Below are 72,089 nucleotides of genomic sequence, written 5' to 3' on the forward strand. Positions count from 1 at the left end.
GGAAAAGCCAAAAAGCAGAATACCACCTCTTTAAGAATATAGCAAGAATGAAAGGATTTGTCACAGCCGAATCTGGTAAAAAAAAAAAAAACTTGTCCATGCATTTATCGTTTGTTAACTCAACTACTGTGATGGTGTCTTTTCAGGTCTCCCTAAATCAAACTTAAGACTTTTGATTAATATCTTACATGCACTGTATCTTTTACTACTTTTATACTTTCTATTTAACTCAAAATTTTATTGTATCTAATTGGCTCTTTATATTGACCTATGTTGCTTTTATGTTTTTAAAAGCACTACATAACTTGTAGTTGAAATGCATTACAGAAACATACTTACCTTGCCTTTTAGACTGTTAGTAACTCTAGAAAGAATAAATATATTAGCTACCTACATTGTAACTGAATTTAGACAATGTTATTCCATCCCTCCATCCATCCATCCATCGTCAACCGCTTATCTTGCGTACAGGGTCGCGAGGGGCTGAAGCCAATCCCAGCTGACATTAGGCGAAAGGCAGGGTACACCCTGGACAGGACGCCAGTCCATCGCAGGGCTAGACAATGTTATTTATGTATTTATTTATTATTTGGCTTTGCACACAGAAGTAAACTTTCTGCTTGACCTCATTATGTATTTGTTTTGGTCTTTGTCAGTCCTAGACCCTGTTTCAGAAAGCAGGTTTAACAAACTCTCAGCTTAAACCTGAGCTCTGAGTTTACTGAGCCTGAGATGTGAAACTCCGAGTTTTCAGTTTCCAGAACAGCTGAACTCTTGAATATGTTGAACCTGATGGACACGTGTGCGTGGGGATTAAAAAAATCATCAATGGAGCTCCAATATTATAATTCACCATGGCAACGGGTAAACAGGCTAAAGAGCAGAGCTTACATTTTAATTGGGTGAAGCTAGAAGTAGGTGTCAATGCGACTATGACATTTCTCAAAAAAAATAAAAATAACAGGAGTGGAGGTACTTAACAAATTAAATTTCAATCAGCTTAGTCCGCTCATTCAGCGTACCAGTCTCAAATGTCCTTAATGGGGGGCCCCCTCCTCCAGTAAATTGGAGCAGTAAACACTTAATTCTGGAGACATTTTCTGCTTCAATTTACAGTGGAAATGTCTTTTTTTATGTAAAGGGAAACAAAACAAAAAAATATAACAGAATATAATGCAGTAATCAGCTGCTTGTTCTTTTTAACTAGGTTCTGTTTTGGACAATGCACGTTTCTTCTATAATAAAATTGCGTTGCATGTTTTCTTATTGTACAAATAAACCTTTCTCAAAGCATTTTTATTTGTTAGGTAATATTCTTGATGCAAGCTATTTTCAGAACATTTTTAACAAATGCTTTCAAAAAGTGATGGGAACAAAATCAACCATTTCAAAATGTGGTAGGGACATGTCCCTGGTGTCCCCAGTGTAAATGACACCTATGCTTTCACTTACCAGGTAGCGTTACGATAGCATCAGCCTCATCTGGCTCATTTTCTGTACCGCTTAGTTTCTGTAACTTTAACGTCATCATCTGCTGGAGCTGCAATGTTGAGTTTGCTTTTGTTTCATATCTGCTTCTGTGTCTGCTGTGGAATCCTTCAGGTTTCTGGGATCCACTATATCGCAGGACCTTAAGTGGGAGCCCAACACTGACAACATCATCAAGAAGGCCCAGCAGCACTTCCTGCGTCACTTACATACATTTCCAGAGTCAGGAAACGGGCAGGAAACATCACTGCAGATCCATCTCACCCCGGACACAACCTGTTCCAGCTCCTCCCCTCTGGTAGGCGCTACAGAGCACTGTACGCCAAAACCAACAGACACAGAAGCAGTTTCTTCCCACAAGCCATCACTCTGATGAACAGCTGATTTCTGACTCAGTGTCAGGAACAATTCCTGTGCAATAACCCAGTAACTCTATCTCTAATCTGCCACCTGTTTACTGGTTTCCACTTATTATTTATTTATTCACCATTCTCTATTTCAGTGCTGTTCATACTATGTCATATTGTGTATATACTGTATACCAATACACCTACCTCAGGTCATAAGGTCATAGGTCTTATTTATTTTTTCCAGCATCCTTTGCACTATGCTCCATCACACCGTGTACATGTGTACATGTATGCATGTATGTGTATGTGTACCTGTATATCATATCCACCTTCAACATGTACATAATGAGAATAATAGTTTACTCTTGCATCCTTTGCACTCTGATCACTGCACTATTTGTCAATATGTCTATATTTTTTGTTCATAGTGTGTATATTAGTGTTGTCTGTACTGTAGTTTGTGTCTGATTTTATTTTATTATTGTGTTGGTATTATTGTATAAGTAAGCACATCGTGAGCAATGAACAATCCTGAGTCAAATTCCTTGTATGTGTACACATACCTGGCAATAAAGCTAATTCTGATTCTGATTTTTAGTTCTTGAGCCACTTTCTCACTGTTTTCATTCACATCTTCAGTCACAGCATAACACTGATAAGCCACAGCTGACTACATTCTTTCATATATTGGAAATCCAGGCAGGATTTCCACAGTTTAGAGTAAACTTTATTTTAGCCATTTGCTGTTTACTTTTGTCAAACTCTTCATACAGTCATTCATCCTTCATCCATTCACATAAAAGCAGCGGAGAAAGCAAAACTTCAGCTTTTCTGTATACTGATAATTCCTGCAGGCATGTGTGGGGAAAACACTGCTTTATATTGTGACTTGATATCAGGGACATTCTGATTTGCATTATTGACATTATTGCCAGATACTGGCAGATATTTTGTTTTACATCTTTACTTTTATTATCCTTTAAAACTAAAATCATCTTGTGTTTATTTTTTTGCTTTTAATTTTTAACTCTTTAACTTGTAGTGAATTAACAGCCAAGCAATCTATCCACCATAACATCAAACTACAGACTGACTCCTCAACCATCACTCCAATCAGGATGGTGAGAAACTTGGGTGTCATGATTGATGACCAGCTGTCCTTTTCAGACCATGTTGCTTCTGTCTCTCAGTGCCGCTTCGCTCTATACAACATAAAGAAAATCAGGCCCTACCTCACTCAGTACGCCACCCAGCTTCTGGTACAGGCCATGGTTATCTCTCGCCTCAACTATTGCAATGCCTTCCTAGCAGGTTTTCCAGCTTGTGCGGTGAAATGGTTCAGAACACAGCAGCGCGTCTGGTTTTTGATCAGCCCAAAAGCATGCATGTCACTTCATTACTCAGTGACCTCCACTGGCTCCCCGTGGCCTCCAGAATCAAATTCAAGTCACTAACGCTTGCATACAGAGTGACTACTGGGTCTGCACCCATCTACCTGCCTGGTAAACGCTAGATCGCTAGCAAAGAAAAGTTTTTTTCCTAAAGGATTTCTTCACGTCCTGGGGACGGGATTTTCTCTGTATGACTGAGACATGGCTGAGTGTTGGTGAGTCCAGTGCTTTTTCTGAAAAGAGGAGGAATTACAACTGTTTATAAGAATGTCTATAAATGTAAGCAGTTGTCGCTATCATCCACGTTCACCAGGTTTGAACTGAGCTTATTTGTGCTGGGGCGCTCTCACATGGTGTTGTATGCAGTGGTCTACTGGCATCCCAAATACAATAAGGACTTTGTAAATGACTTTTCTGGCTGAAATTATGCCTAAATTGTAGGCGATTGTAGTCCTTATTGTTGGGGATTTTAATGTCCACGTGTGTTGTCCTGAAACCCCAGTGACAAGAGACTTTTTACACCTCACTGACTCTTTTAATCTTGGCCCCACACATGAACGCAGACACACACTTGATATTGTCCTATCCTATGGTTTCCTGTTCATAACTTAGAGATCTGTGACGGTGTGTTTTCTGACCACATGCCTTTCCCTGAACATTTTAAACATGCAGTAGTACAACCTTTAATTAAAAAAACTGGTCTGGATCCTGCAGACCTCGCTAATTTCAGGTCTATCACCAAACTAACCTTTCTGTCAAAAACCCCTGAAAAGATAGTTTGCAGTCAATTAATGACCTTCTTGGATGAGCAGAAGTTTTCCCATCTGGTTTTAAAACCCTGCATAGCACAGAATCAGCTCTTTTAAAAGTTTTTAATGATATCCTTTTAGCTACTGACTCAGGGGATTGTGTTGTGCTTCTTGATCTGACTGCTGCATTTGACACACTGGACCATGAAATCCTGATCTCTCATTTATTTATTTTATTTATTTAAGGTTTATTTAACAGGGACAATGCACACTAATAATACATAAATAAATGTATAGTGTGCCAGAATTAGCCAAAAGGCTATTTTACATCTGCTGTCCTTGGACAGATCTTAATATGTCACATCTAAAAAAATAAAAGGATTAAGATAGTACATATAGGTTTATACAAGAAAAAATGACTATGAATGTATAAAAAAATTAGTAAACCAATATATAAACAAGAACAATTGGTCAATATCAACAACCCCACCAACACACATACACACACAAGCCAAACTGTCAGTCCATATAACAAACATTTTTTGGACATGCACAACAAAACAATATAGCTGGGACAATGACGAACAACAGAGGTTTAACCTATCTAAACACAAATGAGCCAGACAACCTCAGTGGCATAGCACAAGAAGCACAAACAGGCAGGACAGAGAAGACAAGGTAACAGCAAGATTTCATGTGAAATGTAATGATGACAGTCCTGACTACCTGTTAGCCACTTATTTAAGTTAAATTTAAAAGAAGCGTAAGTTTTAAAATTCCTAATGTGAATTGTGATGAGGTTCCATTCACGAGCAGCCCTGACTGAAAAAGCTGTTTGACCGAGTGCACTTTTCCTCAATGGGACAATGCAGTCACCTCTTGCTGCACTCCTTGCAGATCTGTAAGCATTTGGTGCTGTGTTTACAAACGGGCTAAATACAGGAGGAGCCAGTCGATGTAAAATTTTGTACATAAGACAGATATCTGTATATGTAATTAAGTTTTTGAAACTTAAAAGATTATATTTTTTTTAAAACATGACAATGATGATAGTATATGGATTTCCTATCAAGTACTTTAGGAAAAATTAAATAGGGAAAGTAGTGGTTGAGAGAAGTGTTGCTAGCTTGTGACCAGGTTGTCAAACAAAAGGTGATATGGGATAAAATCATTGAGTGCATGAACATCATAGCGGCCCTTGTTGACATCCAGTTATGGACATATCTAAAATTTGCCAGGTTGAACTTAATGTAATTACAAACCTTCTTGATGTGCAATTTAAAAGTAAGATTGTTATCAATGTATTGATAATAATGATTATAATGTATCAATTGTGATTTAGCCATTCTGTTATCTTTTGCATCGAGTTTGTTAGCAGATCAGCAGCTTGAGCTGCACTGTTAGCATGTACAAAGATTACTGTGTCATCTGCATACATTTGGGTGTTAGGACAAACATTTGGCAGGTCATTTACATACAAAGAAAATAAAAGTGGAACCAAAATAGAGCCCTGTGGGACACCTGCAGACAAGGAAATAACACCTGATTGAGGATTTCTAACTCTAACAAACTGAGTCCGATGTGTTAAGTAAGATTCTATCCATTTAATAGTGCCTGTGGCGAAGTTAAAAGTTTGTTATTTAGATAGAAGAAAAATGATTAATGGTGTAAAATGCTTTTTTTAAATCTAGAAAAACAGCACCAACAACCCCTCCTCGATCCAACAGTGACTTGACTTTTTCAACGAAATTGAAATTGGCTGTTTCTGTTGAATGATTAATACAGAAGCAAAGATGTAAAGAATAGGAACTGTTTTAATTTAAATGATTTGTCATTTGTTCTGAGACAAGTTTTTTGGCTACCTTGGAAACCACCGGCAGGATACTAATAGGTCTGTAGTTGCAGATAGACAAGTGATCACCTCTTTTAAATACAGGAAAGACTGCAGCTAATTTCCACACATTTGGGAACAATCCCTGAGCAATTGAAAGGTTAACAATTTTCATAATTGGGTACACTAATGATTCAGAGACATCTTTCAACATAACTGTGTTCATACCAATGACATCTTTCGCTTGAGATGGCCTCAGAGATCTAATCACTCTCTGCCTAACATCTGCCTCAGTGATATTCTATGTTGAAAGCTTGTCTGTCTGACTTGGCAAGGAGTGTTATTATGTTCAGAGGAAAAACACTTGATGAGAGTCAATGAAATGATTATTGAGAGCATCAGCTACTTCAGCTGGCTTGTCTCTTAATTTTCCAGCAACAAGTTCAATTGATTTGGCATTGTTAACATTATATCCCATTAGTTTTTTTAACTGGCTCCAAATAGATTTAGTATTACCTCCTGCTTTTTCAATAATGGTCAAAAAGAAGTTGGCTTTGGCTATCCTTATCTCTTTGACTACCCTATCGTGTAGCATAGTGAAAGTATGTCTATCACTGCTTGCTTTAGATTTAACGGCAGATTTTTTTCATTTGATTTAAGATTTTTGTGGTTATCCAAGGAATGTTTTTTTTCCTATGCCGTTGTCTGCATGTGAATACATCAATTGATCTCTGCAGTTGTGTAAATCTTTGATTGTCTTCTTCCAAAGATTTTCCTAGAAGTACGTTCTCCCAGTTTATGCTCTGGACAGCACTTATAAACTGAACCTGCATATTTCTGAGGATATTTAAAGATTCTTGTTCCTGGACAAATGGAGTAAAACGCTTGTTAGTTAGCTTCCTGGCTATCAGGATCATGATGTGCTCTGATAGTCCAGTCAGCATATTAAAGGATTTTACAATTCTCTTTGGCTTATTGCTAAATATTAGGTCTATTTGTGTTCTTGTAGAAATTGTTATTCTGGTAGGCCTATTTATTATCTGAACATAAGAACACAATAAGAACACAGTCATCGGTGATCTGTTTTAATGTTTTCCTGGACAATTTGTCTTCCCAATTGATGTTGAAGTCACCTCACCAATAATCACATCCTTATTAAAATTGCATTCCTTTAGCATATTTTCAAAATGTTCATAAAAGATATTTTTGGAAGATGAAGGGCGATATAGTGTAATAAATGAGAAGGACATAGATGGAGATAAAGTTATGTTAAGTACAGTTTATTATTTATTAATATTATTTATCCAGTTTACATGACCACTGTACCTCATGGCACTGAAAACGATCTTTCACAAAGATTAAGACTCCACCTCCTTTTGAGCCCACTCTGTCTTTTCTATGAACCTTATAGCCTGGAACATGTAAAGCTGATAATGGTGAATTTTTGTTAAACCAGGTCTCCCTTAAACACAAGAAAGACAGGTAAGAGTCTAATAAAAGGTGATGAATTTGATCACTTTTAGTTTTAAATGTCTTGTGTTTAAGTGCCCTCCTAAAATACCCCTAGGCTTTAATTTGGGGTCCCAGATTATTCTTGAGTTATTGACAGTCTGGAATATATGATCCGGTGACAACTTGGATGGATTTGTTGATAGTTCCGCTGTTGGTGTGGATGGATTTGTTGATAGTTTGTAGAGGGAGTTTCTATATGAGTAACTCCCCCTTAAACTGGGGTTTGTCACCTTTGTTTGTTGAGAACGGAGAACAGTTAGATGTAGCATTTGGTGATTCAGCAATGCAACTGCTCGACATAGTCTCTGCTGGAATCCCCTCAATGGCCAGAGCTGTGACACATTGCTGGTCAGCCATCAGACATCAGACCTGGATCCCCATTTAACCTTAGATGTTCACAGCCGAATTATAAAAAAGACACATATTTTTATATATCCCAGCACACACCAACATGGTGAGGTAAAATTAAATATATTTGCACTCACCACTTGTTGTTATGTTGAGATCCTGATTTGGTGACACCAATTTGTTGAAGAAATATTGTGAGCCAGGTTCAGTTGTGAAAAAGTTTCTGACTGATGAAGACTTAAAACAGCAAAGTTTATTGAGCCTGGCTGAGGAGATTCAGTGCCAGCATACAACATGTGAACATGTTGAATGCCAACAATCTGAAGGATAACATCTTTTGGACCCTTTTATTTTTCTGTCTTCCAACTGGTTTCTGTAGGTTTCCCTATTAGGGAAGGTAGGTATAGGTATCCCTATTTCAACTAGAACAACTAATCAATCTGATGTTTAGACATTATATTGGAATCAATTACTATCCATGAGTTGTTCTCTAATCTGTGTAGCCAGTGAGTTCTTGTAAGACTTAAGCTTGCCAGATTCCCAGAGAACACCTATCTGCAAGCTTGGCGCATGAGCTACTATCTCTCCCCAATCAATCTAACTGTTGTCTCCCTAACAGGGACAGTTACATGAGAGAAAGAACTAGAGCTGGTAGGTCAGTGAACACTTGTGGGGTCAGCCACTGACTCTAAGGTAGACCTGTCTTACCTTTCCCTGTTACATCAATCAGTTCTGGTGCAGAATGCGAGAGCGAAGAAGAGGAGATGGGATGTGTGGGTATTATGGAAATGCTGGCAATGACATGATTGATGTGTGGTCCCGCTCCTGAGACTCTGCTAATTAGCTCCACTCATTGCTGCCCTTACTAGTATCTATTGTCACTTGTAGATCCCTTACTGTATTGGTGTTTTATTCATGCTTGCATGTTGTTCCTCAAATGTAAGTCACTTTGGATAAAAGTATCTGCCAAATGAGTAATTATAAATGTTAATGTAATGTAATGTTCTTATACAGACAAAGGTTCAAACACAGGTCAGGCAGGCAAAAACAGGTTCCACATACAGTATCTCACAAAAGTGAGTCCACCCCTCACATTTTTGTAAATATTTGAATATATCTTTTCATGTGACAACACTGAAGAAATTACACTTTGCTACAATTTAAAGTAGTGAGTGTACAGCTTTTATAACAATGTAAATTTGATGTCCCCTCAAAATAACACATCACACAGCCGTTAATGTCTAAACCGAGTTCAGTGTTTGACCTGCTTGACCCACTCTGCCTTTCCCTTCCGTTCAACCATTCTTCACTTTTGTTGAAATCTTTTTTGCAGGAAGCAGAGACAAGAAAAATGCAGCTAAGACTGATGATGATTAATTTTGGATTCTAAAGTATTCTTGTGTTTGCTGTATGTGACACCATGGCTTGCTGTCAATTGTTTTAAGGCTTTTTTGTCAATATTGGTAAGTTGGTTTGCAGGTTGTGGAAATCTCTGTCTGGTCTTTATCCTCCAGTACGGCATTTTTTTTATCCTGTCCCACCCAGCAGCCCAGTATTTATACAGTCTATGAGTATGAGGAACTGGATACCATCTTGTGCCAGATAAAGAATAGATGTGTCTCCCACTCCATCAAGAATGGGAGAGAGATTGAACCATCTGTTTTCAACAGTAATATACTTATTTTCCATTCGATTTTATTATACTTAAATCTTGCCCGAATTATTGATTTAAGTTGTTGATATTCAAGAAATTTCTTATTGCTAATTCCATATTGTGTCACTAGATCCTGGAATGTAATAAAGTTACTGCCCTCAATGACATGCTCTAGATGTCCAATCACTTTATCGTACCACAATGGGGAATTTAGCATTTTCTTATTTTGGAAGATGTCTAGATTGTTCCAGATTGGTGTAAATCTGTGGGGATAGATGAAGACCTAGAAATTTGCTGCCAGGGAAGTGCTTATGTTAATACTTTTAAAGCAGGTATTGGAGCTGACGAATGGCATATTGCAAATTTTAGTTTTTGTTCTATGTCCATCAATGAGTGGTCCAGTGGATTCTGATTGATGCATTTTTTATATTGTAGTTTTGAGATATATTGTTGCTGTGTCTTTTTAGCAGCAGAGTTAATCCACTGTATCAATGACTGAATAACACATAACTGCTAATGACCTATTATAAAGCTTATGTAAAAGGCCTTGTGAAAAAATACTATAGTTTGTGACAATTTAAATTGTATTCAGAATATCTCATCCAAGCTACAAAATACAGAAAGCTACACCAGGTAAGCTGGAGATCTCATTGATTATTTCATTTAGCGAGGAGAAAAAAAAAGAACCAAATCTGCAAGGAAAATGACTGAGGCTAATACCATGATGTACCATCATAAGGCTTTAAGATCTTTTTAATGTATTCTCCTCTGTGGCTGGGGCCTGAAAGGGAAAGGGAAAGAGGAGAGCTGAATGGATTCCATTAATTTAATTGAAGCAAGCCCTGACAAGAGATAAAACATCTTGGGCCCACATCTCTTCAGGGTTGGCGCTGGGCTTCATAGTAAACAAGCCGTGATCTGTAAACAAAGCCCAGAGAGCACCGCCACGCTCTACAGAGACTTCAAGGCCATGGAATATGTCAGAGATGGGCTTGAATGGATACTGAAGTGCCCCCCACCCCCACGCTTAAGTATTCAAGCTGTATTCTGACCATTGTGCCTCAGCTGGATATTTTGATGCTGGTAGCTAGCTATTTCAGTGACAGTACCTGCAGTGGATCAAGTAGAAAGAGAGACATCCACTCCAAGAAGGGCATTGAAATATGGATAGCATTGTTGAATTCTAGAGACAAGAAACACTTTGATGTGTCCCCATCAGATATTAAACACTCACATTAATGCACTGTAAACGAATGTACAGCATTTCACACGCTTCATGGCAACTATTTCAGCTAATTCCACAATGTTCCTTTCTTTGGGAGGAAAGACATGGTACATGCTGTATCTAACAGTCTGTACTTGGTGGAAACAGCAAATCTGTGAATCCAGTCCACTGGATCTTTAAATGCTGGGAATACTGAACGTGTAAAGCGCATGTTGTTTGGCCACTCAAAAAGCAGCTGGTATTTGGACATGTCACATTCTTCCCTGAATTGTTCCTCAGCAGGCACTGGCTTTTCACTTAGGCTGAATAGCAGCACAAAACCCAGCAGAATCCATTAAAGGAGGAATAGCTTTATCTCCAGAACAGCGAAAGTAGATTGCTGGACATTTTGAGTCATCTACCACAAACTGGGCTGCTTGTCCTACAAATGTAGCTTATGAACAGAATGCCAAGGTTACAGCCTTTGTCCACATCTCCATAAGCTCTGCTGGAAATTCAGCTGCATTGTGGTGTGAACGTGAACCTAGCTCACCTAAAACCATCACACACTGGTGCAGCCCTGCAACTTTGACATATATTGTGTATATTGCTTTGAGTCCAGACACTTTTTACCATTGTGAGAGTAAAGAAGTGGCAAAAAAACTCCTGCTGAAGAGAGGGAAAACAGTGACACTTTTCCTGTTACACACTGGAGAGAAATGCACAGATGAATTCATGTGGAATCTAGGGTCAAATGCTTTTGAAATATTGAGAAATGAGAATGTTAGGCTAGCAGCTTTGGGCTCTCCCATAATGCTGACGTTGAAGAATAAGCATTCACGATGCTTCAACTCTTGTTGTTGCCCAAGGGGGGACTGGCCACTATGAGAACTGTGAGTTTTCCCGGTGGGCTGCTGGACAATTGGGCCGAAGTACAATATTTATCGAATAGTCACATAGTACTGAAAATTTATTTGTATGTGCCTTGATCTACTGGCCCATAGTGTGTGGTTACTGGCCTAGACGGGGGTGGAGCTGTAATATGATTGGCTATGTCAATCAATCACACATCAGACGGTTGAAATACAGACCTAACCCCTAGCCTGGTAATTTGTGCTTCAAAAATTATGGATAAAAAACGTGACGAAACGCAAAGGTGGTGCTGAACAGCTGAGAGAGAAAAAAAAGATGCTTAAGGCAGGGGCAGCAAAGAGCTTCAAAATGACAGACTTTTCTTTAGGTGCTGCTGCTACTTCTACCAGCACCAGTGGAGACAGCAGCGAGGATGCCGGTGGCCCCGGTACTAGCACTGATATGGGTAAACATGAAACAGACAGCAGAGATGAGGGCAAAAGCAAAACAGAGTCAAAGCCAGTACAGCCCGAGAGCCCAAGCAAAGGTGGTTGTTGAAAATAAAATATGTTCTTTACTAACTTGTCTGGTTAACTAAAGGTAAAAAAAAAAATTCTAAAATTAAAACGGTGATATGGTAAGATTGATGACGATATGGCTTATTTGCGAGGGGGCTGGAGCCAATCCTGGGTGAAAAGGCATGGTACACCCTGGACAAGTTGTCAGTTCATCACAGGGCTAACAAACAGGCAAACAACCACTCACATTCAGTTCATATCTTTTCAAATATAATTTTTATTGGAATGACCTGTAGGGTGTTGAGTTTGGCTATAAACAGTTTTGTTTTATTGCATGTATCTAGCCTGGCACCAGAAAATTGGTGAGTCCAAATTTTATTGCATCAATGATCTAATAACATTTAAATCACAGATGCATGGTCCGGAATGCCTCTTGGCATGTATGTACCCTAGAATGTATTTATTGTACTTAAGGGGCTCAGCTGAGATGATTACTTTACTTGAGGAGAGCTAGATAAATGTTTAAAGTTTTGAAAATGTATTGATGGTAAAAATGTGGTGGATGGTGAGCCAGTCCTCTGTGGTCTAAAGACCTGTGAAGATTAGGCAAATTGACCAGCTGACAAAGGCTCTAGGCCTATACGCTGTACAAAGTGATGCACAGGCATCATTATTTAGTAACCACTATCCATGAGCAAAATTTATAAATGAACATCAGAGTTGACTGGAATATAATGAAAAACTACGGGCTATGCTTCACCATTAAAAACAGCTTTTTTGTGTGGGAGTATAATGAAGAGACACGTTAATGTCTGTTACGAATTTAATAACAAAATAGATAAAGTCATCAAGTTCTTAAAATAACAGATGCAGATCAGCTGTAGCTCAAGTCTGTGTCCGCCTGAGCATCGGAAGAACGTGATTCGGCTCTGTGCAGAAACTTCCTGACTGATGAAAACTTAAAACAACAACTTTGGACCCAGTATTTAGCGTAACAACATATTCGCTGTAAACACACCGCTGCACGCTAGCTGCTATTTCCGAGCAATACATTTAATGCCGACGTACTATGACGTACTATTCTGAACGCTCTGTTTTAAACTGCTGCACATAGAGCTAAATGACCATATTCGGCCATTACTCCGCACAGCTACGCTCAGTCTGTCTGTACTGCTCAGCGACAACAGCCTGGTAGCATGCATCAGGTCTTAGCCAATCAGAAGACTTAGGAGACTTAGGAGGAGCATCTACAGCTTGTTTCAGACAGAGGTTCAAATGAAGGCCTACATGAAGAGCCAGTCTATGACAGAAATTTATTTATTTTTTAACTTTGAATCGACCACGCCCACGCCAATACACGCACAAACAAAACATAGACAGGCTGCAGTCGAAAAGTGAAAAATTCCTTTCCTAACCACTTTTCCTTGACCTCAATGGAAAACGTCATGAGGTCAAGGAAAGATGTAAGGAGAATTCACAAGGACTTAGGAAAAGATGGCTCAGAGAATCCGACTGCACTTATCTATGCTATGTAATTATGTGACGCCAGATGTTACTGCCATGGCCTGTGGTGATGAAACTACAGTGTTCCGAAGATGGACTACAAAAATGCGCATCTTTGACACAGCGCCCTAAAGGTGGACAACACGGTGGAAAAGATTACTTCATTACCAAGGTTGCAAAATGGCATATAGGGTACCAGTCACCAAATAATGGAAATGGTTGTCACATTGAGAATGCTTGCTCACACTCACCCTCCTGCCCACCCTTATTTCTCAACATGAATCCCAATTATTGTATGTAAATAATACATTGCATTTACTGAAGAGGTCATGTAGCTTGATCATTGCCTTTGTTAAGTCAAGAGTGTCAGCATCTGTGACCTAAGTAAAATGAATTAATGATATTGCTGAAGGCTGGCAATATATTGGCCAAAAATAACTAATGCAAACTGAGCATATAACGTTAGCCTACACATTTCAACATTATCCTCATTTCGATCATTTGACAAGACTAGTAAAATAGATTGCATATTGGTTTCAATGATTGTTGACAGTTCAAAACATGCATATTAGCAAGTTATGTCATAACAGAGAGGAAAAAGTTTAATAGCCAATACTAAATTACATGGTGATCAACGCCTTTATCGATTGAGTTCTTTTTTTTATTGTAGCAAATTCAAATATAACACTTTATGGTTTTGAATGGTCCAGTGTACCCTATGCTAAAGGAGATAAGAAAGAAGCATTGAAGAACCTTTCCTAAGCTTTTAGAGAACTCAACCAAATCTTATCATGGCTGCCACTTAAATACTTCCGGGTCATTTCATCATAAGACCGCAGCCAGAGAAAGACAGACAAACAGGGGAACACTGGGAACCCAGGGAAAGGGAAGCACAAGGAAGTTTTCTGGAATTACAGACACTGCCGCAATAACCACAAGTCACCAAGATACCAAACTGGAGGAAATAATCTCAGTGCACCCCATGCACACAGATTAGTACACTGATTTAAAGCCCCCCTCCAGCCAGTTTTAACTGCCGTTTTTGGTTGACATTCTGTCTCAAACAGAGAATGGGGGTGTGGTTAATAGTCGGATGTAATCAATTACCATGACAACCAAAAACTGACCGGCTGGAGTGTTCACCAATGATATGCTGTGTTAACATCACTACACTGTAAAGTTTAGTACACTTTACAGTCTGGCAGGAGCAGCTATTACTTACCCATGACAGAAACTAATGTGCGTGTATCAGCTGTTATCAATCATACAGTCGATGGTCCTGTCACGCACTGTACACGATAACTCCCACTACGTTTTATGGTGCGCTTACTTTACCACGGGGGTGTGAGGGTCTATTACTCTGTTGAACTGTAGGTAAAGACTACTGATACCATTGCCTCCGCCGATGCATTGGTAAAACAGCCGTCAGTAAAATGCATGTTGCAGACTGTATATAAGACGGTGTCAGGTGAAAGTGCGACAAGTCATCTGTCCTACAACACCACACGCACAGATGCCATAATGAAAACTAACACACTAAACCAAGAGGAGGAAACTAAAAAAAATAAAATGAAGACCCTCTGTTAGCTACCTTTCTGCAATAACTATGCTAGCTAACTACAGCTGGCTAACTTCAACTTAGTTAACTTGGCTAACTAAACTAGAAAGACAAACCAACAATCAGACACAGAGAGATGTACCTACTGTAAGTTCTAAGTAAATTACATGATAAATTGGTTAGCTAGCTCACAATGATCGGTTTGATGCTCTGACTAAACAAGCTGTGACAGTGTGACAGTTTTTTAACGAAGCGTGACGCCTACGCAAGCTTGGAGAATGACAGATTACTTATGGAATTACTGTAGTCATACATCACCACCCCGTTTTAGCAACTAAGCAACTTTTGCAACTTTGAGCACAAAATTAAGCTATTTGTCAAAAAATATCTGGCGAACTATGTGGGTAATCAGCATTGTAAGGAAATGACTCAGAAAAATATGAAATATCATAGAAATGTCAAAATACACTGGAGGGGGGCTGTTGTAAAATGTTGCTTGTTGTGCCTTTGAGCTTACCATAATGTGAGCCCCAAACTGTGTGGAGGTTAAAGATGTCATTGATGCTGACAAATGTATCCGCCTCCTGATCCACATTGCAACCATGAATGCATTATTGTCATTTATTTTCCAGCATATTCTCAGAAGTAATACAGAAAGACCTAAAAAGGCTTGTGAAATCAGAGTATAATGACATTGTGCGATCATTTAGCCTCGTAGACGCTGCTCAGGAGCTCTAAAAGTAACTTAAGAATATTGTGGTGAATCAATAATGAAACTACCTAATCTGTTTTACCGTCCACCTATGCTTGTCTTATGTCAGATAGATATCACAGTGTTGGAAGCGAGTTGTAATGTGGATTCTTGCTTTGGAACAGAAATCCAGTAATACAGCAGAAGATGCAACAAAATCCAGTAATATGTTGTTTAGGTGGTAGACCCCGGGTAGTTCATATATCGCTGTTAAGTGATCTGAGATGGTCTGCACGATCTCTCAAAAGCACTTTATCTTATTTTGTGGTGCATCTTCTCTCTTTGTATTACCTCATTAGATCCCAGCTCTTTGTCATGCTAAGGCTGACCTTGCAAACATTTAGAGGGAAATACTGATCATAGTGGAACTTCTGAGGCACAAACAGAAAGGCTCCACTGTTAACAACAGGAAGGTTGTTAGATTTTTGCTCATAAGGAATGCTTTACTGTAACCATATCAGTATCTCGCTGGATACTTTTGTGATAATCTTCCTATAACAAACAATGAAAATCCTTATCAGGAGAATTTTTTTAAATGCTGGAGTGATTACAATGTTTGCAAAGCTGCAACACAGTGTATCCAAAAGATAACATTTACACACCTATCAAAAGCACAAACATGTACTTATGAAGCATAAAAGATTACGCTTGTTTAATGTGGCATATTTTTTTTACATTTTTTATCACCTCTGACGTCTGATCTCATCTGAGAACTCCAGCCTTCTCCTCTTTGCTCTTTGGCAAGATTGTTTATTTTCCCACATAGAAGTTAAACTTCTTTTGGCCCTTGAATGAACAGCAATGTAACATTAATATGTATTTCCAAGGTTATAGCAGGTTACTGATAAACTGATTAGCAAGTGACTCATTGTTTAATCGACATTTGTGATCATCTCTCTTTCCCTTTCTCACATGAAACCTTTAGTCTTTAGGCATCCACACAATTCCATGTTGAAGCATTTCACAACTGGCATGGCTGACTTGACAGTCTCAAGTGCACGCTGCCTTAACGATTGTGTGTGTGTGTGTGTGTGTGTGTGCGTGTGTGTGTGTGTGTGTGTGATTGCCACAGAGATTTTGTTCTCTGTACAACACTCAACACTTGTGTGTGTACACACACAAATTGCCTTATTCACAGTATTTTCATCAAGTGGACTTTTCCGTATACCATATCAAACCAAATGTAAAATGTCTTGATACTACAGTGTTGTATTTGTTCACACTAGAGCTGTGAAGAGTTAGGCTCTCTACACATGATCAGGTCAGCAAAACTACTGAAATTATGTAAAGGACAAAAAGGTTTCATGCACCCTACATGTCTTCCTCTCCAAAGCAAGATAATAGCCAGTACCTCCTTTTATGTTAAACTGCTTAATTCACAAACATCGAGGCTCATTGCATTGTGTTTTGAAATTTTTGGTACAGGACTTCAAGCACAACTTTTATCTCAGTCTACTTGATCCTTCTATCAGGGCAAATCAAATCACACCGATGTGTCTTTGCAAATGTTGAAAGTCTGCGATGGCTATCTGACAGGAGGACACTGTCACAGATTCAGATCTGCAGCTTTGTCATGTTGCTCCGTGTCTTCAGAGATCACTGCTCATCTTTCAAAGCAAACCTGATGCTGGTGTTGTGGAACCCCCCAAATGTTTCACCTGTTGGCCTTCTAATCAGATCCAAGCACGCTGGGGCCCACACCTCGGGCCCGCTTTATCTGCTCCTGAATTATCTGATAACCCCTTCCTCAATCAGCCTCCATAACTGGATGAAAAGGAGAAACAGATCAGTTACACTTGAATGCTTGCATGACCTTTATTTCTTGCTTAACATCTGTATGCAGGGTGCAGCCGTGAAAAGGAAACACCAGCACTTGTACTGATTGAGCTGAGATTGGATTCACAGCCAGAACAAACAGGAGAAGGAGAGACAGGGAGACTGAGACCAGAGGCGTGTGTGTGCATGTGTGTGTGTGTGTGTCTCTGTGTGTATGTGCAACTGTGTGTGTGTGTGTGTGTGTGTGTGTGTGTGTGTGTGTGTGCAACTGTGTGTGTGTGTGTATGTGCAACTGTGTGTGTGTGAGTGTGTGTGTGTGTGTGTATCTGCAACTGTGTGTGTGTGTGTGAGTGTGTGTGTGTGTGTGTGTGTGTGTGTGTGTGTGTGTATGTGCGATGTGTGTGTGTGTGTGTGTGTGTGTGTGTGTGTGTGTATGTGAGTATGTGTGGGGGGTAGGGTTACAGTACACTGAACTGTGGATCAGTGCTAGGATTTAAGATTTAGATTAGAACCAGCATCATATTCATCCCTTTTTATCAAGATTAAGAAATCACTCATAACTGGTGAGTAAGTAAAGTACTTTAAGGGCTAGAGGTAAAAGCATTTTATTAACTTTTAAGTCCCTTCTATATCTGCTGAAATTTAGAAGAGATCCAAAGGTGCTACTATGGCTAGGAGGTGGCATTTTGGCTGGGATAATCTGTGGGAGCAGAGATGTTTCAGGAAAAGTTGATGACAATAAACTTATTAAAATATTGCTTTGACAAAACTTTAATAATTTTTATTTGACTAAGAATAAGATTGGCTTTGTAGGAAGGAGGAAAAAATTCCATCAAGAATAGCCTATTATGTGTTTTGGATATATAGAGTTTTAGCAACTTGTTACCCAAGTTATGCCGATACACATAAAACCTCCATATAAAGCTGCTGTTGTGTTATTTTCATTGCAAATGTTATCACAGTTAAAATGTCAAATGTTAACCATCAGAAAATGTCTGAGTGTTGTAAAGCAGCGACATTATAGATGTAAGCCTTCCATCCTGAAAGTAAATGTTGGAAGCTTCATAAATAACTATTGTTCAACTCTAAGGGAGGAGTGTTTTTTCTCCTAGGTAAATTTTTCTGATTCAGAAACTAATATTAATATACAACTATGTAATTGATAACTGATAACTGTTTTTGGTCATCATTTCTTTAAGTATCATTGCACTCACCAAGTTAATATCTGAGATAACCGAGAGTCTGGTGGGCACAAGCACTAAGACGATCAGACAGGTTCGAAACAAACCCTCAGGTTAGTTAAAATCATTTAGAAGATAAAAGAAATGTGGCCCCCAGAGGATGATTTCTATAGATTTGTTGACCCTAATGAGCTAGTACCAACATCAAATCTAAGTGTGAAAATTTTTTTTTCCATTTCCATGTTGTGGGTTCTCATAAGCCCCAGAGAAAGTATCCTATTGTTTTTTCACCCTATAATACCCCACTACCCAATAAAGAAAAGGGCTTTGCAGTAGTGGATAATAAAATGTTTGTCGCTAGGGTGGTACTAGTTTAATGACTATGGGATTTAAATAGTTGGGAGGTCAGGGACCTGTGTACTCTGTCTTTTGGTGAGTCCCAAGGTCCTGTACTGGGTCCAGTGTTAATGTCATTAATGAAAACGGTAACACTACATTTTAAGTAGTTACCAGGGAACAAATAAGGAATGAATGAGGAACTAATTACTAGTGAACCATTAGTTAATGAGTAACTCCTAATCAAATTTGATTGAGTAGCTAATGTTTAGTTAATTAAGAAACGAGAATTGATGTATGGTTACTAGTACTTCTCTAATAATTCACAGCCTGGGAGATCCTACATTACTGAATCATTAGGTGATGTGTTCATGAATATCTGTGAATCGATCATACTGACCATGGTAATGACTCCAGTTAGACTTTGGACATTATTGTCCCCAAGGAGAAATTTGCACATCAGAGAACAACACAAGCAGTAACAACATACAATCACAGGCAACAATACACAATCAGACCATTTCAGCGCGGGGTTAGGATTAGGATATCAGGCTTTATTCCAAAGTAAACCCACCTACATCTCAGTGTTTTGTACCTGCGCCTGGTGGGCAGCGGGGTAAGGTGGTGATTGAGTAGGTGGGTGATGAGGTTGCAATGTGTGCAATGGCCTTAATGTTTAGTTCTGCTAGGTTGGGAGACCAATTATTGTGGTGGCAGTGTTTAGCCTGATTAGTAACGATAACAGAAGCAGGTAAAATAGTACAATAGGACGGGCTGACTAATACTTTGATACAACTAGAGGAGGAGATTTGGGACAACAAATAGTACTTTAAACTTGTTGATGACTTTGGTGTCTCTGTCTTTATCCATGCACCACTGGGTGGTGAGTGGTTTATGACAGAAATACAGTCATCTGAAAAGGAAGACGGGGTTTTTGGATTAAAGAGCAGCAGACCATGATCCACAGATGCAGTCATTGGTATACAGTGTATAAGAAAGGGTTGAACGCACAACCCTGCGGTGCTCTGGTGTTAGTGGTGAGTGCAGGTCATGTGGTTGTGCATAAGATGGATCAATCAAGGTGCAGGTCTTCAGCATCCTTGCCGGGATACCGTTGGGCCCAGGGGCCTTGTCTAGTTTACATTGGCTAAGCTGGCGTTGTACATCCTCCTCTGGAAAGGAGGCCAAGTTATCAGGGTTTGGTAGGAAGAGAGATCTCATCTTTCACATTCATTAAGAAATCCTGAGCATAAAAGTGTCACACACTTCTCTCATCCTGCACCCTGTTGTTGTTTATGTTACGTTGCCGCCTTCAAAATAAAAACGCATAAGGCCTACCCAAATAAAGGCAGGGTCAATTCAGTGATTTTAGCAAATAAAAGCCTGGGCTATTAATCAAAGTTTTACGGTATTTAGTTCTTCAGCAAGGGTCAGTTATCCCAGACAGTTTGGGTTTAGGTTCACACCCAGTTAAGTTTTTGACCTTCTGAAATACCTGTTTGGAGTTCATATTACCAAATTCCAATTTGTCCCTGCATTTCAGTTATGCCTTGAACACCTTTTATGTTGTGTGATTATCCATTCTGAAGCTAGTCCAGCCTTAGTCCACTTTGTGCTTTCCCTTTAGGCTCTGTTTTATTTGGGGAGTGATCCAAGGCTTGGAGTTAGGATATTTTAGATATTTCTTAGGTGAAAGTGTGCTGTTTATGCAGAAGTTGATGTGCTCTCCATCAAAAATACCCCAGTCAGTGTATGCCAGATGGGATCCTTCTACCACTATAACAACATGGCTTATGGCACCGGAGCTTCATGATATTTAGCCAGCATAGCATTAGCATCCTTGGCTACCAGCTCTGCTGCTGCCTTGATGTTTGCACTGGGGGCAATATAAACACAGCTGAACACAGCAGTTATGAATGATGTGGCTACACCATGTGTTGTTGATGTAAATGCAGAGCAAAGCCGCCCTGCATGTGTAGGCACGTGTAGGGCTCTGTGTCAAGTTAGCAACAATACATAGGCAACATCCAGTCAAGTTAGCAAGAGTAGTAATAGTAGTAATACACTAAAGAAAGTCCTAAATATGGAATTTAGCTTATCCCCTTTTATAGTACTATTGGGAGACTACTCAAATCTGCAGTTTAACTCCGTACATTCAGCTAATTTCTTTAGGCTGACCATGACAGCCGCCAAGAAATGTATCTTGTCAAAGTGGACAGCTGAGAATCCCCCCAGGCACTCAATTATATTTTATTGTATTCTATTTCATTTGTTTATTTTATTCTTGTTTTGTTTTAGTTTTTTCCTCCTTTCTTGGACACTCAATAAAAACAGTCCTCAATAAAAACAATGTTTAAAAAAAAAGAAAAAGAAAGTGGTCACTATGGTCGCTTTACAGAGATAATCATTATCTAATAATTCATTAATATGGGATCTCCCAGTCTGTTCTCTAGTAAATCATCATTATCTACTAAATAGCCCTCCAATAGGAATGATTAGGGAAGGTTTTTTTTTCGATTCATCGATAATCAAGTCATTCCTGATTTGTTTCTTAAGTAACTAATCATTAGCTAATCGTTAGCTAGAGATTGGATTATGAGTTGCTCACTAACTAATGATTCACTAACAGTTAATTCCTCATTTGTTCCCTGGTAACCATTCAAAATTTTGCATAAAACTTGTGACTTATTACCAACGAATTTCCACTAACGCATGTATATGTAAAAACACATTAACCATGCTAACTAATGAAGTTTTTGTTGACTGTAACTAGGCTAAAATTAACAAACATGAAATGAATACATATTTTTCCAAAGACTAACCCAACATCAGGTGCCAAAAGAAGTGTCAGCCACTGCCTGGGTCACTCCTGTATATGCTTCCCCTTGGAATAATTAGTAGTTTTAGGTACAGTATATCTTATCGCTGATATACAGATGATATTGCACTATACATCTCATTTAATCATCACAAATGTGTCTATACAGCATAACTGTGTACACACAAATAAAAATGGAAGGTCAGCTGGCTTTGTCCCCAAGATGAAGAAAACCCTTTGTCCCCTTTCATCATGTTAAATGTACCCTCAGGTGGTAGACAAATGATGAAAGGGTTTATTACAGGTTCATTTTAGAAATGAATTAAAAATTTTAACTGCATTCAATGCTAAACCAGGTCTGACCCAAAAATAAACCTGTGGACTTCAGACCAACATCCTAAGGTCCTCTAGCAAGGGTCCCCTGACTGTTCCTATGACAACTGTGTAGAAGTCTGACATAAGCAGAGCTTTCTGTGGTTATTTTACAATAGTCTTGTGCTCGTTACACAAAATATTAACCAGTGGATCTGCTGAGTGTAATTGTGACTTGACAGTGCACAACATCACCCCAGTTAGAGACTGCAGATCGAACAGATACCTGCTGAAGGCTATAAAAAAAAAAGTACAAGCCATCAGAAGATGTCGACGGATGTTAGATGTTGTGGTAATAATAGATACTGGTAAGAATCACTGCTTATTGTTTCTTCTGGCTGGCTTTTGTATAGCTGTAATCTGAACAAAACTATTTTTTCTAACCACTGGTTAATAAACAGATGTACAAAAGTAGAAAGATGAGCACAACATGAACATAAATATGGGGCGCTAAATGTATAAATTCAGAAACAATTTTATAGCTGATATAGCTTAGCTCACATTTAGCTAATTTTTCTCACATTTGAGACAGAAATTTGTGAAAAACAACATGTTATATGTAATTAAAAAATCAACAATATGTTTATAAAAGTAAAATAAAAAGTTAAATGTTAAATGTCTTGGACATTGTGGACATATTGGGAGAAGAGACAGGCACTACACTGAGGGAAAGATTTGCACCAACTCAGACAATTGAGTCTGTGTTAACTTTATAAAATGGACAATGCTATAAATGGGAATCCTTTGGGAGGACACTGTAAATATATCGCACTGGGAAACAGTTTAATCCAGTAGATGGCGGTAATGTAACATTTCAGAATGCCAACCACACTAAAACTAGGTTGGTTTAATTTTAACTTCATAATGTATGCTGGAGAGAGTTACTTTTAGCTAACCTACCTAGCCAGTTAGTGTGAGTCAGATGCAACCTAAGGTTGTAATGCACTTTCTGTCCTAGGTTAATTGAGAAACACTCATCCAGTTTATCCACCTAGATAATCGAATAGACATGTCAAGTTCTTTTGGAGCCATTCAGAAGGCATGCTGCAGAGAAAGAGTTGTTGTTCTGCTGTTGCCCCTCTTAATATATGTCAAAATAACAAGTTATTATATTTTTATGTCCTGTCTGTTGTTTCCCCCTCTATTTTTGAATGACTCTGTAAAAAGGGTTGATGGTGCTTGTATGTGGTCCAGGAGAACAACAACAATACAATGATGAGTATACACGGTGCCTTTTACAAACTATATATGGCACATAGATGGAAATAACAAACTTATTAGATGGAAATTAGTTAAACATTGCGCAATGGATGGTTACAGCAGAATGTTAATGTTTTTCCAGTGTTACAACAACAATCGGGCTGAAACAGTATTTAGGGAGACATGAGAGTGCACAGAGGTGAAAATTCTTAAGAATATTAACATAACATAAACACATTAGTAGTGGTGTACATTTAGTTAACACTATCAACGTGCACAGGTTTAAGAAATAGTTTTAACAGCTAACAGTTTTAACATGAAATGTCTTAACAGAAAAGTAAAAACTAAATTCACATCAGCAAACCCAACCTGTTAGTTGTTGGTTTTTCAATTTATAGTGTGCTGTTGTACTCAATTGCTAATGAATTTACTATGACAGAAAACTCCCAAATATCTTTGGGCTGTGGACAAAACAAGAGCCCAACTGATATGGGTTTTTGGGGGCCGATGCCCATTTTAAAGACCCCTTTCCTGTATGAACTACACTTAGAACAGGCCAATATCTAAAGCTGTTATGCATGTGGGCTATAATACCTTTTCCTGAATGGATTATGTAAATAAAAAAAACTGCCTTGGATTACAGTCTCAGCAACTGAAATGTAACAATTGCACATCAAATAATAAATTTTGCTGCTAGAAGGTTGAACTTTTTCAGTGCCATCTGTTGTATAGAGAAAGTCAGAGAGAATAAGCATGTGTATTTTACCTTACACAAAATCTTCCATTATAACTACTTTCAATGTAGCATATTCACATCTAATTTATCCCTTTACCAGCACTCTTAAATTACATCCAAAGCTACAAGGAACCATTTCTCAACCAACATCTGACTCTAAAATGGTAGTTATGTATTCCAGATTCTATGAGGATAGGCACAGCCCTTTAAGGCTATCGCTATTGGGTTTACCCCTACACGTGGATGCGCGGCACTGAGAAAAGCCAGTCTGTGGGCCTCTCTAACATCATTACCTTGTGTATATACACAACGGTGAGACCTGGCCATCGGCTCCCATAATGCCTTTTCTTCAGCACTGAGAACCACTGGTCCAGTGAGGCCCACAACTTAGACGGCTGCCCCTATACTCATGGAGTTACAATACGTAACTACCGTTCTACTGCATATAGGCTTCGCCCTCTAGGGCTATCGCTATTGGGTTAGAGGCGAAGCAGGATCAGTCAACGCCTCACCGGCCCATATGGTACCACCAAGCGACCGTGCACACCAGGAAGAAGGACAGTGCGTGCACAAGACAGAGGAGGTGGGATGTAGCTTTGTCCTCAGACCCATGGGGGGAAAGAAAGAAGCCAGAAAGAGTAATCACTCTCAACCTAAAAGAGCAGGTGCAATGTTCAAGTCGCCCTTTCCTCTCGTTCCTTTCATAGTGGTGCCCACACCAGAACCGGCTGCACCCATGACCCTACCCAGCATGGTTTCTGACTACACAGATACCTCAGACAATGAATTTATCCACGCCTTAAATCTGCTCCAAAGACAATCCAACAACCTGTTCGTTCACCTCCACTTCTGGTTTCCACCCAGACATTGAGATTATCACAGATCTATCATAACCTCCAGTCCGTCCTGGCCGAGCCCATACAGCGGCCAAGTTCCTAACTAAGAAGTCGATAACGTCTCTCCATGATCACATGGTACCCAGCGACACTGGTATAACAAGCGAGATTGTTCTGCTTTCTTCTTGGAAAGTCACCTCTTTCTCTTATGACAACCAAATACCACAACCCGAAGACATGAGATGCACTCAACACCATGAAGTTCACCCGAATACTGACGTTAATCTCAGCCCAACACCAATTCATCATCCACGGCGCTCATGTTCCAGGCTTTCGAAACACCTTTGCCAATTCCCTAGCTAGTTCTCTTTCCAGAAAATTCAAATCCTCTGCACCAGACTCGGACCCGTATCCCACACCAGTCCCTCAGTTATTTTCTCCACCTGATCTGCCCACCGTGACAATCGATCACCAATAGTTTCGCTCTCAGTTCCCTCTCATCGTTTTATTTAGGGGGTGGCGTACATCCAGAAAATTCTGCACCTTGTTTGATCTACCCTTTCCTTCCATCAACATCATATCCTCAACCAGCTTCATCACCTACACCCAAATCAGAACATCTGCCATCCACGTATACATTAGCAGGATAAACTTATTTTTTAAACTCCTTCCGAAGCACCTGCTTGTTTCATCTCCCACCCCCACGTCCACTTGCTTATCAAGGCCTTCAGAAAACAGAACCTCAGCCCACCCTTAGCAAGTACACAGCTGACATCAGACCTCTTTGCATCGTTGCATCCAAACTCTCCACACAGAATACTTATCTTCCCCTATCGATTTGACCCTCAAAGCCACATTCCTCCTCCGGTCTCTTAAGATGCTCAACTTTCAACACCGCGTCATGCACCTACGATCGTACCAGGCACGCAAGCCTCCAACATTTCTGTCCACTCTCAGACACCCTCAGATTCAACCTCAAACGAAGTAAACAGACCAACTCGGCCTCTCTCATTCTATTTTCCTCTTCCGCTTAAACTCTTGCCTGAGCCCCTTTGAACCCATCCAGACTCAGGTAAACCACAGATTACACCACCTATTACACTGCTCTATTCACCGGAATCAGGCAGAGCCGTTGGCTCCTTCTTGTACCAAAGAGAGGAAGCTCACGCAAACATCAGCTTAGTGGTTTCATTGTACCAACTAAACATAAACATTAACTTCAAGGCAAATGTGGAAATCAGTATCAGAAGTGTCATGAGTGTATGGGTGAGTGTAAAATGTAGTGAGTGCAAAAGTAAAAGCTACATAATAAGTCAAAAATGAAGAGCTGGCGTGTCCCAGGGGTGGTGCATGGTGCTGTGGGAAACAAAAGAGAGAGTGAGCAGCGTTGGCAGCCATCTTAAATACATCTAAGCCAGGCTGAACAGGTGGGCCACATGTCCTGGCTTTGGCTCCGCCTACAGACAGCCTGGAACATACAAACATCAAACCAGCACAACACAGACAACCACAGGGTCGTCACACCAGTATCTCACCAAACTGCTACTGGCCACCAAACCCTAAACAACCTCCTTCATCCGTCCATTCTTGACCCCTTCATGACCCTTCTCTCGACCTCTTTATCCCTCCCCCTCGATCCCTCCATCATAATTACTCCTCATCTGAATAAACTACCTTTTATACATCAGCCCAGGCCTTTCTTTGTGGAGTTTGCCTGTTCTCCTGTGTTTGTGTGGGCTTCCCCTGGGTGCTCTGGTTTCTTCCCACCATCAAAGACATGCACGCAAAAATCCATAATTCTGCCAAAGTAATCGTTATTTTTCTACAACAGGAACCACGGTGGGTTTCATAAGCAAGCCAAATCCCACCCGAACCCTCCATGACAGGACGAGATGGCAGAAGTCTTAACTTTACTGCTACTACACCAGACCTCTGTCCATCAGCAGCTGGAGGAACGAAAGCACCCCAGCGTAGGCATGCCAACCACTTGGAGAGGACTGAGTGGAGGCGGCTCTTTACCCTTGGATGGTGCACACCACCTCTTGTGAGAGGCCGAGAAGCGGTTAGCTCCTGCTATCTCTGGGGTTGCACGAGGCCCATCCTGGATTGAGCAATCATGAAAAGACCTTTTGTTGACTGCAAAACAGGTGCTGGAGTGGGAGACTGGCTCACTTCTATCTGCCTGAAAGACATGTACTTTCACGTTCCCGTCACCCCAGAAAGCAAGTTCCTGCGGTTCTCCTTCTGGGACACCCAGTACCAGTACAACCAACTGCCGTTCGGTTACTCACTGGCCCCGCGCACTTTTTCCAAGTGTGTGGAGACAGCTCTGGAGCCGTTGCAGTGGGAGGGCAGTGAGTATTATCATTATATCTTAAAACAACAAACCCTTTGATTTTTTTTGCTGAACAAAGGCAAGTTGAAAGAAGCTGAGGTCTGATTAAATAGCAATAGAAAAGCCTAAGACTTATGTCAGCTCTCGCCAACTTATTTAATCACCAGGAGTGCTGGGGGAAGACTGACTTTGATTAAGACCACCAAACCGATCAATAAAGTCCTTGAACTTGCATAAGTCACTGCTGGCTACTCTCAATATTACTGATAACTGCCCCCAACACACACACACTGGCCACCTCACCTGAGTGATTTTCCCATTGATGAATAGATTCTTTTGACCTCGGCTTTTAGGGTAAACACAAGTTTAAGGAATCTTTCTGAATAAAAATGGACACAGATGCATCTGAAATGCCTCCTGTTGGACTCAGCCAATGTCACATGTAGGTTACCAATATAAATATGTCCACCTATGAAACTGCTACAGAGCTGTGATATAGCACAGGAACAGGAGGGGGAGGTTCTTTTCCATTAGTCTGACCCATTTGAAATGAGTTGCCCTCCATATAAAGTGTTGCGGACGAAACAGAGGTTGGGGTCATGTGCAGTGTGCAGTGCTCTTATTCTCTCGCTCACCTGTCCCAGCTGTGCATCCTAAAACAAACAAGGGATTACTTTCATTGATTGAATGCAGATTGAACGAGTCCTGCGGCAAAGTAAATGCTGTGTGCTGTCAGAGGTGGCTCACCCCCATCATTGGTTAACACAGGCTGACAGATTCAATCTGTTTCAGCCAGCCACCAGGGTTATACAGTATGTGTCACTCAAACAGGAGCTCACACAGACAAAAGCCAAGAATGGGCCAGCCAACAGAGCCCCAAGACACATGCTCACTTGCTCTCTCGCTCTCTCTCTCACCCACACCAGCTCAGCAGTATCACAGTTCAGAGGTTATCCAGCCCCACACCCAGTATGCCCTGAACCCCTCTGTATAATGAGGTGGTCTGTGTTAGTCAAGCAGTCAAAAAGAACTTGGCAGTGGCAGGCCTGTTGAAAAAAACATGTACTATACATTTGATGTAGTTAGCAACTCATAAACATGGCTTAACACATATATTTGCAACTCTCTAATAACCCAAAGATATCTTTATAGTGAAACAACTTTTACAATAAATAATACAGTGCTTTCTCAGTGTAGCAGGCAGCAGGTAGCAGAAATGGGGATACAAAACACAGCAGCAGTGCAGGATGCAAGATTATAAAAAAATATAAATCAGAATGCACTCACTTGAGCAAATCAAAAACCTATAATGTCGGTTCTCAACAATATCAATACCACTACTTTAGTTAATGTCTGTACCACAATTGTGTACCTTCATGGGCTATCAAACAGATCATTTAAATTATGTAGTTATAGTCATATGACATATTATAGCCTGCCCCAAAGTCACTTTTTTACTGATATCCAAAACATCCCAGTTTGTAAAAAACAGTGGAAACACAAGGAAGGGCCTAGTACCCAAGCTAAGTACAGCTTGTACCAGGTTACAGGTTGTTAAGTCCCTGCTTTGGAAAGGGCTACAGCTTAAGTGCAAAGATCTGGGAGCAAAACATTTGATGGAGAAAATACCGTCTGGTTTCCCCTTTGATGTCCTGCGGCTTCTCTGCCTCCACTTTTGGTGATTTACAGAGTTTTTACCTGTTCCATGTATTGCCGTTTAACTTCAATTAAGAACCTAGAACTGGCCAAAGTAGTATTGTATTGGCGGATATAAGTGCTACAACTTCCTGCTTCAACTTTGGCCTACTGTCAGGCAGCAACCTCCTGCGCTGAAATATTAAGCCAACACACAAGTGCCAAAAACTGCAGCTCCTTAAATGGCCACTTGAGGCTGGCTTCAAAAGACATCACAGAGATTAAATCCATGTTTTATACAATCTATGCACTTGATGGAATGAAATGATTAACAAAAGTAGTGTGATTAATGTATGCATATGTAAAGGAGTAAAAGTAATGATTTTAAGTAAGAGTAAAGATTATGCTGCATTAAAATCCTCAGAGAAGTACAATTTAGTAAATGTAAATCGTTACTACTCATGTCTCAGGTTATGCTGTAGCTACTCTTGATGCCAGAGTATCAGTATAATATTAAAGGGACTGTGCCCCCCATTTCAGAGGCTCTGTAGATATCAGGGGAGAGAATACGCAGACTATTCAAAACACACCTACATCAACCAGCCCAGTGGTATGAACCAAACTGGAGAGTGCACATTATCAGAGGTTATCGGCAGTTTCCATGAAACTAAAGGCAGAAGAATCTTAATATTCAGTGCTTTTAAGTGTTCACTAAGTCTACCCCTATCCTGGCCATGCACACATATGTACGACCGACACATCACCGTAGAGCAGGTCTAGACCATACTGTTTGTAATATTATTAACAGAGACCCCAACAATTCCCGCCAAGAGCAGCACTAGGCGACAGAGGCAAGGAAAAACTTCCTTTAGGAGGTAGAAACCTCGAGCAGAACCATGGCTCAGGGTGGGCGGCCATCTGCCTCGACTGCTTGGGGAGAGAAAGAGAAAGAGAGAGAGAGAGAGACAGAGAGAGAGAGAGAGAGAGAGTGAGAGAACACACAGCAGCCCAACACAAACAAATAGTAATAGTACAGACATTGCTGAAAATGAATAATAGGTCTAACAATGACAGCAATTGAAATAATAATAATACTAATACTACTACTACTACTGCTAATAATAATAATAGGACTATAATAATAATTGTAGCAGCTGGTGTCAAGCAGCAACATGAAATGAAAGCGCAAAAACACAATCCATCTTACAGCAGACTGATAGGTTTGCGTATGTTGTCATTACCTAATCAGAGCGATGAAGAAATCAATAAAGAAAATCAGTAGGATATGTTTTATCCTTGCTTTTTGTTCACATGTAGGGGCTACACAGAGGTCTGAGTTCGTACAGCAGTAGTATATCACAGCCTCCATTAACTATTGATTTTACAATAAAATTTTTCAGACAATCAATAGCAATCAAAGGATCAACAGTGTGGCATATTAAAGCAAAGGAAGATAAAGAGGATATTTTGTCTGTGACCTATGCATGGTTTTATATACTCTTTGTAAGAGCATATCATTCATTTTCTAGCCAAAAGACTAGAAGGGCAGACTTTCCTCTGAGATTCAATTAATTGAATGAGACTATAGTCAATGACAAATTATTAGAAACAAATCAACGTCAGAAAGCCATTTATCTTAAAAAAGCTAATAGATGCATTTCCATTGTTATTTTTTTGGAAAATGGTACAGTGATTCTACAGATGGCAAATCTGCCCTACTGGCCCACTTAACTACTGAGTCAACTACTTGAATAAACTTCCCACCTTGGAGTGCAACACAACACACTGGATAACCAAAGAATGTGGCAGCTCAGTGGCTACTGACAACACTGACTCAACTATTCTTGTCTTTGAAAGGAAACATCTATCAGCAGGCCGTGGTTCACTTGTTGCAGACTGAGCACCTGATAATGACAACAATTGGGAAAGACGAGGATGCTGTTTATACATCCTCAAACAGGACGGGACAGGCTTCGCTACAAGTCCTCCCAGCCGTGATGACTGAGGAGGATGGAGTCTGGGCTGGAGGAAGTTAGAGGACAACAGTTGTGCCCTGACTGCGTGAGGCCCTGCTGAAACAGTCCATGCCCTCCCATGTCTTCTCTGTGGTCAGAGGAAACCTGACACCACTCAGTGTTTGGGCAGTCCCTGACAACCTAGATGTGGAGTCTGATAAGAGCAGGTGAGGAGTTTCAGTGGTTGAGATACCAAATGTTGAAAGTTCTACTAAAATAATTCTTTAATTTTATATAGTGCAGATACAAATGAAACAAATTACAAATAAAACCCATAATACCATGAAACTCTAATCCTGTATCCCCGTGGTATTGTATATCAAAATTTCTCCTCTTTCTTGTAAATATTTAATTTGTTAATTTATCCTGCACTCAGAGACATCCAATCAAATGTAATCAATGCAAAGAGCTAACCTCGACCATCATATTTAAGTGTGTTAGTTTGGCTATTTGGCATGTAAGCTGTGAGTGGTGGAGCAATTGTTATGCAGAAGAGGAAAAACCAAAGACACCAAGTTTAAGGGGTGCTTGAAAATGAAAACTAGTGCTGGGTTATAAAAGGTATTTATGAAGATTCTTAGTATCAGTCTTGGCATGTTCTTGGAATGAAAATCGTATGGAGTCACAATGTTGTTTTGGTGTACTTCCTGGATCTTGTGGCAGTTTTCACAAAGGTCCAGTTCAGATATCCACAAGCTCCTTCTGGTGTGCATTTTACTTATCCTGGTTGCTTGTTAGTATGTTATCAGCTTGGGGGTGCAGGGTTCTAGCTTATGCTCCAGTGGATGGTGACAGTCAAAAAGTATTGTGGTCTGTGTGTGTGGGTCTGTCACAAGTTGGAAATGGTTGTGCTATGAAAATTCCGAGACTTAATTACTTAATAATCACATTTCGCTGAGACAACAATTGTGGCCCTAACTCTAACATTACGTGCAGCTTTAGTCATTATCTGTCATCTGTGAGCTGGTATATTTTTTGGAGCAATGGACAATGGGAAAAAAAGTTCCATAGTCTCAGATAAGATGTTAGGAAAAGTGTGAAACGCACTATGTGAATCAATTTACATGTATTCACCAACAGGGAATATAAGACTGATCTCCTACTCCCATCTGAACCCGCTGTGAATCACCTTGGTACTGTTTTCCCTCTCTATAAACTGGCATCCATCGGTCTCTGAGGCTGTGTCCGTTCCCTGTCTTTTCGTGTGATAAATAAAATAATTAAAATCATTTTTATATTTGTGCATGACAGTTTTAAAGGAAAGATCCCATAAACTGACACAGTCCCTGGTCAGCTATGCTACAGCCATTCACTGCCCCGACATCCAATCCTTAGTGGGCATTAAGACCAAATACAGCCCTGTTTACACAACTTAAGGGGCTGCTTTGGTGTGAGCGATTTGTTTAGGGTACTGGTGAGACAATGAAATAGAAATTCCATTTTGAGGAAGAGATCTGTGAATTTGAATGAATTTGAAGGAGTATCAGACACCACATTACTTAACATCTAAAACAAGTGCCTTCAACCATGTGGGTTAAAGTTATAAAAGGGCAGCAGTCGGCAATAGGCGGCCCGCAGCCAGATTGCTTTGATGGCAGAAAATTAAAAAATAAATACATTGATAGCGGCTGGTGCTGAAACAGATCTCAGTCATGGCAGCTACAGTTACTCACACAATCACTTCCTCTTAAGTGATTGTGCCTCCAAAAGAAATCAGAATCAGAATCAGAATCCGCTTTATTGCCAGGTATGTGTACACATACGAAGAATTCGTTTCAGGATTGTTCATTGTTCACGATGTGCTTACTTGTACAATAATACCAACACAATAATAAAATGAAATCAGACACAAACTAACGTATAGACAACACTAATATACACACTATGAACTAAACAATATAGACATATTGACAAATAGTGCAGTGATCAGAGTGCAAAGGATGCAAGAGTAAACTATTATTCTCATTATGCACACGTTGAAGGTGGATATGATATACAGGTACACATACACTGTGTACACAGTGTGATGGAGCATAGTGCAAAGGATGCTTGCCCAAGGACACTTCAACACGCAACCAGGGGGAGCCAGGGATTGAACCGCCAACCTTCCGATTAATGGCCAACCCGCTCTACCTCCTGAGCCACAGCCTCCTTGCATATGTCCCTGGAGAGTCGAGGTGTTGCAGGATGTGATGCAGACCCAAGTTGAAAGCATCATCCACTGACCTGTTAGCCCTGTAGGCAAACTGCAGGGGGTCCAGCAGGGGGCCTGTAATGTCCTTCAGGTGGGCCAACCCCAGTCTTTCAAGGACAGGCCCATCGTGTGGTGTGAAATGCTTGTGGGTGGTCATTATCAATATTAGCAGTGGTTTGAGATTTCTATGTTGAAAAACAAAAAAGTTAATAAAGACTGAAATGGGTCATATTATACTTTTAAGATGGTCCCTAACTCCGCCTCCAGTGACAGGTGCGCTGGACAGACATTCAGTTGTTTGAAATCTACATCATCAAAACTGTGAAACATCTGCCTAAATTAGCTCTTCCTGGCAGCAAGGTGAAATAGCTCACAGAGAGTCAACTGCCTTTGAGAGTTGCCTCTTGTCTCTAATTGAAATGTTGTGATAAATGTCTTGTGCAGGTCAGATGTTACATGCTGGGTCAGGAGAGCGGTGGGGGGGGGGTCGTTTGGGGCTGGAGAAGGGGTGGGGGTTCTCCTATGGGATCTATTCTTGATCTTTACGGTGTGGACTTATTTGTTGAGTGGAGATGATGTGCTCAGCAGGATACAGCCCATCCTCTTCAGACCAACAGCCATTTGGTTAAGTAAGCTTTCACTCCCAGGTGACTAAATCCAGTTCCATCAACTCTGTTTGCATTTTGACTATAAGCAATAAGTTCAAATATTGTTTTCATGTGACTGAATCATACAGTAGTTGATTTAACATCAACAAGAAAAGTGGGACATCCTTCTTGACTTCATATGGAAGGGACTTCCTCCCTCTCCCCTCTTAATCTAAGGCTTGCTTTTGTGCAGATTACATATAATGTAATGTACCAATACTTTTGAAAACAATAATTGCACAAATAAAATCTCATCCTGATTTGACTAAATGTCACATTCAAAATATCCAGTTGAATTGGTGCTGCTGAGGTTCTGACTCCACCACTGCTTATTTACCTCCACTGTGTGCTCTTACTTTGCATGACAAACAGCTCGACTTCTACCATTCAGATGTAAATGAAAAGGGTGCCGTAGTATTTGGAATCAACACGGTAAGACTGACACTCTTTGTGGCGCAACTGTCTTATATGACGTTAGCTGTGACATCTAACATGATTCAGCCTTTGTCATGCTGAGAGAACTGACTGCCGGAGATAAATGAACAGCTGTAGGATCCACCAATAGCTATGTGGATGGCCTGTAGGTCTGGTGGGGCATAAACATGTAGGACACACATGGAGATATCTTACCAACAAGACCGGCCACCCATCAGGATTGGTTGTAATTTGTTGTTTAAAGGCTAGTTTGGCTTGTAAACTGTCAATGGTGTTTTTATTGTTCTGTCATTCAGTGTATTTAGGAGAACTCGGTTAAGAGGCCATGTAACACATAAACAAAGCACTTGCTTTGAAACACAATTTAATCAAAATGAATGGAAAAAGTGGCCATCACATCAACCTGTATTCTTACTGGTTACTTGGTCTCAGAATAATGGACTTACAAAAAGTAGATAAAGTATGAGCACCATTTGTTATCCCCAAATGATGAAATTTTAAAGTCATCCAGTATTTGCTGATCCAGTGAAACAATCATTGATATCCAGATACTATAACAAGTAGATTCTTATTTCAGCATAACAAGATTAAAACATTAAATATGAGTACAATTTATTATCTTGAGATAATTACAGATAGATATTGATAATGTCAGATAATTCAGTTAATTTGTTATCCCAATACAAAAAATAGCTGATGATGAAGACAAAAATAGGTTTCAGATAATCAGATCCTGTGTTTGTAATGTAATCCTGCTAAAAGAACAAGTATGACCACCATTTGTTATCCCAGCATAATGCAACTTTTAATTTTGATGTCTGATATCTTAAAGTAGTGTCTTTTCATACAACCACAGATGTAGATGTTTACTGGATTACCTATTTACTGTTATTATGAGCATTAACACTGGGGCAGCAGTGGCTCAGGAGGTAGAGCTGTTAAATCCCCGGCTCTTCCAGTCTGCATGTTGAAGTATCCTTGGGCTAGATACTGTCTCTGTGGCTGTGTGTGTGTGAATGCTAGTTTCCTATCTGATGAGCAGCTGGCACCTTGTCATCAGTGTATGAATGTGTTGGAATGACTGAATGTGACTTCTGGAGTAAAGAGCTTTGAGTGGTCAGTAGACCAGAAAGTTGCATTTAATACTAGAAATAAAGAAATTTCAGCACCTTATCATGTTTTATGTGAAATGCCTGACAAAGACCACTGGACTGAAACATACCATAGCTATTAAATACACTTGAGTTGACAATGAAGCTGCTTGTTATTACTTCCTACCAGTTTTCAGCATCAACATCATTGAATCTTGAGTGTCCCAGTCATTCTCTTGTATAATACTGGACTTAATAAAGTCTATTGTAAAGTTCATTAACACAGTGAATTCCTGAATTTGAGCTATATAAAAATTATATAGCTGTTATAAATACAAATAGTACAATACAGAACAAGATAACAGACATCAGAATCCTCAACTGGAGTTGAGTTACCTCCATATGCTGTAAACTGTGTTGAGTTTGAAAACAGCAGCACTGAGCTGCAGGAAATGTTGGGATTTAGAGCTACTGCAGCACACAAAAACAAAATTAGCAATCAGGTTTATGTATTTATAGTTTATTTATCCTCTTAATAGACACGCATACTGGGGAAATGATGCAGCATACTTTATCTTTTTATCAGCCTTTCATCCAACAAACAAACCTACCAATGAGCGTTTTAAAGCCTTTCTTATTTTATTCAATCTGGTTGGTGTAATATAAACTATATGTTTATAATGCATTCAATTAATATATATTATATGTGGTAAATAGGGTGGCGATGCCGCAATGGATAAGACTATGCCTTTGGTGTGAGAGACCCTGATTCAATCCCCCACTGCGACCTTCCACCATTGTGTCCCTGAGCAAGACACTTAACCCCTAGTTGCTCCAGAGGCGTGTGACCTCTGACATGTATAGCAATTGTAAGTCGCCTTGGATAAAAGCATCAGCTAAATGAATAAATGTAAAATGTAAGTGTAAATATGTCATATCATTAGCAACAAATGTACCTGTGATAATTATTATTTATTCTGGTCTTGTTGTATATACATATGAATATTACTTGTTATTCATTTGCTTTACTGAGTTCTAAATAAAACATGGAACTGGATCACTGTTTGTATCCTGATGACAGACACATAACATGAGAGACTTCACTTCCAGTTCACTACGGCTCAAAAAGACAGCTCAAACAAACATCAACAGGCAGCCAATGACCCCCTCAGATTTATCCCCTTTTACACAAGCTCTAACATTATCCATAAAAAAATAACACTAATCCACTCTAAATAATCCTAATCCTGTTCAAAGAAAAAAACAGAATAAATCCTTGAATAAAGATACATCTGTCAGTGGGGAGTGGGGGGGCAGCTATTTAAACAGAGCTGCTATGGAGGCGGATGCATGTCACCCAAAGTAGAACAATTGGGTGAACAACTCCCTCATGGCCCATATTCAGCCTGGAAGCCATGTGGCAGAACAAAGCCTATTCGTCCTGCTGCAGACCTCCTCTTGCTCTCCCAGCAGCACATTGTTAACACTCAGGAAGCCTCTGTATTGACTTTGTGACCCCTCTGTCTGGTGGCAGTAGAGCCACACTATTAGCATCTCTAACAAGAGAGAAGCAGGCAGTCTGCCCTGCTCTGGGCAGATGGAGAGACTCTAGTCTTTTGTCAATTCCAACACAATTTCCCTATAGAGTTGAATTTGAAAGTGACAGTATGGCCAGGCTTGTTTTATCTGTTCATGGAGTCAGGTTAGAAAAATAATAAATGGATCAAGTTGGTCACAGGGATATAGATAAACACACACACACAACCCTCCCAGGAGGAAGCACATTCCTTGTCCCCATTTTTAGATTCTGCCTCTGCCTGACATGCATGTTAAAATATAGCCTTTGTTGGTTTGCTTATCATTTGTATATTTAATTATTCCTTAATAAGCCTGTAGAATGGCCTTTAAAACAAGATGTCATAGATTGTCTGTAAAATAATTTTCAATTAAATTACGTGCGGTGTCATTATATAACATTATTATATCAGTACTCCAATACAATGTTGTTGCATTCTAATAGAGCATTACTTACAGTTGTTCTATTCTTACATATGCAGTGGTTTATTTAGGAACCCCTCCTGAATTAATAGGTCTTGTACAAATACTCCACTGATATTAAAAGAGTACTGGAGAATGCCATAGAGACATAAAACATCAACATATGGATTTTACATGCAGGTTTTCGCTAAATATTGAAATTTTATATTCAATGTTCCATTCCAATATTTCACTATATTTATAGTTATATTAAAACTGAAAAACAAAATGTAGACTCTACAGTATAAGACATGTAACAGACTCCAACTCCTCCTTTACCCTAGCCTGCCTGCCTCTGATTTTAATCTGCCAATCATCTAGCTCCCTAGCGGGCCTCTAATTAAATCCCACAACTTGTGTATTTGTGATGACCTCTGGGGTGAGTCATTAATCTATCAAAGTGTCTGGCATCTCAGACCCAGTCAGGATGAGAGTCGCCCTGCCCACATTTAGCACTGACAAGACTGAGAACTAACAGGAAAATCAGCTTTTCAGAGGGACACTTTTTCACAGGGAACATATTGAATCTGGAGGTGATATCCAAAGTAGGAGGATATATGACCATGCTTGGAGATTCCACTGGTCATTCTCTTATCAGTGGACTAAAATGTGTTAAAATTTCACACAGCTAAGGCTATCAGTAGCTTGATGCCTACCGTGCAAGCACGTACCATGATTATCATGCAAACCATGAGACTGATTTGCCACTTCATTTCACTTCACTCATTACACCTGACATTGTATTCAAATTAGCCCCTGTCTGTTTGGGAGGGTGGGTCATTTTGTTTTTCCCTAACCAATCAGTAGCTAGTGACATATCCAGTTTCTTAAGTATACTTAAAATTCATTCTCAGTGACTGTGTACCTTAGGGTACTTTACCATTTTCAATTTTTTAACCCCTACCTATTAAACCAATTTGAAATATTCATTTCCCACTGCACAGCGGTGCTTTTTGGTGCTTGCTCCCAGTTTTGGGGGAGCATACTTCTAGCAACGCTAGCATTTCCCAGGAATCCAGCCTGGCCTGTTTCCAATAGAAGATCAATGCGGTAGAGGAGCAAGTACAGCACAGATGGGTGTCTGAGACTCTAACCAGCCTAACCTGCTTTGGTCAAACTGTTGTCATGGGTGTCTACAATGATAAATGGCCGTGTCTTTGATTGAGGTTAGTGAGGTGGGGCCTGGGCCTGTTTGATGAACCAGAAAATGAAATGATTACTATTGGGCTTCTATCAACTGCACTGCTGGTGACACTCTTGCTTCATCACAAAGGTTAATTGGACTTGAACCCAGAAAATCAAGAGGTTAAGCAGGGTCAACGTGACAGCAGGTCCTTCTGGGAACAGCCCTTTCAAACGGCTGCTAATAAGATTTGTTAAGGGGCTTTCCTTATGATAACATTTCCATGTGGATCTCTGTTGTTGTTGCAGCACACTACAGTATTGATTCACATGTAATAACATTATCCTTGCCAACTCCAGGAGGGCAATTATATTCACTTATTTGCAGTTACAAAAATATGGCTTCCCTGCTGCTTTCCTGATATTTCTATTGGTGTTTAGTGACCATCTATTGATGTTTGTGTGTATAGCTTAGACTTTTCTGATTGAATCTCTGCATGAAGAAAATGGCATGCCTTTCTCTTATTAGGGTGTGATTAGGACTTTCAAAGAAAGCCTCTGTGGAAAGCATAATTGCTATTGGCTCAGCTGACATGATACAAAACTCTTGTGATGAGAAGCATCTGTGATACAATTACCATCAGTGAGGAATAAAGAATGTCTGTACTTGATTTACTTTATACTTACCTTTCAGTTCACATTAACAGAAAAATATTTATGCTGTGCTTTGACATCATTTTGACTTGAAGTGAAGTCAATAGAGATGTTCAGAGCAAACATGAAACTACTATCTAAATATGTATGACTTGAGCTGTTAACAAATATAGAAAATAAAATAATATCTGCACAATGGTGCTTTGCGCTAAATGTTAGCATCGGCATGCTAACATGCTCACAATGACAATGCTAGCATGCCAATATTTTTCAAGTATAATGTTTACGATGTTCACAATTGTAAAATTTGCTAATTAAGACTAAACACAAAGAACAGTTGAAGCTAATGGGAATGCTATTAGCTTGGCATGCACTTGGTCATAAAATTAAGTATTGGACAAATAAAGAATTTGACCAGATGATGGCGCTAGATAAAATGTCAGGAATATTAATGTTCACCCTGTCTTTATTCAACTTCATAGAAACCTATCCAACAGTTGTTGAAAAATTTCCCATGAATTTTCATGGGATCACAAAAGTCATTAGGGTTCATTATCTGGGAACTAATATCTTTATAAAAAATGTTGTCCCAATCCATTTGGTAAATGTTGAGCTATTTCACAGGAATTTTAATATAATTTTTTGTATTGCTAATGATAAAGCAGGGGCAGTGTCCAAATAGTTAATTTTTCTATAATGACACTAGGCTGGCCCAATCACATCTCTTACTGGCCCTGCCTCACCTCTGTCCTCTGTCCTTTCAGTTTTTCGTTTCAGATGCTCAGAGCAAAACATCTGTGGAAAAAAAAGCAGGGCTTCTCCGTCAATTGTCAAGATGGATAAGCAAAAACAAAAGAAGGGCGGTGTAGACAAGTTGCAGGCCAAAATAATCTAGATGCGTATGCCACCAAATGTGCATAATGCAGGGATTGCAGCAGTAGCACCAACATCTAAGGTGACAACTAGTGATGTGTGATACCACTTAATTCCTAATTCCGATCCAATACCAAGTAATACCCAGGCTGGTATGATACTGATACCAATACATTTTACATATTTTATTTCTAGTTTAATGTGACCTCCCCCCTCCTGTTTCTGTATTTATGAGAGAAATAAGGAGTAGGCTGTAGCCTTACCAATTCAAAATAATAGCTGCATAATGACAAGACATCAAACTACTGTCATATTCTTTAATTATAATGAATTTATCCTGCTCAGAACTGCCGCTTCATAACATCATCATATTATTTTGCATTATTATTTAATCTCAGATGTTGACTGAAGTTTGCGGTATTGCCAAAGTATTTCACTGTCTTTGCACAAACATCACACAGAGCAACATTATTACCTTCACAGCTAAAATACAGCCAGAAGTGACTGTTTTTACAGTCAGCCAGAGTCAGTATTCAATCGTGGGAAATGTAAAGAGCTGCAGAGGCTCACGTCAGAGAAGGTGGAAGGAAAAACAGTTCCTATCAACCAGGTATAATTAGACCATCCTGGTGACAGTAAGATACTTATGATGAAACACACACTCACTCCAAATGATTGAGTTTAGAAATCGATCCTTTTAAATGAGTATCGATTCCAGAGCAGGAAACGCTGGTATCAGAAATATCAATACTTCATCAATCCGCACATCACTAATGACAACAGTACTCGCCATTTTGCAGCAACAGGTGGAAGGAGGAGAGGTGGCTGGCCATGGCCACTGCCAGGCAGAGGAGCAGGTGTGTGACAGGGAAGCTGAGGAACAGAGTGAGCAGGAGATCTCACAGTCATTTACAAAAGTTTTGCTTGCTAACACAGATGTACTTTAGCTTAGCAGCTAACAATAGCTTTTTTTCTCTCCCTCTCTCTCTCCTGCTCAGTTTATTTGTAGCCATGGAGGTGCGGCTAAGCAATTTATAAGTTCCACGCCGCACCTTGGTAGATCAGTCGTTAGCTACTGTAGTTAGTAGCCCCTGTGGACCGACCTGAGGTAGCTCCTGTTAGCCGTCCCCTAACAACGTTTCACGACTTTAATAACGCGCCGTTTCAAAATGCCGATGTTTTGAAACTCTAGTGTTTTATTTTGAAAGTGTAACCGGATGTTGCATATTTATTGTTGTTAAGCGTTGCTAACTTGACTGTGGAGCCCTTAATCTCAATAAATGACGCAAAAGGGGTACCCAGGTCATTAAAAGGCGACAGCAAAGGCCCTTGATCAAGTGTCAATATGTGATGAGTCGGGAGTGAGAACGTGTTGCTCAGCAATACACCCACTGAGAACCCAACTCTGATTATCGGCAGCTCCATTTTGAGAAACGAGAAGTTAGCGGAAGTATTTGCTTCATGGTAAATAAGTAAGTAAGTAAGTAAGTAAGTAAATAACCTTTATTTATATAGCACCCTTCACAGACAAGAGGGGTCACAAAGTGCTTCACAGTAAAAAATGGAATAAAATAAAACAAATAACAACAACAACAACAACACTTAAAATACAAAACTATTTGGCTAGTTAAAAGCTTGTCTAAAAAGATGTGTCTTAAGGTGTTTTCTAAAAGTTTCCACAGAATCCAAGGCTCTCAAGGCTAAAGGGAGAGAGTTCCAGAGCCTTGGAGCCACCACACAGAAAGCACGATCACCTCTTGTTTTATAACGTGTTCTGGGAACAGTTAAAAGGTCTTGGCCAGAAGACCTCAGAGAGCGACCACAAATGTGTGCACGCAACAGATCCTGGATGTAAGAGGGAGCTTGACCATGCAAGGCTCTGTAAGTAATGGTTAAAATTTTAAAATGTACTAAAACCAATTGGAAGCCAATGAAGAGCCTTAAGCACAGGAGTAATGTGTGATCTCCTGTTGGCTTTAGACAAAAGCCTTGCAGCTGCATTCTGTACAACTTGCAGTCGGTCTATGGAGGATTTGTTTAGACAAGTGTACAGTACATTGCAATAATCCAGACCAGGGAAAAAAAAGCATGAACAAGCATCTCCATCTCTTCTTTAGAAACCATGGATCTAATCTTAGCAATGTTCCTGAGATGGAAAAAACAGGAACGAACCACAGATTTAATATGACTGTTAAAACACATAGATTTGTCAAAAATGACACCCAAATTTCGCACATTACCGTCAGAGGATGATAGAGCCCCAATGGCCTGCCTGATCTTAGGGGTAATGTTGTCTGGGGCAAAAATCACCATCTCAGTTTTGTCTGTATTTAGTTGCAAAACGTCAGCCATCCATTTGTTAATGGAGGCTAAGCAATTGTGCAACATGGACAGTTTGTCTAGCCTATCAGGGCTAAAACATAAATATAATTGGATGTCATCAGCATAACAATGGTAAGATATTTCTTCAACCTACCAATAATCTTTCCAAGAGGAAGCATATACAGACTGAACAGCAGGGGGCCGAGCACAGAACCTTGGGGCACACCACAGGACAAAGGAGCAGAGTCTGACATATATGTTCCTGTGGAAACTCCTGTCAGAGAGATAGGAGGAAAACCAATTCATGTTCAGTGATCAACAGTATCAAATGCTGCACTGAGATCTAATAGGACCAGCACAGAACATTTACCCCCATCAGCAGCCATCAAAATATCATTTGAGACCCTAAGGAGGGCAGTCTCAGTTGAATGGTTTTTACAAAAACCAGACTGAAACTTATCAAAGATATTATGGGAATCCAAAACATTATTTAGCTGATTCGCAACTACCTTTTCTAGAATTTTCGAAAGAAAAGGCAATTTAGAAATAGGCCTATAGTTTCTAAATGAAGCTGCATCAAGATTGTTCTTTTTCAAGATAGGCTGAACAACAGCATGCTTAAAACAGCTGGGGACCTGGCCCAGCTGAAGAGATAAGTTTAAAATTGAAACCAAACATGGGCCAAGTAGATGTATGGATTTTAAAAGCAAAGATGTGGGTAAACAGGGCTTTGGGAAGGTTTCATCGTGCCCACTAACTTCATGATGTCATTCAGGGTAACGGGGCAGAAGTTTAACTATATGGGGGTTTGCTGATGGAACAATGCCTGCCCTGACAGCTCTAACTGTGTCCACAAAGTGAGACAAAAAGTGGTTGCAGTCAACATTTGAAAACACAGGGACAATACATGCAGCAGGAGAAACAATGTTGTTAACAGTCTCAAACAGGGCTTTAGGGGTTTTTTTTATAGGCAGATATCAGGTTAGTAAAGTAAAAGGCTCTAGCATCCTTGATCATTCCGTTTAAGTCTATTAAGAGCTCTTTAACATGCAGGTGGTGGACTTGTAGCTGAGTCGCTTTCCATAAACGCTCAGTTCTCCGACAGACACGTCTCAAGCTGCGAATGGCGTCATTCATCCATGGATGTATTAACAGAGGGAATTTCTCTAGTGTTAAGAGGCGGCACTTTGTCCAACAGCAGGGTGCAGTGATCATTAAACGCCTGTGCACAAGCGTCCGCGTCATTCGAAATAAGAACCGAGCTTGCGTCAAATGCGGCTGAAAATTTCTCAACAGTAAGCTGGTTAATCAAACGTGAGCAGGACGCTCGTTTAGCAGGCAGAGGATCCTCATAACAAACAAGATCAAATAAGATGCATTTGTGATCACTAACAAATACATCTTCGATGCAAACATTATTAATGTTTAAACCATGTGAAAGAACAAGATCGAGTATATGTCCCTTGCTGTGCATAGGACCAGAGACAAACTAAGTGAAGTTAAAAGATTCAGTAATATTTACAAATTCAGAAGCATTTCTGCAAGTATCATCATCCACATGAATATTAAAATAACAATGATCACTCTGTCCAGCTTAATAATTTGATGATAAGAAGTCAGAAAAATCAATAAGAAAAGAGACCGCTGGCCCAGGTGGCCGGTAGACTAAAATACAATAAAATGTATTAGAACGACCAACCTTAGATAAAATGTTTTTTAAAAACCACAGCAAGACCTCCACCACGGCCTGTGAGTCTTGGCGTGCTGATAAAAGTACAGTCCACAGAACAGAGCTCATTCAAGTGATCCCGTTGCCAAGTCTCCGTGAGCAACAAGAAGTCCATGTTCTTGAAGGTAAATAAGTCACTGAGCAAAAGAGACTTGTTTGCAATTGAATGGGCATTTATCAAACCCATTCTGAGCGGTGCAGGAACACCTAAAGCAGAGAAAGAGGCTCGCGGCAGCGACCGCGGCAGCGACCTCAGATGTATGGAACACACACCGCGACCAGTGGTAGGGTTTCTCCAGGGCACCGGGACCAGAGTCCCTGGGACTGCAGTCGGACGTACGAACGGGGGTGCAAACTCACCTGTACCACTCCAGGTACATCTGTCACGCACTCCGCCGTGGAGGATCGGATCAACAGCATTGTTTGGCGATTGTACACCCATGCAGTAGACACGACGTTTGTTGACAAACTTAGTATCAATATAGCGCAGGAAACAAACAAAATGAGTTGGGACGAACAACCAGCCGCAGCAGTGAAGCCAAACACAGGTGCCATACCGGAACAGGAAATGTGGAGGTGTGTGTTCAGCTAGTAGAGTAAAACTCATACTGCGGCCTAGACGGTAAGTGCTAGGGACGCGAAACTTACAGGGTAGGTCCAGTTCACTGCACGTAACACAGGCGCAAATATTCGCACACTTCTACCTCGAGGGGGCGCTATAACCAATATTTTTGCGTTTGGCCTTGAAACTCACGTATAGGAGGGCGCATATCAAAAATCTTATATCCACGTGTTCGGGGGATCGAGCTGAATCTTGTGGTAAAGGCCACGCCCATTTCCGGCTAAACTTTTTTTTTTGCTAAATCGCAAAAACTGAAAAACCTATTTTAATTAACTCCTCCGAATCCGCAAGACCGATCGACACCAAACATTGCACAGATAATCTCTGGACCAAGCTGATGAAAGTTTGTAGAGGAAATTTTGATCCGACAAAAAATGACGCAATTATAGGCTAACAAATGTTTGCCAAAAAGGCTAAAAACAGGAAATGATGTCATATCTTCGCTTTGGAATGGTGCTATTTAATCCGAAAAAATTGTTCCTCTATAACCACAACTCACATTGACATGAAACCACAGCCCAATTGTTCTGCGTTGTCCCCTTATTACTGCCACCAAAGTTGACTTAAATATGCCCATAGTTGGCGCTGTTATTGCAGATTAAAGACGTCAAAAAAAATCACATTGACTTACATGCATTTTATATCTCCATAACCACAAGTCCAATTGACACCAAATTTGGGCCAATTGTTCCCCATGGGGCTGATGACACCTGAAAAATTTGGTGCAATTCGGCCAAAAGGTGCCGCTATAATGGAAGCTCAAATACCGTCAGACAACCCCATTTCAATGGGATTTTCAACCAAAGGACATTTTGCCTCATAACTACATACTTATGTCTGCTTGTTTGGGGGATGCCCCTGTGTGATGATGTTTTCATTTCGGTAAATTGTGAAAACTGGAAAACCTATTTTAATTAACTCCTCTGAATCCGCAAGTCTGATCGGCACGAAACTTGGCACGGATGATCTCTGGAACGAGCCGCTAAAAGTTTGCAGAGGGAGTCTTCATCCGCCAAAAAACTTCCCAATTACAAGCTAACAAATGTTTGCGCAAATGCTAAAAACAGAATGTCATGTCAGATCTTATTTTTGCAATGTCCCATCTACACCAAACTCGGGGACCTTGTCTGGCACGCCCTCCAGAGGGCCTGTGTGAAATTTCGCGTCAATTGCGTCTATTAATTAGAAATCAAATAACAGTCCCATAGACATACATTCATTTCAGATCTCCGTAACAGCAAGTCCCTTTAATTTCAAACTCTGGCCGTTTATTCTCCGCGGAAGCTAAGAAGAGAGTGACCAAAATGTGAGCTTGTTAAATAAAAGGCTGCAAGACAGCAATGAGCTGGCATTGTTTCTGTGTACACAGTTGTCCAGTGAGTAATATTGCTTTGTCTTGTGTTGTCACACTTGCTTGATGTTTGGCTATGTTAGCAAAGTTAGCGACTTGCTATTTTTGGCTTGTACTGTAATCAAAGCAAGTGCAAGTGTACAGCTGTCCTTATTTAAACAGCAGTGAATTACACTCTGAAACGTAGAGCCGCCAAATCGCACCAAATCTTACATAGTTGCCTTAAATATAAAAGAATGATTCCCAGTCTCTTCCTCACAGTGAAGAATACAGCTTATTAACTTTACACTGGTACCGAATCGGTACTCGGCATATTGGCCGATACCCAAAGCCCATGCATCTGTATCAGGACTGAAAATGACGGATCAGTGCTTCCCTAACTGATAGTTTGTTACACTATTATTGGAGATGAGCGGTTTCTTACCTGCATCCAATTATTGTACCAAGCTAGTCTAAACACACACAGTATTTCTTTAAAAGGGAAAATGTGAAACTGCAGGAAGTTCAAAATCTTTACCCTACATTGTATAATTCACTAAGAACAAAATTACATAATGGTTAATGAAAACCAAAATCACACCGAAAATCTAAGTTAAAAAAATTTTTAAATCACAGCCTGATCCAACTTTGAGAGATTTTCTTCACGGCAACTCATAATGTGAGTGTATAGCCCCCATATGCCTGTATGCAATCCTGACAACATCTGGACATGATCCCGGCCCTGGACAGTCTGTGGCGCTATTTGGTGGATGCATGATACATCAGGTGGTTCTCAGTTGGATTCAGGCCTGCAGAACGTGAAGGCCAGTCAATGACATAAAGGCCTTCGTCATCCAGGAACTGCCTACACAGTCTGGGCACATGAGGCCAGAGGATTTCATCCTGGTACCTAACACCAGGATGAAGGCATACTCTTCAAGTATATGCCTCCACAGAACATCTCCAATCCACCACCAAACCGGTCATGCTGGATGATGTTGCAGGCAGCATAACGTTCCCAACGGCGTCTCCAGACTCTTTAATGTCTCTCACATGTGCTCAGTGTGAACCTGCTGTCATCTGTGAAGAGAACAGGATTCCAGTGGTGGACCTGCCAACTCTGGTGTTCTCTGGCAATTGCCAATGGAGCTGCGCAGTGCTGGGCTATGAGCACGGATCCCACTAGAGGACGGTGGGCCCTCATGGAGTCTGTTTCTGACAGTTTGGTCAGAATCATGCACACCAGTAGCCCGCTGGAGGTCACTTTGTAGGGCTCTGGCAGTTCTCCTTCTGTTCCTCCTTACACAAATGACCAGATATCGGTCTTGTTGCTGGGTTGATGCCCTTCTTAGGCCCTGTCCAGCTCTCCTCATGTAACGCCCCATGTCCTGGGATCTCCTCAACGCTCTTCAGACTGTGCTGGGAGACACAGCAAACCTTGCAACATCACGTATGGATGTGCCACCTGAATGGGCTGCAGGTACCTCCTCATGCTACCAGTAGTGACAGGGACACTAGCAAAACACAGAACTAGAGAACAATCAGTCAGGAAGGATAAGGAGAGAGCAACTGTCTGTGGCCACCACCTGCAGAAAATTCCCTTTGGGGGTTGTCTTGCTGTCTCTCCAGTGTACCTATGCACACTTACATTTGCACCAAAACAGGTGACATTGATTTTTAATTGAAATAATGTTACACTGTGATGAATAAGTGGGATTCTTCTTTTTTGAGCAGTGTTATTAACTATTTAAAAGAGAACCATCAAACAGAATCACAAGCTGAACCAAAGCTTGTGGCTCTAGATAATTGACAGTGCCCATATTTGGCTTCCAATGGAACAACGTACCAAAGTACCGAACGTCTTTAGGGTCTGTAACACGAGAGCAGCATTTAACAGCATATGTTTTTATCCATCACTTCAATAGCCAACATAGCTAATATACATGTAAAGATGCTCCACAAACACAGCATGTACATACAGTGTGTCCTCACAGCGGAGAAGGCTTTGATAGCATACACAGTGTCATGTCTACACTCCTCACAAGATTGCACAGTGAAGCTCATACAGAGGAAATGGCATCACTGACCATGCAGATGTAGTGTGGTTACAGTAGTTCTTACCTTTTATTGCCAGATTTTACACTATATTTGAGAAATTGTTTTGCAGTTAGACAGCATGACCACTAGATGACACCATGAGATAGCCTCACTTGTTAATTTTTAAATGTTGTGGGTTCTATTAATATTTCTGTTTAGTGGATGTATAGTATGGTGGTTGTCTGTGTGCCAGTGCTCTACATAGTAATATAACAGAGACAATGCAGTGGCAGTGCTTTGCAGCCTGCTGTCTGCCAGGTGAAACACTGTGTAAAAGGCACATCAAGTCTATGTTGTATGATGGTTAATGTTCAGATTCCTAATGATTTTGCTCATCAGCCTCTCCGCAGACCTGCAGTGGACATGATCAGTCAGTAAGAACAGACCCAACAAAGCTGCTCCTTGATGCTATACTGTACTTCTCCCTTTTCATAGTATGGTGCAGTGGAATTAAAGGCAGACATACTTTCTATACCGTGCAGTGTATTGTTGTGAAGCATACAGTGACTTGATAAGCTTATGGTCAAGTACAGTACAGTACTGCCATCCCTCCCAGTCATCAAAGGGAGACCAGGTAAGAGGAGGAAAATGCTTCATCCCACCTTCCCTGACTTGTTTTGGCTCAACATTACTACAGTATGTGGAAGAACTGGACTGACTTTCAGGCCATTGTTTAGCTGCAATGTTTTGGCTGTGCTATCTACTTATTTTCACCTGCACCTGACACTAAAATGTGTGACAGTTTATTTTTGTATTTCATTTCAACTGGAAAATATATTTTTTGTTATTATGGTACAATACCTATGTGTCCTTTATGTTTAACCCATTAACACTTTTTCAAAGCATGCTGTTTTGTCTCAGTATATAACCATTTCTTTTACCTCCATGGCAGCTTAGTTTTTCCATTTTCTTAAATTTAAAGAATTTCACAGTGAACATCATGCCTATCTGTGTGGTACGGCACAAGAACTTGATTTGAAAAGTCTGTACAGCACTGCAACATAACATGACTTCCATTATATGGAATCCGGTGGAAAACAGTAACTGCATGCATGATGAGCGAAAAGCTATTGGCAGTAGTAATTAGAAATGTGAATGATTTATAGTAAATGAGCTAAAACATATAAAAGGTTTTTTTAATAGTTTTTAAAGAAATTGTGGTGTGTGTATATAATGTGCAAGTAACTAGTGTGACTTACAGTATATACAGCAATTATAGCTTATTGAAATGGTCCTTCACAAATGCAACACCTTGTTATTAATTTAGGAGGAAATGAAACAAACAAACAAACCCATTAGAAACACATTATATCAACATTTAAACACAAGGTGTGATAAATGACAGCTCAGTACTGGTTGTGGCTGTATTATGTTACAGCCCTGTGTATTTCTCTGGCCTGTGTGACAGTCAGGTTAATTTTCATTGTCCTGAAATACAGAACTAGAAAAAGGTTACATCCGACAAACGCATGAGTTGTGGAAATTAAAGCAGCGTATTTATGCAGGAATCTGTACATGCTGTGTGCTTCAGGAGCTTAAGCTCTCCCAATCCCTTTTCCATTCTCTGAATGTGCTGCATATAAAGCAATCCATTAGTCTTAGCTTTGCCAGAGATTTTAAGTGGACACCTGTCCATTAAGACCATCGTTTCAGCGGCGGCTCATCTCTCAAATTATTTGCCCTGAATTAAATTCTCCCAAATGTAATGGAATGCATATTTATAGTATTTCTCCGCATTTCTGCCATCCACGACAGTCCACCTTGTTTTATCACTTTTTAAAAAGGGAGCGTCTGCTACAGATTAATATTTTGTTTTATATTTTGCTCCCTCAAAAGACGACTGATGCACACTGACTGCCTAGATCTAAGCTGCATCTTCAGCAGCATCTGCACAAGCCAAACGTGATGTGAATACTCTCAGTCAGACAAAGGATACTTCACAGTTTTTAAAGAGAAGGAAGTCAAAGGCAGAAAAATTAAGACACCCAGTAGGTACATATATCAGAAATATAGAAATATATCAGAAACTATTTCACAGGATTTCACTGCAGTGTGATGTTGTTTCACGCACTGATATCTCTTTGACACCCTTCAGAATAAGACATGCTGTATATCTCTCTATATACCATCAGTGGATTCCACCTATTTTATTGGCAGTGAATTTGTTTCTGTTTTTAAAATAGATGTTTTTTTCTTCTGAGTGGGCAATGAATGCTGTAGCAAGTTATGGTGTATTATTACGGTGTTGATAGGTTATCTTTGCTCGGCATGTTTTTCTGTACATTGTGTTTTTCAGAGTATGTACTCAGGAATGGCAGAGGTACTATACATGATCTTGGACAGTTTCAAGTTTTACGCAGCTAAAAATGCTTTGGGGTTTTTGTCTGTTTTTTCGACCACAAATATCTGTGAATGAATGATGTCAGTGAACTGTGCTGATGGGCCATTATGAGCCTTAGCGCTGTCAGAAAATGTATGATAGTGTGAAATAAAGCTAATTATTGTGAGTTTTTGCACTTCCGTTTTTTGTCTTGTTCTTATATATATATATGAATATATATTCTGAGATTTTTAGTGAATTTATGGCCTGCTGAAAGAGTAAGTCCTGCTGATTCCTGCAGTATTTCACTTCTGACTCTGAGAAGGTGCGTGACACAAACTATTTCATTTAGGTTCAAAGGATTAAAGAACAAAAACACTTCTTTCACATTTTAGTGAATTTATCACAAGTCATCTTCACTAAACTGCTGAGCCCTTTCCAAAAAATCTTAAATAGAAGGATAGAATTTCATGTACAATCATAAATTATGTTAGGTCATGTAAATGTACATTCATGTTGTGCTCTGATGGATTATCTATCATTGCAAGCTTAAAGTCTTGGAATTTGATTCCAAGGTGTAGTGAAATGAACAGGAAAAAAATGGCTGCATGGAAGGAGGAAAAAACGCATTCAAGTATTTATTACCCTCTCCTTACTGAATCCTCATGGTGTGCTCTTTTTGTACACTCATCTTCTCCCAGGTAAGTTAGCTGTAAGATCAGCCTGAGAGCGTCCATGTTATGTTCCATGGCTTGAAATGATGATGACTTCTGAGGAACAGTCAATCCACAGATGTGTGTGTCTGTGTTGGTGTTTTTGTGTGTATGTATAGTGTGGATCAATTGACACTTTGCATATTAATCAATGATAAAACATAGACACCCGTGGCCTCATCTCCACAGTGCCGGTGTCACCTTACCAGGGTCTAAATCAGGAAGGAGTGGCCGTGAGTGATAAGATCGAAGGCCTGCTGGTTCCTCCTCTCTCTGCAAGGTTTTCCTCTGAGCACATTATGGCAATGAGTTTGAGGCTTAAAGGGCCGGTGTGTCAGCCCAGTGCCAGAGGCATAAGCCCCAGTCATTCCATCAAGCCTGAAATTAATTAAACAAATCCCAGCCTCAATCACGAGAGTGCCCGCCAGCACTGAATGCTAGGGAATAAAAGGTATTGTTTTTTTAGTTTTTTATTTCTATGTGGTGTTTCAGGGGTATTTTCACACATCATGCTTCACATTAAAGCTATGAAGTGGCATTTCGATGTCATTTTGTGTAATGTAAAGGAGGAGGGAATGTTCAAAAGTGGGCAGCATCACAGCAAATTCAATATGTTAACTGATTTTGTGCTTTTGTGCCTTTTTTGGTTTAGTATGATTTATGAAAGGAAATGTGAATTGTTTTGAATTCACCAAAACTGAAACTGTCAAAACAATTGAAGAAGCTTATACTGGAATTCTGACCAGAAAAATAATAAATGACAGCTTTTTTATTTTATTAGGTTATGTAGATCTTACAGCTCAAATGACAAACAGTACTACAGCACAGATTGTCTTTAGTGGAGTTAATGGATTGGGGCAAAAGGTGAGGTGTGTGAAGAGGGAAGTCTACTAAAAGATAACTGTACTACTGGTATAATTACAAATCTCCCATTCAATGTATTGCCGTGTGGTTAATTATATCTTTGTTAAAATAATTAACAAATAACAATTTGGGCTCAAATGTGGAATCACTTGATAAAGAAGGAGAGACCGTTTAAACCACAGCTTTAGCTAGTCAGTTGTTTTGGTCAGTGCACATACTGTCCAGCATGCAGGCTGAACCCAGGCCGCTAAATAACAGTGGGGGAGTGGTCGGGGGTTGATGGATATCTGCTAACCACGGGGCCTGAACGCCTCGCAATCCAGGTATAATTAACAGCAGCTATTTAATCGAGTGGCGGCTGCCAACGGAGAGGAGCAGGGGGAGGAGGCTCAGGCTGTCTGGCCTGGGAGGGATTGCAGCTTGTAGCCTCTGCAGGATTTGTTTCACCTCTTTGTCTGCTCAGCCTAAGTGGCCTGACAGGCAAAATGTCTCCCGACCTGGCATTGTTATCTGGCTGAAATGGACCTGGTCCAATTGCATGACAAGCCCTGTCTCGGTTCAAATATCCCCTCCCTCTGCTCTTTCTCTTTATACACATCCTATTTGTTGTGATCATGTACGGTGTATGACACGCTACCAGAATACAGCAGAACCTTTTTTCTACCAGCCTCTGAAGGCCAGGAGAGAAAGCACCATGTGTGCTTTTTGAATTTATTACAAACTATGGAAACAATCATTTCTAATCTATTGTTTCTCATTTACTAAACTACACTATAAAATCAGCTTTCAGAGAGCTGACACTTGATGCTTGAGTTAGGTAATTTATTACTCGTGTCTGCTTTTATTATTGTCAAAGTTGCGTTATTATTGTACAGTGTAGATTGAGTAAAAAGTCAGCAGTGACACACAGAAAGTCAGGGGGTTTGAATGGCTCCACCCGTGGTTTGCAGTGTGAAAGTACCATTAAGGCTGGGTATTAAAAGAACAACCTCCTTCAATTAATCACTTGTATTGTGAGATTTTTAGCATTCTGCTAATGGAGGAATTAGGAGCAGAACACTTGCATTAATATTAGAGTGATGATGGAGATCTCTGAACAACTTCTGCCTTCAGTGCCACCTCACACTGTGAACACTCGTAGGTTACCACAGATTCAAATACTATAAATAACAATTCTAATCAAAAGCTCCTGTAGATGACATACTTTACATGCAGGAGAGAAAAAGCTTTTCCTGTCGGTGCAGTACAGCAGAGAAGTGAAATAATGTAAGAGAGCTGATTTATTTATTTTATTTTTATTTGGGAGTATTAGTTTAATATTTTATGTTTAGCATGGCATATTTGACTCTATAATCCTGTTCTAGCTGGTCATCTTATTTGATAAATGTCAATAAATGGAAGAGGATGCTTTCAGCATTTCCCTCTTGGTTTTAGCAAGTCCTTTTGACTCCCTCTGCTGTCTTTGTTTCCTCCCTTGTTGGGATTGATTCCTTTAAAGGATCTAAGTGTATGTTTGAAACTGTCTTTGATTTGTCAGCAGGTGGGATTATCATGCAGAAAACACTACTTCGTTTGTCAAGGAGGGGGAGAGAGGGAGCGTTTCAAGTTACACACTTGGAAAACAGTTACTTTCAGGCCCTGTTTAGATCCATGATTACCTCCCCTGCACAATCAAGGTAGTTATAATGAAAATGCAACAAATCACCATAGAATCCCAAGTCTTTTGTCTGGCCCACCTCCACCCCACCCCTTCCCTCTGTACTGAAAGAATGGCTCTGACATTTCAGCCTGGGAGTGGAGAATAGAGGCAGTTTGTAATGTGTGCAGCCTTGCCTTTTCTTTTTCCCCTTGTAGTAGTACTTAAGTGTCATGTTAAGCCCAAGGCAGGGAAGACTCTCAATGACCTACTCTGGCTCACAGTTTGTGTTTACTGTATTCTGTGGTGGCTAAAGCGCCAGCAGAGCCCCGTCTCTTATCAGCACATAAAGTCGAACAGATTGGGGACTCAAATTTCCCCTTCCAGCCAATGTTGGTTTTCCATTGTCTGAGTCTGACAATAGTTTCACATACTCTAGAGCTTGAGTTTCTCTCCTCTTTATTTTGCTGCATATTACCCTCTGTGTGAGTGCTGGGTATGTGCAAGCCAATAACAGGCCCCTTGCCGGGCGCCAGGGATGCCACGCTGTCAAGGTGATTCCTGTGTGAGCCAGAAAGAGAACCCTAAATCTTCTTAGACGAAACTAACAAATGCTCTGCTCCTCACAGAAAACACTAAGAGCAAACTTTATTCTAATAAGTGTAACATTCTGAATTTATTTAGGTACTTTACATGAGTGATAAATACTACTGTATACTTTTATTCCACTAAATTTCAGGCAGAAATATTGTATTTTTTACACAACATTTATTTGACAGCTATATTTACTGGTTACTTTGCATATTAACATACAACTCTTCATCAAAACATGATCAGATTTAAAATGCCAAAATAGAACATTGTGTATATATTTAAATACCCAACAGTAAATAGTAGCTAAATTAGCTCCACCTTGACCAACTAGGCTATGACTCTAATTATTACTTTCCCTTGAAGGGATAATTAAAACCTGGTATATTAAAACCTAGGCCCTACTTTTTCATATTGTGGGGTAAATGACTAATAGGTACCCAAAGTTTTGGAATTGGCAGTAGATTGGCTCAGCTGGCAGCCAGGACACGGGCTGCAATGGCTACAGTGTAAACCTTGGGTGAAATTGCACCAGTCAAAAGTACCTTCACTAAAAGTGCTTGTTATCTAAGGTCTGTCTGTAGGGATTCTTTCCCTAAAGTTGTCAGACTCTTAGAATAACAATCAAACCCTGTCAGTGGCAAAAAACACAAGCACTTTTAGGTACGTACTTTTGATGGGCACAATTGCCCCCAAAAGATTTTGTACCTATTAGTCATTTTGACTGCAAAATATGTAAAAATAGGGCCCAGGTTTAAAAATATCAGAATAACCCTAATTGATCTGAGTACTTCTCATATGACTGATATTAATGCATACGTTTTGTTGTTGTATTTAAATATTTTAAGGAACATTTCCACCTGCAGCACTAGTTGAAAATTAACTGACATCATTCTTCTTTAAATATGACTGTAATTGTATTTTGACAATATTCATTTTTCCATCCAGCAGAGGAGCATGCAGTCAATTGATCTAAAAACAAAGAAAATTACCTTTAGTCCACCTTAAAGTGACAATATTGTCTTAATTTGATCTTAAACCCAGACTGAAAGTGGCTGAGGTATATTAATTTTTCCCCTGAGTAATCATCGAGTAAAGGACTCATCACACATCCTCCTATTCATTCATTCTATTTCTATATAAACTCCATGTGTTACTCATTACTCTATTAGCAGGTTGGATATTCTCTGTTTGCTCTAATCCCATGGATATGACATTCTTCTCTCCATCCTCCATCACCAAACAACACAAAGAAGGTCACAGCTCACAGTGCACGCAGAGTGCTGTAGTACTGACGAAGCAGTGGGGGGAGCTATAATGTTTGGAGAAGTTCTGGCTGCAGACAGGTTGGGTGGGGGTGAGCAAGGTCAGGAGAAAATACTAAACAGCAGATTAATGTTTTTTCCACATAAATATACATGAACATATTTTCTCATCATTAGACCTGAGTTTCAGTGGAGGCAATGGTGTCACTTTGTGCTGAAAAGTGGTGGGGACATTTTAGCACTCAGATTAGAGATGTGACAAAACACTTAGCATACAAGACGTTACAATCCAGAATATTGTGGTCACGAGAACAAGACTAGAAGATATTGTAATACTATTTAAAGAAATATTCATTGATGAAAATATACAATAGGAAAATGGAGACATTTTCTGCACCAATTTATGGTGGAAATGTCTTTATTTATATAAAGGGAAAAAATCAGGTGGCAGGTGACAATTCAGAATATAAAAATATAATGGAATATAATTTAGTAATCAGTAAATAGTTTTTTTATCTTAAGTAATTTTTTTAGGACAATGCAGATCTGTGTTTTTTTATATTTACGTTGCATTGCATGTTTTCTTATTGTGTCAAAACAACTTTCTCATTTCACTTACATCTGTTATTTAATGTTTCTTTTTGCAAGCTATTTTTCAGAAAAGTTTTAACAAATGCTTTCAAAAAGTGATGGGGACATGTCCCCAGTGTAAATGACACCTTCAGTGCTTCTAGAAAAATAATACATTCTAATAACAATGCTCAAACTCACTGAATTAATTTGGGATTTTTTGGATAGAAATATGGTCACTAAAGACAACTTCCATAAACTAAATTCTTTACATATTGATGTACAGTTTGTGTATGTTAGAACGTTTGCTATGGGTTAATTTGATGAAATATATGAATTTAGGAATCCACAACATAAGCACATAACTGAAATAATCAAAGTCTTGACACTAGATTGCACACATTATGTCAGGGGCTGAAGATTGTCGTACCAGCATCCCATTATCATTTGATTTTCAATTAAATGATCACAAACCAAATGACACACAATAAGGCTGAAGCTTTTAGGTCCCTGGTTTGGGGCCTACATTCCGTTTGTAGGCTTTTTAGCGTGATGGTGTCCATTAACACCAAAACCACTTGGTTAGGTTTAGTGAGAAATCATGTTGTGGGTTAAAATAAGTACGTTAGCTACATAAGTTGAATTACTTTGAAAAAAAGTGATTGATTCTTTTAATCAAGGGATCAAGTGATTTGATTGATCTGATTGAAACAGACATGATTCAGAATTAAGACAAAGTATATTATTCTCTATTATTCTTCTTATTAAATTGATCAGTTAAGGAAAGTGGCCTGAAGGGTGAGTAAAGTGGAAGGGATGAAATCTATGTGGATTGAAAAATAGAGTGATACATTGTCAACTGATTTGATAAACTTGATTCACTTTTTAGAGGGGCGGCGCGGTGGTGCAGTGGTTAGCACTGTCGCCTCACAGCTTTCTGAGTGGAGTTTGCATGTTCTCCCCGCGTCCGCATGGGTTCTCTCCGGGTGCTCCGGCTTCCTCCCACAATCCAAAGACATCCAGGCTAGGTTGATTGGTGTCTCCAAAATTGTCCTTGGTGTGAGTGTGACTGGTTGTCTATGTGTGGTCCTGCGATGGACTGGGGTGTACCCCGCCTTTCGCCTGATGGCAGCTGGGACTGGCTCCAGCCCCCTGCGACCCTGTACGCAGGATAAGCGGTTGATGATGGATGGAATGACTTTTTATTTGAAACACTGGAGAGAGAGTAGGAGGGAGAGCAATATTAATGACAATAATAATAATAATAATAATAGGACAGAGGATAAAATTAATAATTCTAGCAGTGCACAAACCCTAACCCTACAGGAGAAGGAAGAAGTGGAGTTACATGTATTCAAAGGAGGAGAGAGGAGCTCAGTGCATCATGGGAAGTCCCCCGGCAGTCTAGGCCAGGGGTCGGCAAATAAGTCTGGCATCGGGCCAAATTGTTTTTCAAGCCGTTACATGGTGGGTCATTGACAAAGTCAAATTATTTCAAATCATGTGCACGTTTAGCTCAGTCGGTATTGTGCGGATTCCTGTTAAGTAGGTTATAAGATCGATTCCATCATTTTTCTCTCTTGTTAAACAAATTGAATAAAAGGACGCTTTTGCACATGCTCACACTAAAGCATGTGCTGCAGTGTGTGTGCGCGTCCCGGCGTTTGATCCGCATTCATAAACCTATGGACACTTATTTTCATTTCTCTGAGGAAATTCAGGGGAATCCAATCACACGTTTATTGACGGCTTTTTCAGAGGTGTGTCAAGCTAGCCAGAGACTTGTTCATCAGAACTTCTCAAAGTAAAGGCTCTTAATAAACTCAACATGAAGCATTGCTGCAAAAGACATTCTTGCGCTTTTATTTTAGAGGCACAATCACTTAAGAGGAAGTGACTGTGTGAGTAACTGTAGCTATCATGACTGAGATCTATTTCAGCACCGCTATCAATTTTTTTTTCTTCCCTGCAATCAAAGCAATCTGGCCACCTATTGTCGACCACTGGTCTAGGCCTATAGCAGCATAACTAAGGGATGGTTCAGGACTCACCTGAGCCAGCCCTAACTATTGAATTTGATGAATTTACTGTTTATCAGAGTGTTGCTGAGTGATAGGAAATGTTAATTCTGAAGGACTGTGAGTTATAAGTAACAGTTTAAGGGGGTTTTCACACCTACCTCGTTTGGTCCGGACTTTCGGACTTTGCAGTTGGATCCGAGCCAAAAATACAGGTGTGAAACCTCTCAGGGACCACGGTCCGGACCAAACAGACGACATCTGGTCCGACGAAAAGAGGTAGACTCGATCAAAATGAACCATGGTTCCGTTCGTTTCTGGTGTGAAAGCATTTTTTGGATGGTTCAGACTTTCAGGAAGTTCGGCGCTTGACGTGTAAACCGGAAACAAATAAATACACGCAGAAATGCACTGAAGTAAAGACACAGTTATAAATCTGCTGTGACAGCTCATCTTTTCAAACAGACGGCCGCTATAGAAGCACACTGCCACATACATCTTTGGTTTCTCCTGAAACGGAGGTGCAGAAGGATCGCTTGCTGTCTTCTCCTCCTTTCCTGCGAATTTGAACTAGCCTTCAGCATAGCTGGTGCTGCAGGTAGTAATGCCATAATAATAATATAGTGGCAAATATGTTCATTTTTTATTCATTTATTCATGTTTAATAAACTAATCAATGTCAAGTATAGGGAGACGCAGCCCACATAGATGATGACGACAGGCTGCAGGTCTGTCATGTAAAGTCCTTTAGTGCGGTCGCAGATTGGCAGTGTGAAACCAAACCAAAACTAACCGAATGGATCAAAATGGATCAAAACATGAACGTTGGTTGGGACCTTGGTGCGGACTTGAAGGTGTCAAAGCCCCCTAAGTCAAGCATAGAGGCTGTACTGTAGCGTGTGTCTGTGATTTTCTTGCAGCTAAGAGTGGCTACCTGAGAGGGGCAGCTGCAGGCCAAAGATGTTGGTGTGTTTACCGGGGAAACAGCTCACAATCTGTTGTATCAGCATCGCCCATGGGTACTGCTGTATACAGTTGGGAAGACAACTAAACAAGTCTTTGTTCTCCACACACTCTCTCACACACGAATATGGCTACACACAGACACTTTGATCAGCCAGTGACTGGCTCTGGTTAATCAAAGGCAGTAAAAACAACAAAGTCCAAGCTGCAGGTTGGAGTGCAGCTTCAGAACAACCTGCAGTATGTACCCGAACACAACTGAGACACCCAATGTCATCTTAATGCTTTTTCTTGTTCTGGGTTACTGTGGGCTTGTACCTATCCAAACATGCACTGAATATTGGGCCAACATTTGTGAGACTACACAAGAGATCAAAATCTGTAAAGACTACACAAGCTTTGCATATAGGAATCATTATTTTCTTTGATCATAAGGTAACTACAGCATTTAACGCAAGGTATTCTACCACAAATGTCTACTTGCACATGGACACTGAAAAGCACAGAGTCGGAAGTTAAGCCAGGTTGAAATATTTTGCCAGACTTTCGTGCATTTTTCTGTTTATAGCTTACACTCTGTATATTTTCTGTCTTTTCCTTAAACCTGATATTTCAGAGCTTAATTTCTTATTTCCAATCTTATTAGTGTACAAACATTTTTGTATAATTGCAACTACCGTTACGATTATTTTACATCTCTGTGTCAAGCTTGAGTTCTGCTACTATGTGTTCTCTTTCGTCCTGCAGTTGGTCTCCCACCCTGAGTCTAGGTTCTGTTCATCTCATGATGGGAATAGTTGGGCTTCTGTAAATAATATTACAAAGAGTACGGTCTAGACCTGCTCTGTATGAAAAGTGCAACTAGATATCTTCTTATGAATTGGCGCTATATAACTAAAATAAAATTGAATTGAACTGGATGCTATAGAGGTGGCAGATCAGAAAACGCTACTATAAATCCAGTGTGGAATGGCTCATATGGTCACATAGGTTGTTTTGATGAATGGAGACTGTCCTCACTACGGCACTCGTCTTTTGGTCATACAACCCATTTTTAAATTTTCCTGATAAGTAACCTGTTGTGGTTGTGTATATAATAACTTCTATACACAATCTGAGAAGTAGAGGAGAACCAGTCAGGTGTTATTTTGGTTGTGCAAAGTGTTTGACGTTGACACCAGAGATAGTTATTACTGCAGCTTTTAGTAGCTACAACAGTATCTTGAGTATTGTTTTTATTAGCCGTGCTAGCAGCGTGGCTCTAAGGATGGCAGCATCAGTTGGTCGGCCGGTTGGTCCAGACTCTGACAGCTATTGAATAGATTACCATAAAATGTTCCCCAAAGATGAATGGTAATGACTTTGGCGATCCCTGACTTTTCTTCTAGTGCCCATCAGCCGGTTTAAATTTCAATTTGCGGTTTGGACTCCAATTGGCTAAATCTGAACAAAGAATTGGGACTTGTACGATGACTGATGTGTTTCTGAAGTCAGAGATAAAAATGGAGAATAAAAAATAATTGAATCTCTGTCCTTAGTGTGAAATGCTCATTGATGTGTCTGCATGTCAGGTGTTGCTGAGAGCTTAATGTTTGGGGAGTGTTTATACAGTCTGAATCTTGCCTGTTATCAGAGCCCATCTGCAGTGGACCATCACTGCTCCACCATAAGTTTAATGTTTAACCAGGGATGAGACCTGGGGAGTAAGTATTCAGGGATCAGTCTCCTCACACTTCATTGTGTTGCTCCAGCTGTTCCCTCTGTCCAAACCAGTGTTTGTTTGATGGCAATGAAACAATTGAGTTGGCAGGTTGCAGCCACCAGTAAAAACAAAGGCATCAATCATGTTGGACAAACTCCCAATGCTAGATCTCTACTTAGCCCACTGAGAAAGGTTCAGCAGCCGGCAGTACTCGGCCTTCCCCTTAGCCCACACTCACAAGAGATGGTATCTAGGTTACACCAATATGACCAGATGCCTTATAGACAACTTTATAACCTTGGGCCTATGCTAACACATAATAAAATGATGACATAAATTACATTTTTACATTTTTGTCAAATTAAACGTTAAGTTTTCTGGCATCAGGTCACCGACCGTCAAATGAGACACCTCAAGGCGAAACAACTGCCAAATACTGTATTTGGTTTAACATCTTAAGAACAAGCTGTCATTGGACATACGTAATGTTAACCACTGCCAAGTGATCCATTTTCAAGATTTGATATCAATTCAAGAATGGCCATCAAAGGTTTTGTAGGACAAACGGAAAGCTGTGAGTATAAATAGTGGATATACTGATATATATCAACACGGTCTACATAAGCAGGACCACCTGAATTTAATTGTTAAGAAGCATTCTTCATGCAAAACAAGCATGCTAAATCTGAAATGGTAGGGTAGACTGCTGGCAACTAGTTAGAAGTGTGTTTATTGCAGTTGTGATTTTCAGCCATAACCATGGCCGTAACCAGCTCTGAGGTCACACAGGTCCGGACTGTAATTATGAGTAGGCTGCAGCTATCAATAAACTAATTTGAATAAAAACCATTGATAACACAATCAATGTAAATGAAGGCTTTAGGACCATGCGGGCGCCGCTGATTATACCATCCACACTTGGGGAAACACATGAGAACCTTGTGCGCACAATAATTGAGAGCACCACTCTTTGCAGAGTTTTGGGCGATACGTTTTGTGAATTTCAGGGTGGGTGAAATAGGGCGAAGCGTCTCCCCATTAAGAGAGACGCAGTGCACATTTACACACGAGGCACAGCAGCATAACTTCATATTTTAATCTCCCGACACGTCAGCAGCATCGGTCAGAATCTAATGTTAGTTCATGTTTTGTGTTCTTCTCCACATCCAAAAGGTCTCACACACAGTCCAGGTTCATACAGTGAAACTGTCTGGAGTGAAGCAGCCGTCCTCCTGATCAATCCTGAGCTCCATCAGACAGTTGAAATTATTTCAGAAGCTAAAAATTGAATTCTATTTCCTCTTTCCTGTGCTGATCCGCACATCACACCAATGTAGCTCCTTTAATCGTGACAAAACAGTGCAAACAGCTGCTGATGTCAAATTCTTAGGCTGTAATATTAACCAGAGCATCCTCTGCATTCAGCACTGACCTGCTGTATTTTCTGTTGTCATATAGTAACAGTAGTGCTCATTATGTAGTCTGCACATGTCATTTTAACAGTATAGTCCCGTGATGACCAGCTACATTTGAGATAAATTTAGCCTAATGCACTGTGAAGATTAGTGTACCAAGATCTCCCTGTTCGCACTACCTGTTCATAGCTTGTGTGTCTGTATCTCTTATTTTATTTTATTTTAGTGAGCCAATCAGTGGAGAGAAAGACCATGAACAGCTTGTAGTAAGAGTGTCCACTGCACACTTTGCATGTATTTCCTTATAGATCATTAGTTTGTGTGAGTGTAGTGTCTAATGTTGTATTTTGCTGTATTTTTGGTATGAATTATTGTAAATCAGCTCTATTAGAAAAATAAAAATAATCTGATATATATATAATAATAATAATCTAATAAACCTTACTAATTTCTAAACCCTGGTTACGGCCCTGGCCATAACAGTTCAGATAGTTTAAAAACAGTGGTCCAACCTGTCTGTGCTTATTTTATGTGCTTCTTTGTTAGCGTCTTTGATCAAACAAATCTACCCAACAGCCACATCTCACAGCCGGTCAGACTAGTTTTGGGTAAGCTCAAGCTTTCATTTTCTGTGGCCCCAGAGGTAAATTAGGTGTCCAAACTAACAATGTGCTGCATATATACAGTGTTTTGCAGGTGGTGAAGTAGTAATGAGAAAAGAGTTCATAGATTTTGGAGAAAGTGGTCATTGAATGCATTTTGTGTGAAAGCAATGAAAAATGATTCACAGTTTGGTCCACATACACTTCTGTTTCGCTGACTGTGTGAAGAGTTTTGACAGTGTGACTTCAGTTTTGACCAGTGCAGGTTAGCAATTGAAGAAAACTGTAAACTGTAATGCAGTGATTCTCTGTCTGGTCAGCTCAAAATCCTGATGGTGTCAGGTCATCAAGGTCATTGCTACTTGAGGTTGGAGTCAAATTCATAACAGAAAGACTGCGTAACAAACGGGAGGTTTGGAGTTTGTAAGATGTATTGTGCTACATTATAACAAATGTAGGCTCCAGTGATTATGGGGCCATTCTGGACACATACATTGTCTTGTCTTCTCATGCCTTGGCTCCACCTGCACAGACAGATTTTCTTTAATTAAACTGTCTCATGTGAGTTGCCCATTTTCCATTTTATGTTTTTTTTTTTCTAATCCACTAAATTAATAAAGGAAATACTCAGCTACACATACTTTTTACATGAAGAAGATATAATATAAATATAAAGGTGGCTTGTGACCTCTCACAACAACGCAGTGTGAAGTTGGAGCCCCTTGTCATTTCAGATGTTGTTAAAAGTTCCACCAAAGAGAGATTTTTACTCTAAATGTCTCATATGGTTGTATTTAAAAAAAAAAAATTAATTACCCATGGAGGTAAAACTATCATTATTTCCTAAAACAGTGAATAGAAATTTGAATAGCAAAACTTTGCTTTTTCTTCTTTCTTCTCCCATTAATCATGTTATGACCAACCAGATTGATTTTGTGAGGTTGGGAACTGGACTAGACTACCTAGCAGTATTAAGATGTTAGCTATACATGCGCTACTTACAGTACACACTGATGCATCAGTATTTATTATCAGCTGCAAGGGTTTGAACCCATGACCTTCTTGCTGTGAGGCAACAGTGCTAACCACTGAAACACCCTGTAACTAAATGATGTGTGTAAATTACATGTAACATGTACATGTACATGTATAGGTATATAAATAATTGTATAAATTGGGTTTTTTTTCTATTTTATCATATTCTAATACACATTTATGCATCTGCTAAGTTCTGCGTTTACAACCTTGTGTTGTTTAATGATAAATAAACTACCTTGATACAACAACATAACAGTCACAGGGATTAAACTTGTCCTTTTTGCAACTAATACTTCTGTTCTTCGACTTAAGTAATGGAGTATTTTCACATTGCTGTATTGGTATTGCTACTTGGGTAAAAGATATGAATACTCCTTCCGCCACTGAAAGGGAGACAGGAGCACCTATAGCATGTCTGTCCCAGGGCAGTCTGTCATATTTAGAGGGAGATTAAGACAGAACCTGACTGACACAGAGGAAATGAATTTGTGTTGCAGCATTCCAGATGTTATGTTGCACTGGCTTTATTTAAACTTTGTGAGGTGTAATAAAATCTTATCTCTAGCTTTCATTGCGGACAACTTGGCTCTAAACTGCCGTCTCTGGGGCGTTCTAAGTGTCTGTTTGCCTCCCTGGCCCATAAATGGCAGGCCTGATTAGCTTAGCAGGAGAACAAATCAATAAGAGCAGCTCCTGCTAGTTGAGCATGGAGCAGGCAACAACATCAAAAATGCTAAAATGCTTAGATTTATAAGTGGCATGGATGTTGTGATGCACTTCCATAATTGTATGGATGATGCGTCTTTTTATAATGTCTGATGATCTGTCAGGGTGATCTGAAGGAAGGTTTTCATTTAATAAAGTAAATTACAGAAAATGACAAATAGAGGTAAAATTTATAATGTGTTATGTTTGCTGTAGCCCCTGGATCCATGAAAAAAAATCCATGCACTTTTATATTTCCTGTTGGGGTAGGTGATAACATAAAATGTTGTTTCAATATGATCCCAGCCAAAAGCCTGGTCCCAGACCTCTGAATCACTGCCCACATCTCGTCTGGTGTTGTTCTCACAGACATCTGTTTCCCCAGTTGGAGAAACAGTCAACCAATTAGAGCTCTGCTGGCAGGATGTCATCTCTACACACAGATATACCTGGCTACACAATGGGTGAATAAGAGACTTGGATAAGGTACCGCCAGTCAGCCTTGCTGCCAATTTGCCTCTGTGGCCCAAGTAACGCAACAAAAAATTCTCTGCAGCCAAAAAAGCATTAGCTCAGAGATCTCTATAATAAAAGAAATGTCTGTGCTTATTAGAATCAACCTCAAAGGCCGGTGGAAATTTCTATGACACCTGTGGAATGATTGCGCCATGCTGACCAACCAACCATCGTATGAATATCTTCTGTCCAGTGTATTAATACCTGATCTGGACAGATCCAGACTAAGACGGGAGAAAGTTCTGGCAATGAATCCAGATGGGTTAATTTGTGCAGAGATGGTGTTACCTCCAGTTTGAACTTTAAGCATAGATTGGTACAATTTGAAACAGTCTGCATCAGCTCTATATTACCCCATATAAACTCCCAAATATCTCCCCCTTTGGGCACTGGGTAACTTTACTAATTCCAACCTCATAAATAGCCACGCTGTAAGCCTCAGGAATTTAGCTGATCTTGCAAAGAAATGTTTTACATTAAATTGGAAATTAGATGTCCCCCTCCCATTTGGAAAGGGGCTTTCTAAAATGAATAGCTCTATACTCCTCCAGAAAATAAATTTACTGGTTGAGGAATAAGAGTAAAACCTTTGAAGGTAAGGCAGCCCTTTGTGGATTACATGAAAAACCTCCCATCGCACCGGATTGATTGTCCCTCTGTTTTGTCTTCCTGTATTGTGGATGTGCTCGACTAATTTTGATTTACTTTGGTGCTTGTTGTCTTGTTGACTTTGTGCTGTCATTTCTTGATTATATGCTGGTTAATAACATGTTTGGCTTTGAAAAAGGACAAAAAGACATCTGTAAAAGCTTACAGGACAAAATTGCAACAACGGTCAATTCATACAGTATTATTAATATTTAAACCATGAAGGTTTCATCTTTTAACTAAACTTTCCCAATGCCTAAAAAGCTATTTTTATGTTTGTGACTTCATCCCAATGTAAGGTCCATGGGCAGGGCAGGGAGATGAAGCGGACGTGCACTGGGCAGCACAACATGGAAGCAAACAAAAGAAAAGATTTTTGGCTTATGCGCTCAATTAGCACATATTTATTCAAATGAATGTGCTCTATGTTGAGGTCTAGTATCCAGTTCTTATAATACATCCATGAGATACATCCACGAAAAATAGTGACACAAAAATGGCCACAAAATACAGCATTATGTGGGGAGGACGTGAACGCTGCTGTGCACGCTGTTGTTAGTGGACAAATCTTTTGGTTGGAGTTATTTCCAGAAAAGATTGTCAATTCAAAACAAGAAAAACCATCAGGCAGGTCTCTACAAAAATGAAACAATCAAAAAATAATTATACACTTGATTTTTAAAAATACTTAAATAGTTTAGTTTATGTTTACTTTAACATGTTTAACTGACAAATGTAGTTACAAAAAAAAACCCAACTTCAAGGGCTCAGCTACTGACAAAATAAGCTTCATAAGAGGGAGTTTTCATGAAAAGAGAAGTCTCAACTCTTCACAAGAGGCACAAGCTGCGATGAGGTTGCACATGGAGAAACAGAAACCGAGTGATTCAAAGGCCTGCAAAAAGAATAAAGTCCAGTTAAAGAATTTAACATCAAGTTGTAGCCCTCTTCCTGTTGGAACTCACTCCGTAAGACAGAGTTGCTTCTGTCAGTGATCTGTCACTGTCTCATAACTTTCTTCAGTTTTGCTTTTTTTTTACAGAATGAGAGGAGGAAATGATTGTCAAAGCTGCGACTGAGAGCTCAGCATCTCTGCATGGATCCCATGGTGCAACACAATGGAAATCTAACTTCTAATCAGCTTACTGTATAAACAACTAATTAGCCATCCGCCAGCCTCTAATGATGTGCTGACAAACACATGGAGCAAAACACTGGAGCTGATAAACAGCAGGAGCTGACAATTTATTCAGGCTCTTATCTCAGCAGAGTTGAGACAAAGGCTTGATTAGAATGTTCTGTAGAGGAAAGTCAGAAGTGGGGGGGAGGAAGTGCGTCTTGACATGCTACCATCACTAATATTAGAGGGTGACTGGCTAATATGCTCGATCTATGTATAGACACATTGATACGCTTCATTTGGTTGGAGTCTAATGAAAAATGTTTCTAATTCAAGGTTTATTTTTAATTATTTAGACAACTTTGTTTTTTATGTTATTTGGTATCCTAATGCATTTCAGAAGAACTATACAAATAATGCACCAATCACGTGAAAGGAACAGGACTGTGCTGACTGCGGTCTGATGCAGCTGCATTCATCGCTCCATTAGCAGCCTTAAGAAACAGTGCCCACTTTGAAAAGTGGGTCTCAGATCTGTGAAAAGATGTGTTGTGCTACTTTTATCATCTTTTTTTCTCACCAACAGTAATGCTGATTCTGGCCTTGCTGCTTCTCTTAACATTATTTCAAGCTCTGCTATTCATTCTGTACACTCCAAACAAGACTCCAAACTTCTTAACATTCTTTGCTCCTCAGTGATAAAAGGTTAACCTGTAACATCAGCATGAGTGATTGACAGCTAAGCCTAAACACTTTTATCAGTAATCTGCCCAGCTTAGCTCTTTGCATTCCCCTTGGCATGGTGACTATGAGCTACAAGTGCTTTACCCATTGTGCGAATACATGGTGGCTGCAGGGTGTCACATTGTTCAGAGACCCTCTACGCAACTAAACACAAGTTCAACATCAGATATGCTGTTTGCTTTACTTGAACACTTCTTTACAGTGTCACTCAGAGTGAGTGTGATTGTAGCTCTGTAAAATCAGTTTGTCTTTAGGTTCACTCATCACAGTTTTCCAGCATTCCCTTTTATGCCTCAAAAAATTATGATTTATACCTGCTTTTACTTAATTAAGTTCTATTAGTTTTGTTTGATCTTAATTAAAGCTCAGTTCATTTCACATTCATTCACATTTTTATTTTTTCTGCATCTGAATTTTGTGACTCTACCCTAAAAAGTTAATAATTAATTAAATTAAATACAGCTCCTCTTGAAATGAAAAACTAGAAACTACTGTCATAGATGGAAAACTTGAAACCTTTGGTGGACACTGAAGAAAATGCATCAAATACCGACATTTTGTCACACCCCTCATACCTAAACCCAGGAGCATGAGGTGGCTGTGGCTCAGGAGATTACGTACATATTTTTCTAATTGTAAATAGTAATATATAAAATTGCAGATTCAGTAATTTGGGCCACGATAATCAAACAAACACATCTGTTCAACATCTATGGAGGATCATATCAGAAGCTGTCTTGAGGATGCCCATAGAGGGAGAGTGACCGCTTCTTGCAGGAGGAGGACTGAGGTAGCTGAAGTCAGCCTCACATGTCAGAGCTCAGCGTCAGGGCCATCCTTCACTCTGCAGAGCTACAATGCCTCCTGATCAACTTTATTGCCACCGAGTGTGTGTGTGTGTGTGTGTGTGTGTGTGTGTGTACTGTGCAGTCCATTTCATTCTGTGCTATGTCTCCTTAACATGCAGGACCTGGTTGGTCCATTCTCCAAGCATAAAACAGCCAATCAGATGCTAAGAAGAGCCATTTCCCATTAAAACATTGAATGTTTGTTTATTGGTTTGTATAAAATTGTGAGTAGATTCATGAGTAAAATTGCTGGATTTTCCATCAGACCCAGAGCCAGGCAAGCGGGCAATAAAAACCGCGCTCAGCAGCCTCCCAGCAAATGTGACCTGAACAGGACCAAACACAGCCTCAAAGAAAAACGTGGAATACAGTACCGAGGTGATTTACAGAGTTATTCATTGACAAATAGATTTACTTTTTGCTAAAGTGCTGCTAACCGATCTGTCTGTATCTGTAGTTGGTTAGCTCAGTTAGCTGTGCAGCTAGCGGTCCTACTAGCTGACTCAGCCCCGGGGTGCCAAGAGCCAAACCTGGCAAGAAAACCACCTCGGTACTGTACTCACTGTAGTCAAAGTGGCCTCTGTCGGTCTCAGAGGTTGTGTTCGGTCCTAGTCCGGCTGCAGTGTTCACGCACTAGGAGCTGAAACCAGTCCACACAGTCTGCATGGCGGGAGGTGGGCTTAACACACATTCAGCGCTATTGTCTACTCTACACATCAATCAATATCAATCACAAAATCATAAAAATTGTATTAAAATCTTTCAAATGTTATAAAATTAATCTTTTTAGTTTGAATGAATCATTACAATGGATGTACGATTAAAAAAGTAAGAGCATTTTGGAAATATTTCTTTCCGGGCCAGTAAAAATATGCAAGGGGCCAGTAAAATCAGTAAAAAATTATCATCACAGAGTACGGTCTAGACCTGCTCTTTTATGAAAAGCGCTGTGAGATAACTGTTGTTGTGATTTGGCGCTATATAAATAAAATTGAATTGAATTGAATTAAAACTCTGATTTGCTGGCTGATAAATTGTGTTTTTGTGAGAGTTAAACACAAATATAAGAAAAAAATACGATGTGTATGTATATAATCTCTGTTCTTTATCTTCCAAATATGAAAAGCTGTCTATTTCTACAACTATAGGTAAGAAATAAAAATTTGTGTGTGCATGTGATTGACACTTTTTTAGTTAGTAGGTAGTGCTGATGAGGGAAGACAATGAGTTCTCATTTGATTGCAAATTACAGTGTTTCCGTATGTTAATTTACTCCATGCTGTGCAGGGAGGGCTAGCTAGCTGCTGGCCTGGCTGGTCAGAGAGCTTTCCCAAGGCCGACAGCAGCTTCAGCCTCTCTGCTTCTGCAAACTGTCAGCCACACCACAGGTGTTGATTTATACCATTAATAATTCACAAAGTTGCTTGCTCTCTTCTGTGTTGGCCAGATGCCTCTCTGCACTGCCAGAGCATGTCAGCTGCACACTAAACTGGGCATGTCACAGACGCAGAAATAAGACTTAAATAAATATTTTAGAAAATATACACCAGAAACAGCCAGTGGAACAGGACTGATATGTTTTAGTGGCCATCTTCTCTTTTTTGTTTAGGTGGGAGAGAGATGGAGAAACGTGCCATCCAGACAGGAAAGTCACATATCTCCCTGTTCCTCTGATTGCTGCTCTCTAATGAGCATGGCGAATGGTGAATCTTTTCAGAGCAAATTGTTGAAGACATCTGGCCAAGCTTTCTCTCTGATGCAGCTAAAATGTCCCTCTAGATGGCGTTGGCATGGCAACCTCTAACTGCTATTCAGCAGCGTTGTGGTTTGAAAGGTTTAGGGTCCATAGTTGAAAATCCATTTGGGCCTCTAGCAGAGCGCTCTGCACTCCACTCCCCAGGCTGGAGGTGAATACTCCCTCACCCAAGGAAAAATAGATTCTCTTTATGAATTGATGGCACTCATGGCACCAACATGTCTATGTTGTTTGCCTTTGTTATGAGGGCCTTATTAGTGGTAACACAATGGAGTGGTTTGGCAATGGTAGTATCTTGAAAAATCTTACCCTAATGGAAAAGTTAAGAGAATTTTGTCACATTTGTATGAGCTTCTATGTAAATTATTCTTTTTTAGTCTTGTGAAAATCCAATGTTAAGAAAATTATACAAATAGAAATTGGTATAAATTGCACACTGCTACACCCAAGCAGCTCTAGTGGCACAGGCACTGCAATGGACGAACTAACTGTATATGGAGAAGTGATGGTTGGGAGAGGTGGGGGGAGGAGTGGGACAGGGGGCTTAGGTCCATCCCCACAGTTAGCTCTGCACAACAACACTTAATGACCCCTGTACTTCAGCTGAGATGAGACACTCCATCCACAGAATTATCTGAAGGGTGCTGTGTTTGAGAAAATTATCTCATCCTTAGAGACAAAATTGCGGGGAACTTATCATTACAATTAGCATACTTTGGTCCTTTGGCACATTTTAAGTAGGCAAACCAAATAACCCACCATGGCAGTGTTCAGATTCAGCCATTCAACACACACAAGATTCATTAGCTGTTCTGCATTTACTTAAACAATGGATTTCACTGTTACTGTGCTGAGCAGAAGTGCTAAATAATCTTCCCATAATAAATCTGACTGCGAGGTCCCTCCTCTTTTCCTTAGAATAAATCTTAATGTAACCCTCAGAAATACAAGGACGGTACAGCAATGAGGATTTCAAGCCCCTTTTGTCACCCGGAGGAAAAATGGTTCACTAACAGCACCACTAATCACTAAGTCTAGAGCCTATAACAGTTATTTAACACCAGATCAATATGTAGAAAGAACAGCCTACTCATTCAGAGATACAGCATGTCACATTAAGAAAGGACCTACTTACTAAGTGCTGCACACAGATCTTATATTTGGCACATTAAGACTAGCAGAGAATCATCCTCAGGTAATTAGATTTTAAAAACCTCACAGTTGGCAATGCATTCTTCTGACTGTCAGAATACTAGAAACTAACAAGCTTTACCTTTCTGACAAACATTAGTCAAACTATGGCTTCAGAACACTACTACCAATTGTAATTTAGAAAACCTTTTTCCTGGACCAAATTGACCTGGTTAACCCCAACCCAGGTAATGAACAGTATTCCTACTTTGTGCAACTGACCCTTCGCTAAGCCACGTCCAGAACACGCAGCTGGCCAATCACAGCTGGCCAGTCACAGTACGCTAAGTCCCACAGTTTGTCGGACTTAGCAACAGTAACTAAGGGGGGGCGTGTCTTAGCGAAGGTTCAATTGGGACACAGAAAAAGTGTTATAATTAGTCCTATTTTCGAAGTTAAACCTGCATTGCAGAAATCCATTTTTTAGGTAGAGTAAATGTAAAAGCTATGTAGCCTACTCCAAATATTTCCGATAGCAGTAAAGCGACATTGTGTCAGCCCTCAATCTGCGCTCTCCAACAAGGAAAAGCTACTCCGATGGTTATCCGTGTTTGTCCTTGCCATCCATCACTTTGTGTTTTTGACTAATCCTTCCTCTGAACACTGAGTTTCTTGTTTATCTGGAGCATCGAAACTTTTCCTGGACACTTGGGTTTTACTTTGGAGAGTGTTTCATCGTCACTGGATAATTTCAATAAAGTGGTTTTACTGGCATGACTGCACACAACTGAACACAAACTATACAATCATAATGTACAAAAT

The sequence above is a fragment of the Micropterus salmoides genome, unplaced genomic scaffold, assembly GCF_014851395.1.
Source record: "Micropterus salmoides isolate LMB-PRFRI ecotype aquatic unplaced genomic scaffold, ASM1485139v1 Ms_hic_scaffold_7, whole genome shotgun sequence".
NCBI lineage: Eukaryota > Metazoa > Chordata > Actinopteri > Centrarchiformes > Centrarchidae > Micropterus > Micropterus salmoides.